Source organism: Bos indicus x Bos taurus, chromosome X (genome assembly GCF_003369695.1).
Source record: "Bos indicus x Bos taurus breed Angus x Brahman F1 hybrid chromosome X, Bos_hybrid_MaternalHap_v2.0, whole genome shotgun sequence".
Taxonomy (NCBI): domain Eukaryota; kingdom Metazoa; phylum Chordata; class Mammalia; order Artiodactyla; family Bovidae; genus Bos; species Bos indicus x Bos taurus.
The window spans coordinates 136,166,236-136,238,324 of NC_040105.1; positions in this window are offsets into that span (position 1 = coordinate 136,166,236).

Genomic DNA, 72,089 nt, shown 5'->3' on the forward strand with positions numbered 1-72,089 from the left:
GAATATGGCTGTAAAGATCTAGGAAAGAGAATTAAGTCTATTTGGAAGCACTGTTAATAAAGTATACAACATTATTAAGATGTTAAAATGACTGCAGGAAAAATGTGTAGGTACCAACGACCATAGCTACCATTAAAGCTAGAAAGAAATAAAATCAGAAACCCAGGTGCCTTTCTTAGTGACTATCAGGAATAATCAAGAGGAATAAGTGACCAATTTGGTGGCTTTAAGAAATGTACAAAAATCCTATTGTACTCCTTACTTCAAGAGGCAGAGCCTAATTTGCCTCCCCTTGAACGTGAAATGCTTCTAACAAATAGAATAAAACATTGCTTGACTTCAGAGATTACTTCATAAAAAGCACTTCATCTCTCTGTGTCTCTGTCTGTCTCTCTTTCTCTCATCACTCATTCTGGAGAGCACCAGATGCTAAGACATGAAGATATTCACTTACCCAAGACCCATGTGGTAGGGAACTGAGACCTTTGGCCAGTGAGGAACTCGAGGACTCTGACCAACAGCCATATAAGTGACCTTGGAATTGAATTCTCTAGCCTCTCAATCAATCATTTGGAAGACTACAGTCCTGGCTGACATCTGGGCTGTAACCTCATGGAAGTTACACTCAGCTAAGCTTCTCCCAAATTCTTGACTCAATGAAACTGTGAGATAATAAATGTTGTTTTAAGCCACCAAGTTTGGGGTTAATTTGTTATGCAACACTGTGCAACTTGTGCAAATAAGGATCTCAATCTGAGATATTAATATATCGGGTATATGAATTTATAGAAAAGAGGGAGAAAGAAATTAGTTAGTGAATACTGGAGAACATCAGACAATGTGTTATCCTTTCATGTTTCAGTGCATGTGGGGTCATCTAGGTTGTTGTTGTTTAGTCATTCAGTCGTGTCTGACTCTCTTGTGACTCAGCCATGGCCCATAACCTGCCAGGCTCCTCTGTCCATGGAATTTTCCAGGCAAGAATACTGGAGTGGATTGTCATCTCCTTGTCCAGCAGATCTTCCAAATCTAGGTATCAAACCCACATCTCCTACATTGGAAGATGGATTCTTTACCACTGAGCCACCAGGGAAGCCCTAAGGTCATCTGTGTAATAACTTATTCAAGTGTGAGTATTTTTTAAAAACATATTTTGAAATCAGTTTTCAAAATTTAATATTTTAATGTCTTTACTAGTAACTCTACAGAAACTCTTATGAAAGAAGCATCGTTCATATAACACAGGGTGCTTTCTAATATTTTTTCTTTCTTTTTTAGACACTGTGATTATTACTAATTGCCCCCAGACTAGTAATCAATTTGAAAGCATTTGGCATTTTAATATTTCTAGAATCATAACCTTTCATACTGTTTATGGAGCTCTCAAGACAAGAATACTGAAGTGGTTTGCCATTCCCTTCTCCAGTGGGCCACATTTTGTCTGTCTTTGGTGGCCCTGCATGGCATGGCTCACAGTTTCATTGAGTTAGACAAGGCTATGGTCCATGTGATCAGTTTGGTTAGTTTACTGTGATTGTGGTTTTCATTCTGTCTGCCCTCTGATGGATAAGGATAAGAGGCTTATAGAAGCTTCCTGATGGGAGAGACTGACTGTGGGGGAAACTGGATCTTGTTCTGATGGGCGGGGCCATTCTTAGTAAATCTTTAATTGAATTTTCTGTTGATGTGGGAGGCTGTGTTCCCTCCCTGTTGTTTGACCTGAGGCCAAACTCTGGTAGGGGGTAATGAAGATAATGGTGACCACTATGCTCCTGGAGAAGAGTGGAGAAATAACTACAGAAACGAGGACAAGATGGAGGCAAAGAGAAAACAATGCCCAGTTGTGGATGTGACTGGTGACAGAAGTAAGTCCCATGCTGTAAAGAACAATATTGCATAGGAACCTGGAATGTTAGGTTTGTGAATCAAGGTAGATTAGAAGTGGTCAAACAGGAGATGGCAAGAGTGATCACCAATATTTTAGGAATCAGTGAACTGAAATGGACTGGAGTGGGAAAATTTAATTCAGATGACCATTACATCTACTACTTGGGCAAGAATCCCTTAGAAGAAGTGAAGTAGCTTTCATAGTCAACAAAAGAGTCCAAAATGCAGTACTTGGGTGCAATTTCAAAAATGACAGAATGATCTGTGTTTGCTTCCAAGGCAAACCATTCAATATCACAGTAATTCAAATTTATGCCTCAACACTACTGGAGAATAAAGAAGTTGAATGGCTCTATGAAGACCTAGGAAACTTTCTAGAACTAACAGCAAAAAAAAAAAAAAAAAAGTCCTTTTCATTATATGGGACTGGAATGCAAAAGTAGGAAGTCAAGAGATAGCTGGAGTAACAGGCAAGTTTGGCCTTGAAGTACAAAATGAATCAGAACAAAGGCTAACAGAGTTTTGCCAAGAGAACACATTAGTCATAGCAAACACCCTCTTCCAACAATACAAGAGAAAACTCTACACCTGGGCATCACTAGATGGTCAATACCAAGATCAGATTGATTATATTCTTTGCAGCTGAAGATGGATAAGCTCTATACAGTCAGCAAAAACAAGACCAGGAGTTGACTGTGGCTCAGATCATGAACTCCTTATTGCCAAATTCAGACTTAAATTGAAGAAAGTAGGGAAAACCACTAGAAAAATTCAGGCATGACCTAAATCAAATCCCTTACAATGATAGAATGGAAGTGACAAATAGATTCAAGGGATTAGATTTGATAGACAGAGGGCCTTAAGACCTAGGGACAGAGGTTCATGACATTGTACAGGAGGCAGTGATAAAGACCATCCTCAAGAAAAAAAGGTGTAAAAAGGCAAAATGGTTGTCTGAGGAGGCCTTACAAATAGCTGAGAAAAGAAGAGCAGCTAAAGGCAAAGGAAAAAAGCAAATATATATCCATTTGAATGCAGAATTCCAAAGAATAACAAGGAGAGATAATAAAGCCTTCCTAAGTGACCAATGCAAAGAAATAGAGAAAAACAATAGGATGGGAAAGACTTGAGATCTCTTCAAGAAAATTAGAGCTACCAAGGGAATATTTCATGCAATGATGGGTACAATAAAGGACAGAAATGATATGGACCTAACAGAAGCAGAAGATATTAAGAAGAGATAGCAAGAATACACAGAAGAACTATGCAAGAAAAGATATTAATGACCCAGATAACCACGAGGGTGTGATCACTCACCTAGAGCCAGACATCAGGAGTGCGAAGTCAAGTGGGCATTAAAAAGCATCACTACAAACAAATATAGTGGAGGTGATGGAATTCCAGCTGAGCTATTTCAAATCCTAAAAGATGATGCTGTGAAAGTGCTGCACTCAAATTGCCAGCAAATTTGGAAAACTCAGCAGTAGCCACAGGTTTGGAAAAGGTCAGTTTTCATTCCAGTCCCAAAGAAAAGAATGTTCAAACTACCACACAGTTGCACTCATCTCACACGCTAGCAAAGTAATGCTCAAAATTCTCCAATGAGGCTTCAATAGTATGCGAAGGGAGAATGTCCAGATGTTCAAGCTGGATTTAGAACAGGCAGAGGAACTAGAGATCCAATTACCAACATTCGTTGGGTCATAGTAAAAGCAAAAGAATTCCAGAAAAATATCAACTTCTCCTTCACTGACTACGCCAAAGCCTTTGACTGTGTGGATCACAACAAACTGTGGAAATTTCTTAAACAGATGGGAATACCAGACCACCTTACCTGCCTGAGAAATCTGTTTGCAGGTCAAGAAGCAACAATTAGAACTGGACATGGAACAACAGACTGTTTCCAAATGGGGATAGGACTACGTCAAGGGTGCATATTGTCACCCTGCCTATTTAACTTACATGCAGAGTACATCATGTGGAATGCCAGGCTGGATGAAGCAGAAGCTGGAATCAAGATTGCCAGGGAAAATATCAATAACCTCAGATATGCAGAAGACATCACCCTTATGGCAGAATGTGAAGAGGAACTAAAGAGCCTCTTGATGAAAGTGAAAGAGGAGAATGAAAAAGCTGACTTAAAACCCAATATTCAAAAAGCAAAGATCATGGCATCCAGTCCCATCACTTCCTGGAAAATAGATGGGGCAACAATGGAAAGAGTCACAGACTTTATTTTATTGGGCTCCAAAATCACTACAGATGGTAACTGCAGCCATCAGATTAAAAGATGCTCGCTCCTTGGAAGAAAAGCTATGACCAACCTAGACAGCATATTAAAAAGCAGAAACATTACTTTGTTGACAGATATCCATCTAGTCAAATCTCTGGTTTTTCCAGTAGTCATGTATGGACGTGAGATTTGGACCATAAAGAAGGCTAAACACTGAAGAATTGATGCTGTTGAACTGTGGTGTTGGAGAAGACTCTTGAGAGTCCCTTGGACTGCAAGGAGATCCAACCAGTCAATTGTAAAAGAAATCAGTCCTGAATATTCACTGGAAGGACTGATGCTGAAGCTGAAACTCCAACACTTTGGCAACCTGTTGGAAAGAACTGACTCATGGAAAAGACTCCGATACTGAGAAAGACTACAGGCAGGAGGAGAAGGGGATGACACAGAATGAGATGGTTGGATGGCATCACCAACTCAATCAACATGAGTTTGAACAAGGTACAGGTGTTGGTGATGGACAGGGAAGCCTGGCTTGCTGCAGTCCATGGGGTGGCAGTAGTCAGACACAACTGAGCAACTGAACTGAACTGAACTGAGAATCACAATCATTGCTAGGAGTTTAGAACCAAACCAAATCACAGAGGCCTAACATTACCTATCCATAAACAAACCTAAAAAAAAATGTAGATAATCACTCTCCTGAACATACACTACTTAAAATGCACTCCCCGATCAATTTTGATTGCCCTCATCATTTTTTAAGCTGACAAATCAGAAAACTGGACCTTTTTCTTTCCCTTCAGTTATTGTATTTTTTCAAAAGTGAACCATGAACAGGCTTGGAAAAAAGTAAATTTAACTGACAAGGTGACAGTTGGGCAATGATATAAAATACTACTTTAGCCTTCACCCACCTCACTTTTAAACATCTCCAGTGTTGTTGTCTTATACATTTTTACTCTTTGATTCTTATACGTGCAAAATAGAATAACCATTCTATCTTATTTTTATTACATGAAAATAACATTGAAAATTTACATTGTCCTCCTCATTGATTAATACACTAAATCATCACCATAACAAGATCTGCTACATAGAAACTATTTTTGTGTGTGTGCATGTTAAGTCACTTCAGTCGTGTCCAACTGTTTGCAACCTCATGGACTGTAGCCAATCAGGCTCCCCTGTCCATAGGATTCTCTAGGCAAGAATACTGGAGTGGGTTACCATGCCCTCCTCCAGGGGATCTCCCAGACCCAGGGATCAAACCTGCATCTCTTAACATCTCCTGCATTGGCAGGCAGGTTCTTTGCCACTAGTGCCACGTGAAAAGCACAGAAACTACTACCTCCATCCAAATGCAGACTAAAGGACCAAAGATCTTGTTATGAGGCAGTTTGGTCTCCGATAGCCTCAAGAAAGACAGTAAGACTACAGTAAAGTGCCTGGTGTACTTATTTTACCTCACCAAAATATGCTGTGATGTATACTAAGAATGTTAGTTGAAAATAATAGGATATGAGTTCTAAAGTTTGATTTTTTTAACTAAAAGTACATTTACTTTGAATAAAATTGCAGATCATTTAAATTAATATGAATTTTAAGGCTTTTAAAAATTAAAGAAAGTATGTGAAGTTGCTAAACAGGCCACAGGTTGCAGCATGGATTTAATAGATACTACTTAATTACTTGCTTAATAGATTCTTACTACTATCACTAGTATTATTGCTGCTTTCATTTTTAGAATGGTGGCACTAGTGGTAAAGAAATCATCTGCCAATTCAGGAGATTTAAAAGATGTGGGCTTGATCCCTGGGTCTGGAAGATCCCCTGGAGGAGGGCATGGCAACCCACTCCAGTATTCTTGCCTAGAGAATCCCACAGACAGAAGAACTTGGTGGGCTATGGTCCATAGGGTCACAAAGAATTGGACACGACTGAAGTGACTTAGCATGCACGTAATAACACAATAGCTTCAGAGTAGTTCTCTGCTCCCCTCTCCCTTTTCACATGTGCATTTTTTCCAGAAGGGAACATCATATCAATTATAGAAGGGCCAGTCAATGAAGCATTGTCAAAATGGTCACTGGATTCCCTTATTATTTATAAACAAGAGAAAAAGACCAAACTTTATGAAAGACAATGAAAGACCCAAGTCACAGAAAAAAGGAGGGAAATCTGGAGAATTCTCCTCAACTTTTGCAAAGGAAGAAATGCCCGTACTTCAGCTACTTTAGAAACATATAATAATAGCAATCCACTATGGGATTCACAGGTATGTGATGCAACAGATATTACCACTATAAAATCCATAGAAAGAAGAGGAGAAAAAGGCAGAAAATGAAAATCATCATCACCATCAACCAATACGGAGAATACAGAAAGGACAGCAGTGACCCATACACAAAAATAAACTCAAAACAGAATAAAGACCTAAATGTAAGGCTGGATAAATAAAATTCTTAGATGAAAACATAGGCAGAACACCCTTTGACATAAATCGCAGCAAGATCTTTTTCAATCCACCTCCAAGAGTAACAAAAATAAAAACAAAAATAAACAAATGGGACCTAATTAAACTTAAAAACTTTTGCACAGCAAAGGAAATCATAAACAAAATGAAAAAACAATCCTCAGGATGGGAGAAAATATTTGCAAATGAAGCGACAGACAAGGGATTAGTCTCCAAAATTTACAAATAGCTCATGCAACTCAATACCAATTAAAAAAAAAAAAGAATCAAAAAATGGGTGGAAGATCTAAATAAACATTTCTCCAAAGAAGACATGGGTAAAAAAGCACATGAAAAGATGTTTAACTTCACTAATTATTGTTTTTGTTCAGTTGCTAAGTCATGTCCAACTCTTTGTGACCCAGTGCCAGACTCCTCTGTCCTCCACTGTCCCCTGGAGTTTGCTCAGCTCAGGTTCATGTCCAGTGAGTCGGTGATGCTATCCAACCATCTCATCCTCTGCCACCCTTTTCTGCTTTTGCCTCACTCTTTCCCAGCATCAGGGTCTTTTCCATTTAGTCGGCTCTTCGCATCAGGTAGCCAAAGTATTGGAGCTTCAGCATCAGTCCTTCCAATGAATATTCAGGGTTGATTTCCTTTTGGATTGACTGATCTCCGTGCTGTCCACGGGAATCTCAAGAGTCTTCTCCAGTACCAGAATCTGAAAGCCCCTCTACTGTATAGTCATAAGGGATTTGATTTGATGAATTCACTAATTATTAGAGAAATGCAAATCAAAACTACAATAAGGTATCATCACACACCAGTCAGAATGGCGGTCATTTAAAAATCTACAAACAATAAATGCTGGAAAGAGTATCGAGAAAAGGAAACCCTCCTACACTGTTGGTAGGAATCTAAATCAGTATGGAGATTTCTTTAAAAACTAAAAATAGAGCTTTCATATCACCAACCTGCTTTTATGTGAGGTATGTATCAGAGGCCACATCACTTTGGTTTGTATTTGCAGTGTCCTTCCTCTATCATCTCTGTTAAAACAGAATTTGTTCTTTTCTTTTCACTTCTGGACATACGTCCAGAGAAAACCATAATTCAAAAAGATACATGAACATGCTGTGTTCACTGCAGCACTATTTACAATAGCCAAGACATGGAAGCAACCTAAATGTCCATCAACAAAGTAATGGATATGGTACATATATACAAAAGAATATTACTCAACCATAAAAAAGAATGGAAATAATATCATTTGCAACAACATGGAGTTTGTCATACTGAGTGAAGTAAGTTACACAGAGAAAGACAAACATCATATGATATCACTTATATGTGCAATCTAAAAAAAGGCTAAAAATGAATTTATTTACAAAACAGAAATATGATTACAGATGTATTAATAGAAGACAAACTTATGGTTACCAAGGGGTACGGGTGAGGGAGTGATAAATTGGAGATAGGGATAACTGATAAGGATGTACTGCATAGCACAGGGAACTCTACTCAATACTGTAATGACTTATATGGGAAAATATTTTTTAAAAGTGCATATATGTATATGTAAAACTGATTCACTTTGTTGTACACCTGAAACTAACACAGCATTGTAAATCAACTATGCACCAATAAAAAAATTTACTGGAAAAAAAGAAACAGTGACAACAACTGAAGACAAATTTTCTAACTGTAAAATCATATTGACAAGAAGAGCAGAGACAAAATGTGGACCTCTCTTTCAAAGCTTAGTATTTTACATTCCTAGGCATTCCCCATCTATTTTTTTGTAAGAGGGTGACTCTGGTCCTAACTTCTCCACAGAAGTTGAATTTATAGAGGCATACAAATTTCCAAGAAAGGCAACATAAGAGAAGCGTGTAGGTAGATATTTGGGTTAAGGAACTATAAATCCTAGGGGATCTCTGGTTTAGACACTGAATTACTCTTAATCCTCTCCTAAATCACTCAGCCTCTCTGACCTACTATTCTACCTAGTTAATAGGTTTCTTTTGTAAAGTCTAAACAATGTATGCTAATATATCAGTCATGAAAAAGACTCTTTAGAAATGCAAAATAAATTTCAGGTGTTACAATTTCTTTTAAAATTAAAAGCTCTGGTTTTATCTAAGATCAGAGTGAAAGTGAGACTGAGGTGGAAGTGCAAGAGGAATTTAGAATCTAAGAGATTTATTTTTCTCTATCTTCAGCCCTTCTGAAGAATTCACAGAAATACTAATATCTGTTTAATTGAAAGTAAGAGAGAGGCAAAAGATTCACAGACTTAGAGAAAAAAATACATGATTGCCAGGGTAGGGAGTAATACCCCAGGGTAATTTCCATAGCTAGGGAGTTTGGGATGTACATGTACATGTGCATGCATGCCTGCTACATTGCTTCAGTCATGTCCGACTCTTTGAGATCCCGTGGACTGCAACCTACCAGGCTCCTCTGTCCATGGGATTCTCCAGACAAGAGTACTGGGGTGGGTTGCCATGCCCTCCTCCAGGGGATCTTCGTAACCCAGGAATCGACCCTGTGTCTCATGTCTCTTGCATTGGCAGGAGGATTCTTTATCACTAGCACCACCTGGGAAGCCAGGAAATGTTCACATTGCTATATTTAAAATGGATCACCAACAAGAACCTACAGTCTAGCACATGGAACTATGCTCAATGTTATGTGGCAGCCTGGATGGTAGGGGAGTTTGGGGGAGAATTGAAACATGTTTATGTATGGCTGAGTCCCCTCACTGTTCACCTGAAACTATATCAAAACAGTGTTAATTGGCTATATCCCAGTACAAAATAAAAAGTTAAAAAAAAAAAAAACAGTAAGAGAGAGGGAGTAGTGGTACATTATTTAAAAAAAAAAAAAAAGAACTGAATTTGATCATTAGTTCCTTTCATTATCAAAGTTCTTTCAAAACACTTTTCATGTTGAGTTAAATGTTAGCAGCAGAGAAAGTAGGTAAATTCAGATACTTTTTGCACTTACTTCATTTAAAACAGGGGCATTTGATAGGATAAAAAGTGCTGTCATTGTTGTTCTTCCTGTTGAACTAACATTTGTACAGACTTAGTATTTTATAAGGGCAAAGTGCCGAGAATAATATTTATTAGTTATTGTTCACAGGTACCTAAATGAGCCAATGAGTCAGCTCTTCACATCAGGTGGCCAAAGTATTAGAACTTCTCATTGGAAAAGATCCCGATGCTGGGAAAGATTGAAGGCAGGAGGAGAAGGCAATGACAGAGGACAAGATGGTTGGATGGCATTACCGACTCAATGGACATGAGTTTGAGCAAGCTCAGGGACATAGTGAAGGACAGGGAAGACCGGCATGCTGCAGACCATGGGGTCGCAAAGAGTCGGACATGACTGAGCAATTGAACAACAACAAATGAGCCAATATTTATCACCTCATTATTCAAATGAGAACACTGTAGTACTGACATTTTCAGGTAGCTCTTATCTAAATCATTCATTGACAGAGTTTTTTAAAAGTGTTTCATCCAAATAGGAACCAGCTTTAATTAGAAGTTATTCTTATAATTGATAGGATTTTAACTAAAATGGTATTTGAATCCATCCAAACCAAATGTCTTGTTAAAATATAAATTGATACTTTAAATTCAAAATTTCAAAAATATCACAAAAATGTAAGGAGAACAAAGTCAATGCAGAGTAAGAGATATATACAGTTTGCTGCAGGCTTGCAGCTGCAGGTGGTGCTAGTGGTAAATAACCCGCTTGCAAATGCAGGAGACAAAGGAGACCTGGGTTCCATCCCTGGGTCAGGAAGATCCCCTGGAGGAAGGCATGGCAACCCACTCCAGCATTCTTGCCTGGAGAATCTCATGGATAGAGGAGCTTGGTAATCTACAGTCCATGGGGTCACAAAGAGTTGGACACGGCTGAAGCAATTTAGCATATACCCATGCACAGTTTGCTGAGTGTCAGTTTTAGCATGCCACTGTTGTGTTGTTCAGTCACTAAACCCTGTTCAACTCTGTGACCCCATGGCCTGCAGCATGCCCGGCTTGCCTGTCCTTCAGTATCTCCCGGAGTTTGCTCAAATTCATATCCATTGAGTCCGTGATGCCATCCAACCATCTCATCCTCTGTTGCCCTCTTCTTTTGCCTTCAGTCTTTTCCAGCATCAGGGTCTTTTACGACGAGCTGGCTCTTTACTTTAGGTGTCCAAAGTATTGGAGCTTCACCTTTGGCATCAGTCCATCCAATGAATATTCAGGGTTGATTTCCTTTAGGATTTACTGCTTTGATCTCCCTGCAGTCCAAGGGACTCTCAAGAGTCTTCTCCAGCACCATGATTCAAAAGCATGAAATCTTCAGTGCTCAGCCTTCTTTATGGTCCAACTCTCATATCCGTACATGACTACTGGAAAAACCACAGCTTCAACAATACAGACCTTTGTCAGCAAAGTGATGTCTTTGCTTTTTAATATGCTGTCTAGGTTTGTCATAGCTTTCCTTCCAAGGAGCAAGTGTCTTTTAATTTCATGGCTGCCATCACCATCTGCAGTGATTTCAGAGCCCAAGAAAATAAACTCTGTCACTGCTTCTACTTTTCCCCCTTCTATTTGCCATGAAGTGATGGGACCAGATGCCATGCTTAGTTTTTTGAATGTTGAGTTTTAAGCCAGCTTTTTCACTCTCCTCTTTCATCCCAATCAAGAGGCTCTTCTCCTCTTCACTTTCTGTCATTAGAGTGGCATTATCTGCATATCTGAGGTTGTTGATATTTCTCCTGGAAATCTTGATTCCAGCTTGTGATTCATCCAGCCTGGCATTTTGCATGATGTACTCTACATAGAAGTTCAATAAGCAGAGTAACAATATATAACCTTTTCATACTCCTTTCCTAATTTTGAACCAGTCAGTTGTTCCATGTAAGGTTCTAACTGTTGCTTCTTGATCCACACACAGATTTTTCAGGAGACAGGTAAGGAGGTCTGATATTCCCATCTCTTTAAGAATCTTCCAAAGTTTGTTGTGATCCACACAGTCAAAGACTTTGGCATAGTCAATGAAACAGAAGTAGATGTTTTTCTGGAATTCCCTTGTTTCCTCTATGATATAAAGAACATTGGCAATTTGATCTTTGGTTCCTCTGCCTTTTGTAAATCCAACTTGTACATCTAGAAGTTCTCAGTTCACATACTGCTGAAGCCTAGCTTGAAGGATTTTGAGCATTACTTTACTAGCATGGGAGATGAGAGCAATCGTATGGTAGGTTTGAACATTCTTTGCCATTGCTCTTCTTTGGGATTGGAATGATAACTGACCTTTTCCAGTCCTGTGGTCACTGCTGAGTTTTCCAAATTTGCTGACATATTGAGTGGAGCACTTTAACAGCATCATCTTTTAGGATTTTAAATAGCTCAGCTGCAATTCGATCACTTCCAGTAGCTTTGTTTGTAGTAATGCTTTCTAAGGCCCACTTGACTCACACTCCTGGATGTCTGGCTTTATGTGAGTGATCACACCATCATGGTTTTCTGTGTCATTAAGACCTTTTTTGCATAGTTCTTTTGTGTATTCTTGCCACTCTTTTTAAATCTCTTCTGCCTATGTTAGGTCCTTACTGTTTCTGTCTTTTATTGTGTCCATCCTTGCATGAAATGTTCCCTTGATATCTCCAATTTTATTGAGAGATCTCTAGTCTTTCCCATTCTACTGTTTTCCTTTAATTCTTTTCATGAAAACTATACATTAAAAAACAAATATCAGGGAATCCTTTTTCACTGGTCTCTGGTATTTCCACATCTGTCACTATTTTATGCCTCTGCTGGACTACAAGACTTAACTAATTTCTACAATAATTGTAGACTTGTCATTCTCTCTCAGAACTTATTCAGAGTTCAGACTTTATATTTCTCAAAGGTATTTTCCTCTTAGCCAATTTCTTTAAAACTGCACATGGTAGGAGCCAGAATTAAAAGTTTATTCCTTGCAACAACAATTAAAAAAATCTATTTTGCTGAGTTTTTCCCATTCAATTACTTCATGCCTTTGGCCTGTGGGTTACAAATATAATTCTCTGTTCCTGTCTTTCTATCCAGTTGCTTAACTACCTGTAAAAATCCTTTACTACCTTCAACACCTGAATAATCATTACTACTTGACCAAGAAATGACTACTGGGGGAAAACGAAGCTGTATGGGAAAGAAAATAGATAACTGATCTAATTCTAATACTGCAATATACCAGTACTATCCTTGTGAATATTTTTAACAGTATTCCTTTTAATATTTTCCTGAAAAATAGATTATGTATTTCTGTTCACAACAACACAATTTTTCCTCTGGCTTATATATATTTTTTAATTAGAGGTATATTCCAGAGACTGAACAACAACTATTCCAGAGGGTTTATTTGTCAGAAAAAAGGAGAAAAAGATCATTTTAAAATTGTGTAAGCAATTTAAAAGCACACTTCTAAGGAATTATTAAACTATTTCATTAATGAAAATACTCAAAAACATGAATAATTATTACCAGAGACTTGTACACTGTTGGTGATCAAAATGCATTTGTTGAATAATAAAATATCACCATGTAATCTGGCATAATCTCAATGGAAAATACATCCCTTAAGGCACTCAATTAACATGAAATTATATATACACTCTGAAACATCAAAGGTCTGTAGAAAGCAGATAGAGAAAAACAGGCCTGTCTCATTTTTAATAGTTCAATAGATTCATTGTGTGCCAACTAAATATTCCTTTTTTTCTATATTTACTATTGAGTTGGTAAGCTACAACCAAGAGTTTCTTATAATCTCTTAATAGCTCCATTTATTAATGTTTCTAACTGGGGTTGTTAACTTCTTAAAGAATATGGGAATAAAGAGGAAATTACTTCTATTTCATTTGAAATAAACTTCTCAACTAGACGGCACTGCCCTCCTTAGCAGATATGTCTCCATGTATTAGAAGAACTAATTCTCCATTAGTTTCATAAAAATGATTATTTCATCTCCTTTGGAATCACTTTAAGTAAAGTGTATAATGTCTTATATATGATGCCCCTCCCCCCTAAAAAAAAGGGCCTGCACTTTTGTTTTGTTGATTAATACCTCCATTACACATAGCAATTTCTGTCAATGCTCTTTATAGTTTCACCTTGTAATAAACAATTGTAGACTTCATTTATTTTATACTATTGTATCATTCAGTAAAGGACTAATTCTTCTATACAAAAGTCACAACATGTAAGTGGAGCTAATGCCCTATTTACTTAATGTTGCTTTAAAGTTTTTTAACAGTGCCAAATTAGAAAAGCAACATAAACGCAGAAGACAATCAAAATCATCAACAGTGGATCAAAAAATAATGTGAATAACCCCACCCTAAATCACTGTCATACAGAACCACTGGTCTGAAAAGGAAACAAACACTAAGGGGAATTCAGTGGAAGGAAAATTCCAAGATTTAACCAAAGAGTGCAGAGGATTTAACTACAGATATTTTTTTCCTTACAAGAGTGGCAAAGAAGAAAAAGATTTTGAGCTTACTTACCTCACCCTGTCCACTCAGCAGTAGAAGTGATGAGATTAAATAGCTATAGTCCTAAAGAGTAAGAGAAACAAACCAGCACTTGGATCACCAATTGGGAACATCTGATAGTGAATGGTGCTAGAAAAAGATTTCTTCGTTTGTCTTGTGTTAGTAATCATGCTTCACTTTGTACTTATGCTTTTTTCCCAGTTGCCTTTTAGAAATATAAAGTATTTTGAAATATCGATTGCTAGATTCCTGATACTAGAATTGGGCCATGAAATAAGTGTGAATTATCCTACACTACCTGCCAAGATAAATCAATCTTCACTTGAAACTTTGACTTGGTTAAAGTTCATGGACAGTTTTTCATCAGGGGATTTTTCACATAATTGCAAAGCCAGTGTAAAAGCATTTGGCAGATTATCACATAATTCATTACTAGCTAATGTTCTGGTCAAATAAGAGAGTCAATTGTTTGTTCCTAGGATATGTACCTGTAATCAAAGTTTTGCAGCCACTAATACAGCTGTTCTTTCACATGTACATAGAACATCTGCACAATTCAGTTACATGATCAGTTTTAGTAAAAGAAAAAGATGAGAGAGAAGACTGAGGTAAGAAGGAGAGAGGAGGAAAGGGAGGGTGAAAAGAGAGAGAGGAAAAAGAAGAAATTATAATGTGCTACCAAATCAAACTTGGGTCCACTCACCCATCATGAAACAAAGCCAATCTACTGACACAGAATGTAGTGAAAGTATAGCACTTATCACAAGCTGGAATAAAGATTGCCAGGAGAAATATCAACAACCTCAGATATGCAGATGATACCACCCTCATGGTAGAAAGTGAAGAACTAAAGAGCCTCTCGATGAGGGCGACAAAGGAGAGTGAAAAAGCTGGCTTAAAACTCAACATTCAAAAAACTAAGATCCTGGCATCTGGTTCCATCACTTCATGGCAAACAGATGGGGGAGAAGTGGAAACAGTGACAGAATTTATTTTCTTGGGCTCCAAAATCACTGCAGATAGTGACTGCAGCCACAAAATTAAAAGATGCTTGTTCCTTGGAAGAAAAGCTATGACAAACATAGAGAGCATATTAAAAAGCAGAGGCATCACTTTGCCAACAATGGTCCATTATAGTCAAAGCTATGGTTTTTCCAGAGGTCATGTCAGAATTGGACCAAAAGAAGGCTGAGGGCCAAAGAATCGAGGCTTTTGAATCATGGTCCTGGAGAAGACTCTTGAGAGTCCCTTGAACAGCAAAGAGATAAAAGCAGTCAATCTTAAAAGAAAACAACCCTGAACACTCATTGGAAGGACTGATGTCCAAGCTAAAGCTCCAATACTTTGGCCACCTGATGCAAAAAGCTGACTCATGGAAAAGACCCTGATGTTGGGAAAGATTGAGAGCAGGAGGAGAAGGGGGTGACAGAGGATAAGATGGTCGGATGGCATCACTGAATCAATGGACATGAGTTTGACCAAACTCTGAGAGACAGTGAAGGATAAGGAAACCTGGCATGTGCAGTCCATGGGGGTTACAAATAGTCAGACATGACTTACTGACTGAACAACAACAAACAAGGAGAACAGTCAGCTCTTGTTTAAAAGACCCCCAAAATTCCTCAGTGGCTTTCAGGGAAGGGTTTTTAAAGGCAACATTTCGGGTTGGGATTATGTACTTTCTTCTTATGGATTGTAGATGAGGTAACAGGGTGGTGTTGGGGGAATCTTAATCATAAACCTCGTGGTTCCAACCAGTCTGGGATCCATGGGCTTGTGGTCAGTGTGTAGTCACCATCTGTCTAGGCAGAGGAGTCATAGTTTCTACAGATCTCAAAGATATGGATCAAATTGTTACATATATTTCCCTCCCTTCAAGTGTAGGTGAGACTGATGACTTTCTTTTAACAAACAAAATATGTCAAAAGTAATAGGATGTCAATTCCATCACTGTGTTATGTTATACAAAACTCTCCCTTACTAGCAGACTTACTCTAGGGTCTTGTTCTCCTTGCAGGCTTTGAAGAAACAAGCTGCCATGAGTCCTACAGACGTAAAGAAATGAATCATGTCAACAACCTGAGAAAGCTTGGAAGCAGACACTTAGTCAAACTTCCATATGAAAATTCAGCTTTTGATGACACCTTGATTAGAGCTTTCCTGAGGACTCAGATAAGCTGTGTGCAGATTCTTAACCAACAGAAATTGTGAGATAGTAAATGTATGTCTTTAAGCCATTAATTTTTTAGTAATTTGTTTTGTAGCATAGAATATACAACTCCTTTTGATAACATAAATACGTATCCAAAATTAACCTATCCTACTTACTGTTTTTTCCCCTGAATAAATTTAAAAGTCTTGTGTAATATTTTGAAATTTTCATATTCTATCTATAATTGAGATGTGAATGCCAACTACTGATAACTTAAGTGTTTATTTTCCTCAGAACAATACTATAAAATAGTGGAAAAAGAGAAAAGTCAGTTTTCTACTCCTTTTCACATGTTATCATCTCATAGTAATTAGACACTGTTTATGAAAAGTATTAAATGCTAAATTTTTAGATTGTTATTATAAATATTAAGATTATTTAAATTAAATCATAGATTAATAAGAAATGAAAGTGACCCTTGAGATGTTTAAATCCTTATTATTCTTTTCAGAGATAAAGAAGTTGAAACCCAGAGATGTGAAGTGACTAAGGTAACTTAGCTAATTAGTGGCAGAACAGGAAATAAGAAACTTGGATACTACTACTTTGTACCATTTTATCCTTACATCCAATAATTGTGCTGTTATTTTTTGTTTATTTTTTTTTTTGTTTTTTGCAACTGTGCTGTTATTTTAAAAGAAATGCATAACTCATTCAAATGAATATTACATATTCAGAATGTAACTAAATGTTTAATTATAAAGATAAGAATTATAGGGGCCACTATATTTCTGGGTTTTCTTTTTTTATTACAAGAAATGTTGTGCTATTACATTCATGAAGTTATGACATCACTTTTTCTATTATATTGTCTCTCCACATTAGTGCAAAAGTAATGGAGGTCAATCCATCTTTGCTTTTACTGATTTAAGACAGAGTTACATGTGATTCTTGTTGAAAGACATACTATTTGAATTGTATAGTAGAATAATTCACCATATTGATTAAACATTGCAGTTTCTGCAAGTGGCTCCTGAGTTGTTGCATCAATACTGAAACAAGTTTCTATATCAATCTGCCATATATTAAAGACCATCTGGTACTACATTCTATATTATAACATTTTATTTGGGTTTTGTTAAGACAATTTTTTTTCCAAATAAAAGAGTTCTTTGCCCCCTAAATGAGCTAGTTATTTTATTTTCATTCTAGAGGATCATGAGGTAACTGAGTCAGCAAATACTCCTTAGTCACAGTTACCACTAATGAAGCAATCCAATTAGGTAAACTTTCAAACTATAATATTTGTGTCACAAATAATCCCTTTAAAGTTGTTCTGGTGAAAAAAAAACTGAAAGGAAAATATACTATCTATATTCAAAATTCAAGTTGTAGCCTTAAATTTATCTTATAAGGTCGTATTGCCCAATAGATGTTTCTGTACTCTATAGCCTTCAATACCTCCCAGGGAAGAAAATAAAAGGAAAATGAAAGGAAGAAAGGAAAAAAGGAGGGAAAGATTAACAATGCACTAATAAAAGAGTAGTAGAATATCACTAAAGATTGCTTTAGCTAATCCAAAATTTCACACCTATCTCTAGGTTATTCAAACTATGTTTTGAAGCTCTCAACACACATACATGCATGCACACTTTAATCTGACCTTTTGAATAACAAACAGAAGTAGACTAAGGGAATTTACCTGGAGAATAGCACATTTTGACATTCACGCTTTGGTAAATACATTCCCACCCTAATAGGCCAAATTGTCCATTATTCTTTTTGTGTACTTTATGAGACAGCAAGCCACTACAGTATATAGATATGCCAGGCAGTAAGTGGCCTACAGCTTGGGAGCCAAATCAAAAGGACCAGATGACCCTGATGTTATAGGATTGCTCATGTGAATGTATGGCAAAAACCACCACAATATTGTAAAGTAATTAGCCTCCAGTTAAAATAAATTTAAAAAAGAAATTAATGGAGACCCTTTATTAATTTCTTGTCATTACTTGGGAACTATATGACTGAGTTTAATCATGTCTTTTTGTTTTCATTTTAGTTTCTCCAAATATACTGCAGATAATAAATACATTGTGGTGGTCCAGTGTTGTAAAAGTTGTTAAACTAGTGTTCTTAAATAATGTTTAAAATGACATTTTTCTTAAGTTGGCATGAACCATGTTGCTAAATTGCTTTTAATATGATAATGTTTACAGTTTACTATGCCATAAGTGCAGTTTGGCAGTAGAGTGTACATGAATATTTCATCCAGCAAAGGCCATGATGCTGTAATTATAAATAGACCTGTTCCAGCAGAAGCAGACAGATGCTTGTGTTTCAAAGCAAATGTTCTAAAGTATGAGTTTTTGGTTAAAGGCTTGGGGCAAGACAGAAATACGTGGTGTGTGTGTGTGTATGTGTGAATGTGTGTGCACACATACATGTGCATGTGTATCCAAGTGCACACACCCAAATATGTTGTAATCTCCAGGAAGTTATTATTTTAGGCAACATGAAAGCTGAGAAGGCAGCACTAAAGCTGCCTTCAGCCATAGCTGTCACTTAAGACTACACTAGCGCTGTAGTATTCCACTCTACTTTTGCTTTACTTAGGTTACTTCCATTTCAGAAAAGAGCTTCTGTCATTTGCTCTAATAACAAGTATCAAATAGTAGAAAGATTACCAAAGGGGTTAAACAAGCTGTGTGTTTTATACTGTGGCATGAGTAAATTAATTGGCTAATGCAATGTTTTTCTCTTTTCTTTTTTCAAAATAATCATGATGTATATTGGGTATGATGCTACCCAGATGAGATGACATGTATCAAAATGAAGAAAGAGTTAAAGAAAAAAAATTAATGAAGAGTAAATGTTGTCCATCTACTCATGTATACTTCTAGTAAACTCTTAACAGTCTGAAACTTTCAATGATCTACTAATTTGATCAGCTCAGTTCAGTTCAGTGGCTCAGTCATGTTCAACTCTTTGTGACCTCATGAATCACAGCACGCCAGGCCTCCCTGTCCATAATCAACTCCCGGAGTTTACTCAAACTCATGTTCATTGAGTCAGTGATGCCATCCAGCCATCTCATCCTCTGTCGTCCCCTTCTCCTCCTGCCCCCAATCCCTCCCAGCATCAGGGCCTTTTCCAATGAGCCAACCCTTCACATGAGGTGGCCAAAGTATTGGAGTTTCAGCTTTAGCATCAATCCTTCCAATGATCTCCTTTAGGATGGATTGGTAGGATCTCCTTGCAGTCCAAGGGACTCTCAAGAGTCTTCTCCAACACCACAGTTCAAAAGCATCAGTTCTTCGGCACTCAGCTTTCTACACAGTCCAACTTTCACATCCATTCATGACCACTGGAAAAACCATAGCCTTGACTAGATGGACCTTTGTTGGCAAAGTAATGTCGTTGCTTTTTAATATGCTACCTAGGTTAGTCATAACTTTCCTTCCAAGGAGTAAGCGTCTTTAATTTCATGGCTGCAATTACCATCTGCAGTGATTTTGGAGCCCAGAAAATAAAGTCTGACACTGTTTCCCCATCTATTTTTCATGAAGTGATGGGACCAGATGCCATGATCTTAATTTTCTGAATGTTGAGCTTTAAACCAACTTTTTCACTCTCCTCTTTCACTTTCATCAAGAGGCTTTTTAGTTCCTCTTCACTTTCTGCCATAAGGGAGGTGTAATCTGCATATCTGAGGTTATTGATAATTGGCAATCTTGATTCCAGCTTGTACTTCTTCCAGCCCAGCGTTTTTCATGATGTACTCTGCATATAAGTTAAATAAACAGGGTGACAATATACAGCCTTGATGTACTCCTTTTCCAATTTGAACCAGTCTGTTGTTCCATGTCCAGTTCTAACTGTTGCATCCTAACCTGCATATAGGTTTCTCAAGAGGCAGGTCAGGTGGTCTGGTACTCCCATCTCTTTCAGAATTTTCCACAGTTTATTGTGATCCACACAGTCAAAGGCTTTGGCATAGTCAATAAAGCAGAAATAGATGCTTTTCTGGAACTCTCTTGCTTTTTCTATGATCCAGTGGATGTTGGCAAATCGATCTCTGGTTCCTCTGCCTTTCCTAAAACCAGCTTGAATATCTGGAAGTTCACAGTTCACGTATTGCTGAAGACTGGCTTGGAAAATTTTGAGCATAACTTTACTAGCATGTGAGATGAGTGCGATTGTGCTGTAGTTTGAGCATTCTTTGGCATTTCCCCTCTTTGGGATTGGAATAAAAATGGGCCTTTTTCAGTCCTGTGGCCACTGATGAGTTTTCCAAATTTGCTGGCATATTGAGTGCAGCACTTTCACAGCATCATCTTTCAGGATTTGGACTAGCTCAACTGGAATTCCATCACCTCCACTAGCTTTGTTCATAGTGATGCTTTCTAAGGCCCACTTGACTTCACATTCCCAGATGTCTGGCTCTAGGTCAGTGATCACACCATCGTGATTATCTGGGTCGTGAAGATCTTTTGGGTACAGTTCTTCTGTGTATTCTTGCCACCTCTTCTTTATATCTTCTGCTTCTGTTAGCTCCATACCATTTCTGTCCTTTATCAAGCCCATCTTTGCATGAAATGTTCCTTTGGTATCTCTGATTTTCTTGAAGAGATCCCAAGTCTTTCCCATTCTGTTGTTTTCCTCTATTTCTTTGCATTGATCACTGAAGAAGGCTTTCTTATCTCTCCTTGCTATTCTTTGGAACTCTGCATTCAGATGTTTATATCTTTCCTTTTCTCCTTTGCTTTTCACTTCTCTTCTTTTCACAGCTATTTGTAAGGCCTTCCCGGACAGCCATTTTGCTTTTTTGCATTTCTTTTCCATGGGCATGGTCTTGATCCCTGTCTCCTGTACAATGTCACAAACCTCTGTCCATAGTTCAATTGCGGCAGCTGGGACGGACAGTGCAGAAGCGCAGTGGCTGCAACAGACACTGCAGAAGCGTGGCCGAGAGGAGCTACTCCTTGCCCAAGGTCAGGGACAGTGACCGAGCTCCGACGGCACAGGAGCAGCTGAGAGGAGCTACCCCACGCCCCAGGTGGTGGCTGAGAGGAGCAACCCCACGTCCAAGGAGCAGCAGCTGCACATGCACAGGAGGCCAGAGAGGAGCTACTCCAGTCATTTGATAGTGCCTGTTAATTGACCTGCGGGCTTCCCTGATAGCTCAGTTGGTAAAGAATCCACCTGTGATGCAGGAGACCCCGGTTTGATTCCTGGGTTGGGAAGATCCCCTTGAGAAGGGATAGGTTACCCACTCCAGTATTCTTGGGCTTTCCTTGTGTCTCAGCTTGTAAAGAATCTGCCTACAATGTGGGAGACCTGGGTTCAATCCCTGGGTTGAGAAGACCCCTGGAGAAGGGAAAGGCTACCCACTCCAGTATTCTGGCCTGGAGAATTCCATGGATTGTATAGTCCATGGGGTCACAAAGAGTCAGGCACGACTGACCAACTTTCACTCACAAAAGACTTACACACTACTAAAGAGATGGATGAAGATGGTGGAGTAGAAAAATACTAAGCTCACCTCATCTCATGAACATACCAAAATTACAACTATAGGGCTCCAAAATCACTGTAGATGGTGATTGCAGCCATGAAATCAAAAGACACTTACTCCTTGGAAGGAAAGTTATGACCAACCTAGACAACATGTTAAAAAGCAGAGACATTACTTTGCCAACAAAGGTCCGTCTCCTCAAGGCTATGGTTTTTCCAGTAGTCATGTATGGATGTAAGAGTTGGACTATAAAGAAAGCTGAGCGCTTTAGAATTGATGCTTTTGAACTGTGATGTTGGAGAAGACTCTTGAGAGTCCCTTGGACTGCAAGGAGATCCAACCAGTCCATCCTAAAGGAGATCAGTCCTGAGTGTTCATTGGAACGATGGATGTTGAAGCTGAAACTCCAATATTTTGGCCACCTTATATGAAGAGCTGATTCATTTGAAAAGACCCTGATGCTGGGAAAGATTGAGGGCAGGAGGAGAAGGGGACAACAGAGGATGAGATGGTTGGATGGCATCACCGACTCAATGGAAATGAGTTTGAGTAAACTCCAGGAGTTGGTGATGGACAGGAAGGGCCAGCATGCTGTGGTCCACGGGGTTGTGAAGAGTTGAACATGACTGAGCGACTGAACTGAACTGAAATGAAATAACACCTATGAGCAAAAGAGACCTGGACCTATCAGAAAAGATCTACTACTAAAGATATAAAGAAGGAACAAAAATGAAATGGATAGGAGGAGCAGAGTTATGGTATACTCAAGACCTATATGTTTGGGTGGGCAACCCAAAAATGGAAGAATAATTACAAGTGCAGAAATTCTCCCCAAGAACTAAGAGGCCCAAGCCACACATCAGACTCCCCAGCATAAGAGTCCTGTGCTGGGAAGACAACTCCCTAAAACTATTTGGATTAAAAGACCATCAAGGTTTTCATCTGGGAGACCCACAGTCCTGTGGGAAATAGATACTATTCTCAAAGTGTGCACAGAAAGATCTCACATGTGCCAAAGAAGAAGCAGTACTTTGATTGGAGCCTGGGTCAGACCTACCTGCTAATCTTGATAAGCCTCTTAGAGAGGCAGGAAGCATCCAGAGCCCACCCTGAGGACATAGAAACTGGCAGCAGCCACTTTGGCGAGCTTGTTCTACCATGACGACACTGGTGCTGGGAAGCATAATTTTAGAATTCCATCCTCTAGCTTATTAGCACTGGCGCCCAGCATCACCCAACACCCTGTCAGCATCAGTACTGAGACAAATAACTGGGTGCAGGCACAGCCCCATCCACAAACCAGCAAATAATTTGCCTTAAGAAATCTTGAGCCCAAAGAAACCCCTGAACATGGCCCTGGCCACCAAAGGGGCCAGCATCAAACTCCACACATCAGTGCACAGGCACTAGATCTAAACCAGAGACTCTAAAACCCATCTCCACTCAACAGTAGGCAGGCACCAGCCCCAGAATCACTAACTCTGCCCACCAATGAGCCTGCTCACGCCCTGTGACTAACCTCATCCACCAGAAGGCAGACAGCAGCCCCAGGAACATCTCAGTCCTGCAACCAGTGGACAAAGCCCATCCACCAGCAGAATAGCTCCAGACCTGGAACAGCAGGGCCCAAACACTGGCCACCAGTAGGCCAACACAAGCTTTGGGACACCCCAGACACTACAGCCAGCTGTGTCAAGAATCAGCATCACCCACCACCAACTCTGGGACTCCTTGATTCTGCAGGTAGACCCCAGGACCTGGGTCTGCCTGCCAATGGACCAACACTAGATCTAGGACCAAGCTCCATCCACCAGTGTGCAAGTACCAGGTGCAGGATCTCCTGGAATCCAACTTTGGCTACCAAGGAGACAGCACTAGCTCCAGGACACCCAGAATTCTATAGCCAGCCACCTTGTGACCCAGCCTCACCAAGCAGCAGCCAGAAGTCTCTGCACCAGGTGGGACCTGGTAACCAATTAGACCAGGGGCCAGTCAAGCCTGCTAGACCACCCAGAGTACTCATCCCACCACAACAGAAGGACCCAAGAAGCCCACATAGAAAGCACAACTAGAGCATATACCTCCAGTGACCAGAGAGGAGTACATGATTCTAGAACTAATAGGATAGCTCCTAAAAAAAGGCCACTTCTCCAAGGTCAGGAAATGTAGCCAACATACCAGATACATAGAAATAAAAACAGCAAGGTAGGTGAAATGAGATGACAGATGAACATTTTCCAAACAGAAAAACAGGATAAAATCCCAAAAGAAGAACTAAGTGAAGTGCATTTAGCCCATCTAGCTAAGAAAGAGTTCAAGATAAAGATCATAAAAGAAACTGAAATAACTCAGGAAAAGAAGAGATGCACAGAGTGAGAAGACAGAAGTTTACAGAGTTAGAAAACATAAAGAAAACCAAACAAAGATGAAATGAAATGAAAAACACACTAGGAAGAATTAAAAGTAGGCTAAATGATACAGAGGAAAAGATCAGCAAGATGGAAGAGAGTAGTGGAAATCACAGAAGATGAGCAGAAAAGGTAATAAAAAGAAATGGGGGCATTTATGAGACCTCTGAGACTACTCTAAACATACTAACATTCAGATTATAGGGTTCACAGAAAGAAAGGGAGAGAGGAAGGGGCAGAGAGTATATATGAAGGTATAATTGACAAAAAAAAAAAAAAAATCCCTAATCTGAGAAAGGAAACAGACATCCAAGTCTACACAAAGAAAGTTCCAAGAAAGATCAACCAGAAAACAAACACACGAAGACACACTGTAATTAAAATGGCAAAAGTATAGATAAAGAGAGAACATTAAAAGTCACAAGAGAAAAGTAACTAGTTACATACAAGGGAATTCTCATAAGGCGATCATCCTTAGAATTATACAAGCTTACCTCAGGAAACAAGAAAGATTTCAAATAAAGAACCTAACTGTACACCTGAAAGAACTTGAAAAAGAACAATCAAAACACAATGGTAGTAGAAGGAAAGAAATAATAAAGATTAAAGCAGAAATAAATAGAGACAAAAAAAATAGAACAGATTGATGAAACTAAGAGTTGGTTCTTTGAAAAGATTTTTTTTTTTTTTAATGATAAACCTTAAGCTAAACACATCAAGAAAAAAGAGAGGGTCCAAATCAAGAAAGTCAGAATGAAGAAGTTACAACTGACACCATAGAAATAAAAAGGGTCAAAAGACATTACTACAAATAGCTATATGCCAACAAAATGGACAGCTTAGAAGAAATGCACAAAAATTCCTAGAAATGTGCAATGAATAGAACGAATAATGAAATTGAACCCATGATTTAAAAACAACCTCCCAACAAACAAAATTCCAGGGCCAGATGGCTTCACAGGGGAATTCTACCTAACATTTAGAGAAGAACTAATATCTACCCTTCTCAAACAACTCCAAAAAATTGCAAAGAAAGGAATACTGAATTCATTCTAGGAGGCTAGCATCACACTGATACCAAAACCAGACAAACATATCACAAAAAAATTACAGGCAATATAATTGATGAATATAGATGCAAAAGTACTGAACAAAATATTAGCAAACGAAATCACACAATACATTAAAAGGACCATATACCATGATCAAGTGGGATTTATCCTAAGTGGATAAATGGATAAATTTATCCATTTATCATGCAAGGATGATTCAATATTCACAAATGAAACAATGTGATAAATCACATTAGCAATTTGAAGAATAAAAGTCTTTTTACAAAAGTCATTTTAATAGATACAGAAAAATCTTTTAACAAAGTTCAACATTCATTTATGATACAAATTCTACAGAATGGGGATATAGAGGGAATGTATCTGCACATAATAGATATCATATATAAAAAGCCCACAGCTAATATCATACTCAATGGTGAAAACCTGAAAGCATTTCCTCTAGGATCAGAAACAAGATAAAGATGACCATACTCTCCACTTCTATTCAGGACAGTATTAGAAGTCCTAGGCACAGCAATCAGGTGTGTGCATGCACGCACACACACACACACACACACACACAAAAGAAATAAAAGAAACCCAAATTGAAAAGGAAGAAGTAAAACTGTTACTGTTTGCTGATGACATGATACTATACATAGAATATCCCAGAGACACCACTAGAAAATGACTAGAGCTCATCAATTAATTAGGAAAGTTGTAGGATACAAAATTAACATACAGAAACCTGCATTTCTATGCACTAACAACAAACAAGAAATTAAGAAAGCAATCCCATTTACAATTGCATTAAAGAAAATAAAATACCTAGGAATAAACCTACCTAAGGAGGTAAAAGATATATACTTGGAAAATTATAAAACACTGAGGAGAAAAATTCAAGATGACAGAAAAATATGAAAAGATACATCCTGTTTGTGAACTGGAAAAATTAACATTGCTAAAATGATCTTACTAACCAAGGCAACCTACAGACTCAGCACAATTCCTATCAAAATGCCAATGGCATTTTTCACAGAACTGAAATAATTTTAAAATTTCTATGGAAACACAAAAGACCCTGAAGAGCCAAAACAATAAAAGAACAGAGCTGGAGGTATCACATTCCTTGACTTTAGACTACACTACAACACTACAGTAGTCAAACAGTATGGCAGATATATAGATCAATGAATCAATATACAAAGCCCAGAAGAAAATGTACACATTCCTGAACAATTAATCTATGACAAAGGAAACAAGAATATACAACAGAGAAAAGACAATGTTTTCAGTAAGTGCTGCTGGGAATACTGAACAGCTACATGTAAAACAATGAAGTTAGAACATTATCTACCACCACCACCACCACCACACAAAAATAAACTACAAGTGGATTACAGACCTAAATATAAGACCAGAAACCATAGAACTCCTAGAGGAAAACACAAGCAGAACATTTTAATATAAATCACGGCAATTTTTTTTTAATCTCTCACCTAAGGCAAAGGAAATAAGAGCAAAAATAAATAAATTGGACCTAACTAAACTTAAAAGCTTTTGCACAGCAAAATGAAAAGAAATCCTACTGAATGGGAGAAAATATTTGCAAAGTACATGATGGATAAGGGGTTAATATTTCAAACATATAATACAACTCAACATCCAAAAAATCTGGTTAAAAAATGGACAATGAACAGAAGAACTGAATGGACATTTTTCCAAAGAGAACATGCAGACGTCCAACAGGCACATGGAAAGATACTCAAAATTGCTAATTCTTAGATAAATGAAAATCAAAACCAAAATGAGCCATCACCTCACACCTGTCAGAATGGCTATCATCAAAAAGAACATGAATAATTAATGCTGGTGAAGATGTGAAGAAAGGGGAACCCCCCCTACACTGTTGGTGGGAATGGAACTTGGTGTAGCCACTGTGGAAAATGATATAGAAGTTCCTCAAAAAACTAAAAATAGAACTACCACATGACCCAACAATTTCATGCTGGGACTTATCTGAAAAACAAAAACACTAATTCAAAAAGATACATGTTCCCCAATGTTCACAGAACCATTATCTACAACAATCAAGTTATGGGAGCAACCTAAGGGTCCAGCAACAGATGAAAGGATAAAGAAGATGTGATATACATATACAATAGAATACTACTCAGCTGTATAATCAAAGGAAATAATGACATTTAGAGCAACATGGATGAATCTGGAGGGTATTATGCTTAGTGAAATAAGTCAAGCAGAGAAAGACAAACACTGTATGTTTTCACTTATATGTAGAATCTAAAAAATAAACTATTGAATGTAGCAAAATAGAAATAGACTCACAGATATAGAGAACAAATTAGCTGTCACCAATGAGGAGAGGGAAGGGAAAATAGGAATAGGGAATTAAGAGGTACACAGTATACTACATCTAAAATATACAAGCTACAAGGATATATTTTATAGCAGAAGGAATATAGCCAATGTTTTATAATGCTATAAGTGGAGCATAATCTATAAAAATTTCTAATCACTATTTTGCACACCTGAAATTAATTTAATATTGTAAATCAATCATACTTCAATTTTTTTAAAAAAAGACATACTCTGGTTGTCACATTTTTATGTTTATTTTGTGTTCCTTTTTCTCCTAATGTTTGATCTGATGAAAGTAATAACATACATATTGGCAGAACACAATACACAGATAATACTAAAAATGCACAGAACTAACAATTATGGTAATTTTCCATAAGACTAAATCTTCACCATACATCTAAAACGGATTCTCTTAGTGTATCTCAAGATTGAAGCCTTGAATAAAAATGCAAATGGTCTATAAACCTGGAAAAAGAAGAAAAGCTCTTTGAACCTGTTAAATAGCCAAAAACAAATCCAGTCTGAATGAGTTTCTATTTGAATAAAAATTGCTATGGAGTTCCGAAGTACTCAACATTTCCTTGCTTTACCAATAATGGAATCTTTAGCAGTGAGATAAGTTAACACCATTTCATTATAGATTTTCTAAGATTATTATTTCAAACACTATTGGATTAATAATAAATGTAAACTATAAACTTTTATGTAATAACTCATGCAATTAAAATGTGAGTTACTTGAATATTTTATGTTCATTTATCAGTGACCTTTATAGTTAGTATTGTTTCCTTTGTTGTTTAGTCACCAAGGCATGTCCAACTCTTTTGCCACCTCATGGACTGTAGCCCACCAGGCCCCTCTGTCCATGGAATCTTCCAGGCAAGAATACTTGAGAGGGTTGCATTTTCTTCTTCAGAGGATCTTCCCAACTCAGAGATCAAACCAGAATCTACTGCAATGCAGCAAATTCTTTACCACTGAGCTACCTTCCTTGTTGTTCAGTTGTTCAGCCATGTCCAACTCTGCAAACCCTTGGATTGCAGCACACCAGGCTTTCCCGTACTTCACCATCTCCCAGTTTCCTCAAACTAATGTTCATTGAGTCAGTGATGCCATACAACCATCTCATCCCCTGTCGTTCCCTTCTCCTCCTGCCTTCAATCTTTCCCAGCATCAGGGTCTTTTCCAACAAGTCAGCTCTTAGCATCAGATGACCAAAGTATTGGAGCTTCAGCTTCAGCTTCAGTCCTTCCAATGAATATTTAGGATTGATTTCCTTTAGGATTGACTGGTTTGATCTTGCTGTCCAAGGGACTCTCAAGAGTCTTTCTCCAACACCACAGTTCAAAAGCATCAATTCTTTGAAAGTTCTCAGCCTTCTTTATGGTACAATTCTCACATCCATACATGACTACAGTAAAACCCATAGTCTTGACTAAACAGACCTTTGTCAGCAAAGTAATGTCTCTGCTTTTTAATATGCTGTCTACATTGGTCATAGCTTTTCTTCCAAGGAGCAAGTGCCTTTTAATCTCAGGGCTGCAGTCACCATCTGCAGTGATTTTGGAGCCCAAGAAAATAAAGTTTTTTACGTTTCCATTGCTTACCCATCTATTTGTCATGAAGCAATAGGACTAGATGCCATGATCTTCATTTTTTGGATGTTGAGTTTTAAGCCAGCTTTTTCACTCTCTTTTTTCACCTTCATCAAGAGGCTCTTTAGTTTTTCACTTTCTGCCATAAATGTGGTGTCATCTGCATAAATGAGGTTATTGATATTTCTCCCGGCAATCTTGATTCCAGCTTGTGCTTGTGCCTGGCATTTCACATGATGTACTCTGAATATAAGTTAAATAAGCAGGGTGACAATATACAGCTTTGATGTATTCCTTTCCCAATTTGGAACCAGTCCATTGTTCCATGTCCAGTTATAACTGTTGCTTCTTGACCTGATACAGGTTTTGTAGGAGGCAGGTAAGTTGGTCTGGTATTCCCATCTCTTGACAAACTTTCCACAGTTTGTTGTGATCCACCCAGTCAAAGGCTTTAGTGTAGTCAATGAAGCAAAAGTAAATGTTTTTCTGGAATTATCTTGCTTTTACTATAATCCAACAGATGCTGGCAATTTGATCTCTGGTTCCTCTGCCTTTTCTAAATCCAGCTTGTACATCTGGAAGTTCTTGGTTCACATACTGTTGAAGCCTAGCCATCTTCCTTAGCCAGTGGAAAATTAGTTGAATACAGCTTATATGTAAGACAAACAAAATTTTCAAAATTGTGAAGTACATTCTTGGAAGATGTTTTTCCTTTCATGCCAGTTTTGTTTTAAAGTTATTTTCCATCTGGTTTTTACTTCTAAAAAACATACTGCCACCCATGTGTTTTGTACCATTGTTCATTCTGCTCTGGTCACAGGGTTTCTTTGCTCAATTAAAATTTTGTTTTCTACAGAACCAAAAACAATCCAGCATAGGATTTATCATATTTTCTAATTTGTCTAATCTCTCCCTTTATAAATATTCCTGCATATGTAGTTTTCCTTGAAAGTCCAATTCAATTTGAAGTGGACTAGAGAAGGCGATGGCACCCCAATCCAGTACTCTTGCCTGGAGAATCCCATGGACGGAGGAGCCTGGTAGGCTGCAGTCCATGGGGTCGTGAGGAGTCGGACACGACTGAGTGACTTCACTTTCACTTTTCACTTTCATGCACTGGAGAAGGAAATGGCAACCCACTCCAGTGTTCTTGCCTGAGAATCCCAGGGATGGGGGAGCCTGGTGGGCTGCCATCTATGGGGTCGCACAGAGTCGGACACAACTGAAGCGACTTAGCAGCAGCAGCAGCAGCAGGAAAGTTTCTTAGCAAAACTAGACTGAATTTTTCTCTCTAGGTTGAACAGATAAGGAAAAACATTTTTTTTTTTAACTAGTTTGGGTAACCTGGGTCACTACTTAGGTTAAATTGCATGTTTTATCTTTCAAAGAATATACCTAAATATGAATATTTCCCATTATAAATTATCTCAAAATCAATTCCTAACTGAATAAAACTAATGTATCATTAATCACTTCAGTCGTGTCTGACTCTTTGTGATTCCCATGGACTGTAGCCCACCAGGTTACTCTGTCCCTGGGGATTCTCCAGGCAAGAATATGGAGTGGGTTGACATGCCCTCCTCCAGGGGATCTTCTCAGTCCAGGAATCGAATCCAGCTCTCCTGCATTGCAGGCAGATTCTTAACCACCTGAGCCACCAGGGAAGCCCAATGTATCATTAATACTGTTAGTAAAGATTTATAGTTACATCCTAATATATATCCATTTCTTTTACAATGCAGCTCAAGCCTGTCCTTCCTATTTCCTTTCTTTATTCTGTCTCCTCTTTCTCTTCTACACTTATTATTTAACTAAAGTTTTATTTCCCATCTTTGTAAAATGTTCCATGTTGCAATTTGTTTGAAGGATACCATAATAAAAAAATGTAGAATATTATATTTATATACCACTTTTCATCTCAAAGGATCCCAAATCACTTCAAAAACTATACAATGAGCCAAAATCTACAGTCTGTGAGCACATCTCCTGTTAGCTTTATTGGAAATTCTGTGTTAAAAACTATTACAAGATCACATTTCTGAGTATATACTTTAATCATATCACCCTCCACTGAAATATAGTCACCTCTGGGATTGGAAGTTGTTTGAAAGCACAGTACAACATTCCACAAGTTTAGAATAGGAAATGAGATTGTGGCTATTCAAATTAGCAGTTAGTTATTATCTGATTCATAAATGTACCCAATGCTATAAATAGCTTCTGGGCACATATACAACATTCATAGAAAATTTAAACACTATTCCAAAAACAGAGGAAAGCAGTTGGGTGAAAATAGGTGTATTTATAGTTGTGTTCATGTATTAAATAAATAAATTCTCTTATGGGGTTATTTCATCCTAACGTTCTTTGTTAAGCCAGGTCAAAGTGAACAATACTGAGAAAAGTTAATAAAACAGCAAATGAAATGATACAGGAAAAAATAGTATTCTAACATTTGATTCTCAAAAGAATTTGAGAGAATGAAGTTTCAGAAAAAGTAATCTCTGAGGGAGTCCTCGACAAGGACTCAGAATATTTTCTTAGGTTACCTGAATAGTTAGAGTATTTCTTTGCATCAACCCTCCACCATCCTTCTCCAAACTTCAGGCTCCTCCCAGCCTCGACACTCTCTAATCCTATTTCGGCTAAAAACAATCGCATTAAGCACTCATACAAAGAAACACAGATTCATTTGTGATCTTTTGCCTCTTTTCCTTCACTATACTTCAAATGGCTGCTTTCTATATCTTCTACATTGTGGATTGATTTTCTGGAGTATCTTCTGAAGCTCTTCACATTTCTCATCCTTTCAAGTAGAAACCACAATAGCTCCTTTCCTATATACATAAAATCACTCATATAAGGGAAGAGGGTGTGTTCCTTACAGTTCTTTCAGGCTAACAGGTACAACTATAAAGGCAGAAAAAAGATAAATCACTTTTCTTAGATCACACAGCTTAACAGTGACAGGTCAAGGACTCAAGTTTTCTAAACTTACTTAGTTTAATCAAGCAACTCTATTGCAATAACATTCTTTCACTTGTATCTGATCAGTGAGGGTTACTGAATTTTATCTATAATATAAACCAAAGTATCAATATGTTTCTACCTAATTCATGACCTTCCTATAAACTTGTATTTTTCATTGTTTTTATTGAGGTAAAATTCACATAACATAAAATTGACCATTTAAAAGTGTACAATTCAGTGGTATTTAGTACATTCTCAACATTATGCAACTGCCATCTCTTTTTACAAAATGTTTTCATCATTCCCAAAAGAAACTCCGTACCCACTGAGCAGTCATTTCTCCATTCCTCCCTATTCTAAGCAACCACTAAAACTAATCTGATTTTTGTATCTACCTGTTTTGGATGTTTCAAACAAATGGAATCAAACAATATGCCACTAGTTGTATTTGGCTTCCTTAACTTGCTTCCCTGGTGCCTCAGATGGTAAAGCATCTGTCTGCAATGCTGGAGATCCACATTCAATCCCTGGGTGGTGAAGATACCTTGGTGAAGGAAATGGCAACCCACTCCAGTACTCTTGCCTGGAAAATCCCATGGATGGAGGAAACTGGTAGGCTACAGTCCATAGGGTTGCAAAAAGTCAGACAAGACTGAGCAATCTCACTTTCCTTCACTTAGCATAATGTTTTCAAAGTTGATCCATGTTATAGCACATACTGTATTTCATCCCTTTTATGATGAAATAATATTCCACTGTATGGATGTACCACATTTGCTTTATCCGTTTATTAATTGATAGACATTTGAATTGCTTTATTTATTTTGGCTATTATGGGTCATACTGGTAGGAACACTCCTGTACATCTTATGTATAGGAGTATGAACTTGTGCTTTCAATTCTCTTAAATACATACCCAAGAGTGAGACTGTTGACTTGTAAAGTTACTCTATACTTAACTTACTGAGGAACTGACAAACTGTATTTCAATCATATTGCCTTCCCAACAATATTGCCTAAGGGTTCTACATTCTCTACATCCTCACCAACACATGTTATTTCCTTTATTTATTTTTTTAATCATAGCCCTCCTATTGGGTACAATGTGGTATTTAGTGGTTTAACCTGCATTTCCCTAATGGATAATAATGATTTACTTCTTTATATGTGCTTCTTGGCCATTTGCATATCTTCTTTGGATGAATGTCTAAATAAATCCCTTGTCCATTTTTTAATTGGGTTGTCTTTTTGTTGTTGAGTAGTTTTTTTAATATATTGTGCATATTAGACCCATATATATATATATAATTTGTAAATATTTTATGTCATTCTGTAGATTTTTTTCAATTTCTTGATAATGTTCTTTGATGAGCAAAAGTGGTTTTTTTTTCACATATAAGCTTTTATTTATCATAGTATTTTGGGTGTTCCAAGTGCTGGTATAAATTTTACTTTGGTAGCAACTTTTATTGGTTTCTTTTATAAGTATGCCTGTAATTGTATACCAATGGTGTCTACATTCATCTGACAGATGGTTTTTATTCTGTTATGCTTTATCTAAAGCTATGTCACAATAAAAATGAACAAAAATGAATTACTTGAGTTCCTTTATCATTCTGTTTCAATTAAATTGCTGACAGTTTCTTCCCATAAAGTTGCTGTAAAATTAGACAAAATCAGAATATTATGCACTTCTTTAAAAAATGTGTTCTCTTTCAACTCATGGTGCCTTTCCTCCCAGCTTTATGTGCTAAGGATCTATTTTTTTAAGTCTGTTTAGAAAATAAATTATTATAATATTTATTTCACTTTTGCAGAATTCCCCTGTCCTCCTGTATTACATTTAATATTTTCTTCTTAAAAAAGATATTCCTTAATTAATATGTGCATAAACTTTCATGAGATCATAATTTTTTTTCATTTTTTTAACATTCTCAAAATGTTTATTTGATACAATTCCCTAAAATGTTAACATTAACACAGAAGCTAGTAGAAAGCTTCCTGCAAAAGACAATGATGAATGCTATTCTGAAACAGCTATAAAACCATCAATAAATACAATAATATTTTCATCATTACATAGTTTTTTCTGACCAGCAAGTAAAACGGATCTTTCTTTACTTGAATCCAAAGAATATGGCCAGTATGAACCAGAAAGCTTAGGCATATGCAGTAAAAGACTCTGGAATTTACATTTTGAAATATCTAACATTTGTACATAATTAAAGAAAGAATGTCCATCACTTTAAAGGTAAAAATTTGAGGGAAAATACAGTTTCCCTGAGGTAGGTGCTAATAAATAATAGCTAATGGCTGTTAGCTAATAAAATTACAGCTAACAGAGTCATTTTAGTGACTTTTATAACTAATGGCAAGAATTCTAGAAAAAAATAAGGAGAAGGAGTAAGAGGATTCAATATACAAGTTATAGCATAACTCCTCTGAGTCTAGGGCCAAGTATTTATATTCTAGGCAAATATATAAAGGCCTCAGTAAGTCCAAATGTAGAACAGCATCTGGTAATGCAACACTTTCAGTAATTGAGGCATCCTTTAGAGGAGACAAGACAAGTAATGCCAGTAATGTGGTAGGTAGTACAGTAGAGGGCCAAAAGCCAATTTTGATTTACCAAAAAAAATGTTCATGATGGAGAATTTTGCCATTAATTATTAGTGATGCTATACGTCTGTGCATATACATCTCTAGCACCAAAATAAAGATAGAATTACTCTTATCAAGAAAGCATTATATAAACATCTTAAAAGGGAAAAATTATTTACCTGCAAATATTCCAGATCTAAAACAAAAAGGATAAAACTGTTATAATAATAGTTTCTTTTAAAATATTTTATTATTACGGTAGTTGTACATTCACAGAAAAATCGAGTGGAAGGTAAGAGATTTCCCATATATCCCCTAATCCTACACATGGATAGCCTCTTCCATTATCTACATTTCACACCAGAGTGTTACATTTGTTATAAGCATTGAACTGACACTGACACAGCATTATCATCCAGAGCCCATAGTTTATATTAGGGTCTACACTTGTTGTACATTTCACAGGATTTGACAAATATATGATGGAATGTATACATCATCATAATTTCACACAGAGTAGTTGCACCACCCTAATAATCTTTTATGTTTCAATTACTTACCTCCCTTTCTTCCCAAGACACCTGGAAACCACTGATCCTTTTATTGTCTCCACAATTTTGTTTTTCTAGAGTATCATATAGTGTATAATATTTTCAGAGTCACTTCTTTCATTTAGTAATATGTATTTAAGGTTACTTCATGTTTTTCATACCTCAAAGATCACTGACAGTGAGAAAGCACGAACCTGTACTCTAGGTGATCACTGCCAAAACTGCAAAAGAATAGGTATAGTTTGAAAATGGAGAATTGGTTCTGTTTTGCAATTGCATGGATTTACTTCCTTCTAAAACAAGTTCAGAGGGGCAGTGCCAAGATGGAGGAGGAATAGGATGGGGAGACCACTTTCTTCCCCACAAATTCATCAAAAGAACATTTGAGCACTGAGCAAATTCCACAAAACAACTTCTGAATGCTGGCAGAGGACATCAGGCACCCAGAAAGGCAGCCCATTGTCTTCGAAAGGAGGTAAGCCAAAATATAAAAGATAAAAAGAGACACAAAAGAAGTAGGGATGGAGATCTGTTCCGGGAAGGGAGTCTTAAAAAAGAGATAAGTTTCCAAACACCAGGCAACACTCTCACCAGCAGGTCTGTGGCAAGTCTTGGAATCTCAAAGGGCAACAAAACCAGGAGGAAAAACAAATAAATAAAACCCACAGATTATATGCCCAACGGTAACTCCCCCAGTGGGGAAGCAGCCCTGACACTCGCATCCACCACTAGCAAGTGGGGGCTGGACAGGGAGGCACGGGCTACACTGCTTAGGGTAAGGACCAGGCCTGAATGCCCCAAGGGCAATCTGAAGGAACTAACTTGAGACAGCAACCCAGACTGTGGGATAGCTATCCTGCGAAAAACCCTAACATAAGACACTGCCAGGCCTGCTCACAGAAAGGACTGAGCAGAGCTAGCCAGCGGCAGACCAGCCCATCCCCCACCGGAGACAGGCAGGCGAGGGCAGCCAGAGCCGGAAGGGGGCAATTGAGTCCCCAGAGAGGCATCCTATACTAAACTGCAGCAGACTAACCAAGTCTTCGTTGCTAACCAAGACTTCTTGGGATTCTGGATGGTCGACATCTGCCGGGAGGGTCACAGACAGAGATCAACTCCCCAGAAGAGACACACGGCACACCTGAGAAGGCATGCCCATTGTACACCCAGAAAACCAAGCAGCTGGAGAGGGGGAGGTGATAAGACACAGCCTTCAACTGGAGGTGACTGCACTCGCCAAGCCCCTGGTCACCTGAGTTGCTAGGACATGGGACAGGCACAAAACGCAGCCCCAACCAAGTCTGCACCTTAGTGGAGTACCCGAGAACCTGAACGTGAGTGGCTTAGACCTGGGGAATGCATGCAACCCAGGGCCCACATCAGATAGTTCCCTGCAGAGCAACCTAGAGCCTCAGCAGTGTAGACTGGGAAAGCACACACACTGTGAGCAGGGGCAAGCCCAGTGCGGCTGAAACACTGCAAGCACTCCCCACACATGCCAGTGATATTTGTTTGCAGTGTTCCTCCCTCCCCACAGCACTACTGAACAAGTGAGCCTTAAAAAGTGACCACCACCGCCCCCTTGTGTCAGGGCAGAAATTAGACACTAAAGAGACCAGCAAACAGAAGAAGCTAAAATAAACAGAGGGAACCACTTTGGAAGTGACAGGTGCAATAGATTAAAACCCTGTAGTTAGCACCGACTACATAGGAAGGGACCTATAGATCTTGAGAAGTACAAGCCAAATCAAGGAACTATCTGAAAATGAACTGACCCCACACTGTCCACAACAGCTCCAGAGAAAGTCCTAGATATATTTTTACTATTATCATTTTTTAAATTTTTAAATTTTTTAAGTCTCCTATTACTCCTTTAATTTTCATTTTTATAACCTATTATTACCTTGCAAAAAAATAAGACCCTATTTTTAAAGCAAACTTCATATATACATATATATATATTATAATTTTGTGAATTTGTTCTGTTTTGTTTAATATTGTATTTTTGATAATCTAACCTCTACTCTAGATTTTTAATCTTTGTTTTTTGGTATTTGTTATCAATTTTGTACCTTTAAGACCCAATCTTAAGTATCCATTTTTACTTGGGAGTGAGATTACTAGCTTGATTGCTCTCTCCACCTTTTGACTCTCCTTTTTCTCTACCAGATCAGCTCTATCTCCTCCATTCCCCTTCTCTTCTCTACCCAACTCCATGAATCTATTTGTGTGTTCCAGGCTGTGGAGAACACTTAGGGAACAGATTACTGGCTGGATCTGTCTCTCTCCTTTTGATTCCACCTTTTTATCCTCCTGGCCACCTCTGTCTCCTTCCTCCCTCTTCTCTCCTCTGTGTAACTCCATGAACATCTCTGAGGGGTCCAGACTGTGGAGAGCACATAGGGAAGTGATTATTGCCTAGCTTCCTCTCTCCCCTTTTGATTCACCCTCTTCTCCTCCTGGTCACTTCTATCTCCTTCCTCCTTTTTCTCTTCCCATGTAACTCTATGTACCTCTATGGGTGTCCCTCACTGTGGAGAAACTTTTAATCATTAACCTAGATGTTTTATCATTGGTGCTGTATAGATGGAGAAGTCTTGAGGCTACTGTAAGAATAAGACTGAAATCCAGAGGCAGGAGGCTTAAGTCCAAAACCTGCGAACACTAGAGAACTCCTGACTCCAGGGAACATTAATAGATAAGAGCTCATTCAAAGATTCCTAACCTACACTGAAACCAAGCACCACCCAAGGGCCAACAAATTCCAGAGCAAGACATATCATGCAAATTCTCCAGCAACACAGGAACATAGCTCTGAGCTTCAATATACAGGCTGCCCAAATTCACACCAAACCCACTGACATCTCAAAACTCACTACTGGACACTTCATTGCACTCCAGAAAGAAGAAACCCAGCTCCATCCATCAGAACATTGACACAAGCTGCCCTAACCAGGAAATGTTGACAAGCCACCTGTACAACCCCACCAACAGGGAGGAACCTCCACAATAAAGAATCACAAACTGCCAGAATACAGGAAGGCCACCCCAAACACAGCAATATAAACAAGATGAAAAGGCAGAGAAACACCCTGAAGGTAAAAGAACAGGATAAATCCCTGCCAAACCAAACAAAAGAGGAAGAGACAGGGAATCTACTTGAAAAAGAATTCCAAATAATAATAGTGAAAATGATCCAAAATCTTGAAAACAAAATGGAGTTACAGATAAATAGCCTGGGGGCAAGGATTGAGAAGATGAGAGAAATGTTTAACTAGGACCTAGAAAAAATAAAAAAGCATCAATATATAATGAATAATGCAAAAATGAGATTAAAAGCACTCTGGAGGGAACCAAGAGAGGAATAATGGAGGCAAAAGATAGGATAAGTGAGGTAGAAGATAGAATGGTAGAAATAAATGAAGCAGAGAGGAAAAAATAAAACGAATTAAAAGAAATGAGGACAACCTCAAAGACCCCTGGGACAATATGAAATGCCCCAACATTTGAATCGTAGGAGTCTCATAAGAAGAAGACAAAAAGAAAGACCATGAGAAAATACTTGAGGGGATAATAGTTGAAAATTTCCCTAAAATGGGGAAAGAAATAGTCACCCAAGTCCACGAAACCCAGAGAGTCCCAAAAGGATAAACCCAAGCCAAAACACCCCAAGACACATATTAATCAAATTAAAAAAGATCAAACACAAAGAACAAATATTAAAAGCAGCAAGGGAAAAATAACAAAAAACACACAAGGGGATTCACATAAGGATAACAGCTGATCTTTCAATAGAAAGTCTTCAGGCCAGAAGGGAATGGCAGGACATACTTAAAGTGATGAATGAGAAAAACCTATAGCCCAGATTACAGTACCCAGCAAGGATCTCATTCAAATATGAATGAGAAATCAAAAGCTTTACAGACAAGCAAAAGCTGAGAGAATTCGGTACCACCAAACCAGCTCTCAAACAAATGCTAAAGGATCTTTGCTAGACAGGAAATACAAAAAGGGTGTATAAACTCGAACCCCAAACAATAAAGTAAATGGCAATGGGATCATACTTATCAATAATTACCTTAAATGTAAATGGGTTGGATGCCCCAACCAAAAGACAAAGACTGGCTGAATGAATACAAAAACATGACCCTATATATGTTGTCTACAAGAGACCCACCTCAAAACAAGGGACACATACAAACTGAAAGTGAAGGGCTGGAAAAAGATATTCCACGCAAATAGAGACCAGAAGAAAGCAGGAGTACCAATACTCATATCAGATAAAATAGACTTTGAAATAAAGGCTGTGAAAAGAGACAAAGGATGACAGTACATAATGATCAATGGATCAATCCAAGAATATAACAATTATAAACATATATGCACCCAACATAGAAACACCACATTATGTAAGGCAAATGCTAATAAGTATGAAAGGGGAAATTAAAGTAACACAATAATAGTGGGAGAGTTTAATACCCCACTCACACCTATGGATAGATCAATTAAACAGAAAATTAACAAGGAAACACAAACTTTAAATGATACAATGGACCAGTTAGACCTAATTAGTATCTATAGGATATTTCACCCCAAAACAATGAATTTCACCTTTTTCTCAAGTGCACAGGGAACCTTCTCCAGGATAGATCACATCCTGGGCCATAAATCAGGCCTTGGTAAATTCAAAAAAAATGAAATCATTCCAAGCATCTTTTCTGACCACAATGCAGTAAGATTAGATGCCAATTACAGGCGGAAAACTGTTAAAAAATCCAACATATGGAGGCTGAACAACAAGCTGCTGAATAACCAATAAATCACAGAAGAAATCAAAAAAGAAATCAAAATATGCATAGAAACGAATTAAAATGAAAACAAAATAACCCAAAACCTATGGGACACTGTAAAAGCAGTGCTATGGGGAAGGTTCATTGAAATATAGGCTTTACACAACCTAACTCTACACCTAAAACAACCAGAAAAGGAAGAAATGAAGATCCCGAGGGTTAGTAGAAGGAAAGAAATCTTAAAAATTAGGGTAGAACTCAATGCAAAAGAAACAAAAGAGACCATAGCAAAATTCAACAAAGCTAAAAGTTGGTTCTTGGAGAAGATAAATAAAATTGACAAACCATTAGCCAGACTCATCAAAAAAAAAAAAAAAAAAAAAAAACAGGGAGAAGAATCAAATCAACAAAATTAGAAATGAAAATGGAGAGATCACAACAGACAACATAGAAATACAAAAGATCATAAGAGACTACTATCAGCAACCATATGCCAATAAAATGGACAACTTGGAAGAAACGGACAAATTCTTAGAAAAGTACAACTTTCCAAAACTGAACCAGGAAGAAATAGAAAATCTTAACAGACCCATCACAACCCCGGAAATTGAAACTGTAATCAGAAATCTTCCAGCGAACAAAAGCCCAGGTCCAGATGGCTTCACAGCTTAATTCTACCAAAAATTTAGAGAAGAGCTAACACCTATCCTACTCAAACTCTTCCAGAAAATTGCAGCGGAAGGTAAACTTCCAAATTCATTCTATGAGGCCACCATCACCCTAATACCAAAACCTGACAAAGATGCCACAATAAAAAGAAAACTACAGGCCAATATCACTGATGAACATAGATGCAAAAGTCCTTAACAAAATTTTAGCAAACAGAATCCAACAACACATTAAAAAGATCATATATCATAACCAAGTGGGCTTTATCCCAGGGATCCAAGGATTCTTCAACATCCACAAATCAATCAATGTAATACACCACATCAATAAATTGAAAGATAAAAACCATATGATTATCTCAATACATGTAGAGAAAGCCTTTGACAAAATTCAATATCCATTTATGATAAAAAAAAAAAACTCTCCAGAAAGCAGGAATAGAAGGAACATACCTCCACATAATAAAAGCTATATACGGCAAACCCACAGCAAACATTATCCTCAGTGGTGAAACATTGAAAGCATTTCCCCTAAAGTCAGGAACAAGACAAGGGTGCCCACTCTCACCACTACTATTCAACATAGTTTTGGAAGTTTTGGCCACAGCAATCAAAGCAGAAAAAGAAATAAAAGGAATCCAGATTGTAAAGAAGAAGGAAAACTCTCACTGTTTGCAGATGACATGATCCTCTACATAGAAAACCCTAAAGACTCCACCAGAAAATTGCTAGAGCTAATCAATGAATATAGTAAAGTTGTAGGGTATAAAATCAACACACAGAAATCCCTTGTATTCCTATACACTAACAATGAGGAAACAGAAAGAGAAATTAAGGAAACAAGCCCATTCACCATTGCAATGAAAAGAATAAAATACTTAGAAATATATCTACCTAAAGAAACACCCCACTCCGGTACTCTTGCCGGGAAAATCCCATGGACGGAGGAGCCTGATGGGCTGCAGTCCATGGGGTCGCTGAGAGTCGGACACGACTGAGCGACTTCACTTTCACTTTTCACTTTCATGCATTGGAGAAGGAAATGGCAACCCACTCCAGTGTTCTTGCCTGGAGAATCCCAGGGACGGGGGAGCCTGGTGGGCTGCCGTCTATGGGGTTGCACAGAGTCAGACACGACTGAAGCGACTTAGCAGCAGTAGCAGCAGCAAAGAAACAAAAGACCTATATATAGAAAACTATAAAATACTGATGAAAGAAATCAAAGAGGACACAAATTGATGGAGAATATACCATGTTTGTGGATTGAAAGACTCAATATAGTGAAAAGAGTATACTACTCAAAGCAATGTATAGATTCAATGCAATCCCTATCAAGCTACCAATGGTATTTTTCACGGAGCTAGAACAAATAATTTCACAATTTCTATAGAAATACAAAACATCTCGAAAAGCCAAAGCAAGCTTGAGAAAGAAGAATGGAACTGGAGGAATCAACCTGCCTGACTTCAGGCTATACTACAAGCTATATTCATCAATACACTATGGTACTGGCACAAAGACAGAAATATAGATCAACGGAATAAAATAGAAAGCTCAGAGATAAATCCATGCACCTATGGACACCTTATCTTCGACAAAGGAGGCAAGAATATACAATGCAGAAAAGACAATCCCCTTAACAAGTGGTGCTGGGAAAACTGGTCAGCCACTTGCAAAAGAATGAATCTAGAACACTTTCTAACACCATACACAAAAATAAACTCAAAATGGATCAAAGATCTAAACCTAAGACCAGAAACTATAAAATTTCTAGGGGAAAACATAAGCAAAACACTCTCTGACATAAATCAAAGAAGGATTCTCTATGACCCATCTCCAAGAGTATTGGAAATAAAAGCAAAAATAAACAAATGGGACCTAATTATACTTAAAAGCTTCTGCACAACAAAGGAAACTATAAGCAAGGTGAAAAGACAGCCTTCAGAATGGGAGAAAATAATAGCAAATGAAGCAAAGGACAAAGAATTAATCTCAAAAATATACAAGCAACACCTGCAGCTCAATTCCAGAAAACTATATGACCTAAGCAAAAAATGGGCCAAAGAACTAAACAGACATTTCTCCAAAGACATACAGATGGCCTACAAACACATGAAAAGATGCTCAACATCACTCATTATCAGAGAAATGCAAATCAAAACCACAATGAGGTACCATTTCACGCCAGTCAGAATGGCTGCTATCCAAAAATCTATAAGCAATAAATGCTGGAGAGGGTGTGGACCAAAGGGAACCCTCTTACACTGTTGGTGGGAATGCAAACTAGTACAGCCACTATGGAGAACAGTGTGGAGATTCCTTAAAAAACTGGAAATAGAACTGCCATATGACCCAGCAATCCCACTGCTGGGCATACACACTGAGGAAAACAGAATTGAAAGAGATACATGTACCCCAATGTTCATCGCAGCACTGTTTATAATAGCCAGGACATGGAAGCAACCTAGATGTCCATCAGCAGATGAATGGATAAGAAAGCTGTGGTACATATACACAATGGAGTATTACTCAGCCATTAAAAAAAATACATTTGAATCAGTTCTAATGAGGTGGATGAAACTGGAGCCTATTATACAGAATGAAGTAAGCCAGAAAGAAAAACACCAATACAGTATACTAAGGCATATATATGGAATTTAGAAAGATGGTAACAATAACCCGGTGTACAAGACAGCAAAAGAGACACAGATGTATAGAACAGTATTTTGGACTCTGTGGGAGAGAGCGAGGGTGGGATGATTTGGGAGAATGGCATTTAAACATGTATATTATTATATGTGAAACGAATTGCCAGTCCAGTTTCAATGCATGAGACAGTGTGCTCAGGGCTTGTGCACTGAGATGACCCAGAGGGATGGGATGGGGAGGGAGGTGGGAGGCGGCTTCAGGATGGTGAATACATGTACACCCGTGGTGGATTCATGTCAGTGTATTTCAAAACCACTACAATATTGTAAAGTAATTAGCCTCCAATTAAAATAAATATTTATATTAAAAGTAAAAATTAAAAAAAATAAAACAAGTTCATTTTAACATAGCTTATGAAAAATTAAAAGCGGTCAATTTAACTGTGACATTTAAAGACTTTTGACAAATGTATATATACCCCCTTAACTATCACTTTTACAATAAGAACATTTATATCACTATCCCCTCTCCAATACCTCCTCCAAACCTCTAACCCCCTGCAAACCTCTTCTTCCCCTTTTGCAGTCAACCATACCTCCTCCACATAAAGCCATCCATATCATTAACCCTAAGCAACTACTGATCAGATTTCCCTCATTAAAGATTAGCTTGGCTGTTCGACAACTTCATGTAAATGAAATCATTAGAGTATTATTTTCTGTCAGTTCTTTTATTCAACATGTTTTTGAGATTTATCCATTTTTTTCTGTGTACCAGGTTTTTCTTCCTTTTTATTATAAGTAATATTTCATTGTACATATATACTACAATCTATCCATTTACCTGTGATAGAACTTTAGTCATTTCATGTTGTGGGCTATTAAGAATAAAACAGCTGTTAACATTTGAGCATAAGTCATTTTGTAGATATAATGTTTTTACTTCTGTTAGATAAATACCTGTGAGTAGAATGGCTGGGTCATGTGGTAGGCGTAAGTTTAACTTTATGAGAAAGAAGAAGACTGATTTCCAAAGTGGTTATACCTTTATTATATACTCCCATCAATGACATATGAAATTCCTGAATGCTCCAAATCCTTGTTAACAACTGTCACTCTTAATTTTAGCCTAGATCAGTGTGAAGTGGTAACACATGTGATTATCATTTGTAGTTCCATAATGGCATCCAGTACTCGTGCCTGGAAAATTCCATGGATGGAGGAGCCTGGGAGGCTACAGTCCATGGGGTTGCAAGGAGTCGGATATGACTGAGAAACTTCAATAATCAATTCAATGTTAATGAAGCTGAGAATATTTTCATGTGCTTAGTTGCCATTAATTTCTCTCCTTTGGTGAACTGTGTTCAAATATTTCTCTCAAATTACATTAAGTTGTTTTTCTTCTTAGTATTTAGTTGTAAAAGTGCTATTTATAAAACATACTATAGATAATTATATACATAAAGAATATTCTCTCCGAGTCTGGAATTTGACTTGTCATTTCCTTCATGTTACATTTCAAAGAGCAGGAGCTTTCATTTTGATGAAATCCAATTTATCTTTTTATAAATTTTATGATTAATGCTTTTGTATCATCTCTAAGCTTTTTTTTTTTTTTTTTGCCTATCCCAAAGTCACAAAGGTTTTCTCCTATAGTTTCATTTAAATGATTTATACTCTTACTTCTTTCAGTTAGACCTATGATCCATTTCAAATTTAGAATTGTGTATGTTATGAAGTAAAGGTTAAGGCTCACTTTTTTTCATATGAATATTCAGTTAATTTAGCACTATTAAGTTATTGGAAAGACAATCCTTTCCCCCACTGAATTTCTTGATAATTTTGTTGAAAATCAATTTACCATATGTGTGTGGGATTTTTTTTGGACATTTGTGCTTCATAGATTGAATATATATATATATTTACACATACATATAGGAGATGGAAATGGCAACCCACTCCAGTATTTTTGCCTAGAAAATCCCATGGACAGAGGAGCCTGATGGGCTACAGTCCGTGGGGTCACAAGAGTCGAACACAACTGAGCAACTAAACCACCACCACCACCATAATGGAATATTATTCAGCCATGAAAAAGAAGGAAGTCTTTTCACTTGCAAAAACATGGATGGACTTTGAGGGCATTATGCTAATCAAAATAAGTCAGACAGAGAAAGACAAATACTGCATAGTCTCATTTACATGTGGAAAAAACAAATAAATTAATAAACCCAAGCTCATAATTACAGAGAACAGACTAGCGGGTGCCAGAAGCTAGGGAGTAGGGAGGCATGAAATGGGTGAAGAGGGTCAAAACATACAAACTCCCATTATAAAATAAATAAGTCATAGGGATGTAATGTACAGAATGGCAACTATCATAAACAATAGTGTTCTCATATTTGAAAGAAGATGACATGACTCTATACATAGAAGATCTAAAGACATCATCAGAAAACTAGAGATTATCATGAATTTAGTAAAGTTACAGGATACAAAATTAATATACAGAAATCTGTCTCATTTCTATGCACTAACAACAAACCAGAAAGAAATTAAGGAAAGAATCCCATTTACCATCACATCAAAAAGAATAAAATACCTAGGAATAACCCTACCTAAATAAGCATAAGACCTAAACTTCAAAAACTGTAAGATATTGATAAAAGAAACTGAAATGACACAAACAGATGGAAAGATATACTGTGTTCTTGGACTGGAAGACCCAATATTGTTAAAATGACCATACTACCCAAGGCAATGTACAGATTCAATGTAATCCTTATCAAATTACCAATGACATTTTCCACAGAACTGGGACAAAAATTTTTTAATATGTATGGAAACACAAAAGAACCCAAATAGCCAAAATAATCTTAAGAAAGAAGAATGCAGTTGGAGAAATCATGAGCCTTGACTTCAGACTATACTACAAAGCTACAGTAATCAAAACAGTAAGGTTTGAATTATACAAAATAGACTTATACAAAAATAGACATATATATCAATGGAACAGAATAGAAAGCCCAGAAATATAGCACAGCATTATAATTATATAAGTGTAGCTTTACACTACACCCCCAGAACTTATTTATCTTAATAATTGGAAGTCTCTACCTTCTGACTCCCTTCACACATTTCACCAATTCACACCCACTCCTGCTTCTTGCAACCACCAATCTGTTCTTTGTTTCTATGAGGCTCTCTTTTTCAATAGATTCCACATATGTGAGACCATATAGCATTTGTCTTTCTCTGTCTGACATTTCACTTAGTGTAATGCCCTTAACTTCCATCCAGGTTGCTGCAAATGCGAAGATTGCCCTATTTTTTTGAGGTTGAATATACTATATATATACCATTTTATTTTATTTATTCATTCATCCACTGATGGACACTTAGGTTGTTTCCGTGTCTTGGCTATTGAAAAATAATGCTTCGATAAACATGGGGTAGAGATATTACTTTAAGATAGTGATTTATAGTTTAGTTAGAGGTATTAAAAATAAAGTTTACATAAAATTCATGTAAAAATCTTTATGTGGACTTTTTACAATTTATCTTATGTAAATATATAGCAGTGAAATTGCTGGATTATATGTTTGGCTTTTTAAGAAACTGCCAGACCCTTTTCCAAAGTTTTCTGCCATTTTTAGACTCTGACCAACAATGAATGAGAATTATGATTGCCCTACATCCTTGCCAATGCTTGGTTTGTAAATATTTTTAATTTTAGTTACATGGCTACATGTGTATAGGACCTATATCCTTTTGAATGGTGCCAAGCACTGGCTAATCTTTCTGATTACAGAACTATGTGAACATGATATCCTTAGGAAACACTTTATGATGAATCCAAAGGTACTTTAAATGTCAACTATTACGTCACAGCATCTTAGTGAACTAGATAAATAGATGTAATAGTTAACCTCTCTATATATTACAATTATATAGTAATAACAGTAATATTGCCACTTAAACAAGTAAGATCATTTCATACGGTGAATGATATATGTAGGCAATTTGCAAAAGAAAAGTATATATTGCAAAACCTTTTAAGATGCTGATATATACATAATTCAATGTAAAATAACATTATTTTATACATAAATATATGTTTAACATATATAGCAAGTTAGTGATATACAGATTGATGGTGACAGTGCAGAGAAGACAGTGCTTCCACACATTATTGATGAAAATGCATATTAGAAAGACATTAGTGAAATTCAGCTGGGCAAAATATGTATCAAAATTATAAATGTAAAGTATACATAAACTTAACCCCAGATATTCCATTTCTGGAAATGTATTCTAAGAAAATAAGCAGATAGGTATACAAATATATGTACAAGGATAATAGTTGCAGCACTGTTTATAAAAATAAAATATCTGAAAAAACCGAAATGCCCACAATATTGGTTATACTATAACATATTATAATATTATTAATCAATTTTAGAAGATGAGACTACAACTGACATGTGAAGTTTTACATACACATCATTAAGTGAAAAGAACTAGTTACAGAAGAATATGTTTAGTGTAACCTTATTTTTGTGGAAAACAAAAATGTGGATAAATATGTAAGCTTTATATATGCAGAGAGAAAAGCTCAGAAGGAAAAACACTATACATTCAACAAGGGGTTGGAAAACTTTTTCTGAGAAGAGTCAGATTAAAAAGTGCTTTAGAATTTGCAAGCTACATGGCATCTGGCCCAAGTAAATGGCTCTATCATTGTGGCATGAAAGCAACACAGACAATATGTAAATAAATGGTCATGGTTGTGTTCAAACAATATTTATGGACCCAAAAAATTGAGTTTCCTGTAATTTTCATGTTGCATAAAATATTCTTTTCTTGATTGTTTAAAATAATTTAAAAATGTGAAAACATTTCAGTTTGTAAGCCATAAAAAATAGAAGGCAGGTTAGATCTGTCCCACAGGCTTTATTTAGCCTGCCAACTCCTATTCAGTGAGGTACAATTTTTTTGGAGTGTGAGGTTGGGAAAAGCATTTTTATTTTATACTTAATAAACTTTAAAATTATTAAAAGATTTTAGAGCTAATTTGTGCTACTTTTAATAGAAAACATTTTATATTGAACAACAAAATGTTGGTTTTCCAATTGGAGCTAGTAGAATTCAGAATGGCTATTTCCTACTTCTTTGGTAGATAGCTTGCTTATCATTGTTAATTTTCTTCACTATAACCTACACTAAAATAGAATTTTCCTGGGAGAAATATATAGGTATAGATACAGATTTAGATTAGATAAAGATATTGTTTAGAGTTGAAATCATCCGTGGTGGGAAAAGACTGAATGTTTTCCCTCTAAGTTTGGGAACAAGGCAAGGATGTATTCTCTTCACTTTTATTTAACAATGAACTACAGGCTCTAGTGAATGCAACAAGCAAGAAAAAATAGCTGAAAAATTATACAGACTGGAAAAAAGAATAAGATTCTCTTTATTTGTGGACAGACTCCCTTTATTTCTTTATTTAAGGTTATACAGATTAAAAAATGTCCCAAATAATCTACATAATAGCAACTAAAATTAATGAGATTAATAAGGCCACAAGATATGTGAATGTTTGCATCCCCCTCAAATGCATATTCTGAAACCTAATGCTCTCTATGATAGTATTAGGAGGTGGGGCCAATAGAAGGTGTGTATTAAGTCATAAGTGTGGAGCCCTCATGAAGTGAAACTACTGCTTTTATAAATGAGATTCTTCAGAGCATACTAGCCCCTTCCACTCTGTATGAACACAGCGAGAAGTCCACAGTGTATAACAACAAAGAGTGCTTTCATCAGAACCCCAACCATGCTGGCACCCTCATCTTGGACTTTCACGCCCCAGAAGTGTGAGAAATAAATTCTTGTTGTTTATAAACCACCCAGTTTATAGTATTTTTGTTATAGAAGTCCAAATGGACTGGGTCAACACAGGGTCAATATTCAAAAACTTATTGCAGCCCAACTACAAATAATGAAATAAAGATAATATAAGTTTATTAAATAAAAGTATAAATTACAATACATAAAAACATAAAATATTTAGAGATATATCTAACAAAATATTTATGTTGAAAACTATGAAACATAGGTAAAAGAATTAAAGACATAAATGAAGAAATCTATCATGTTAATAATTCTTAAAATTCAATGTTTGGGATATCAATTCTTTCCCAAATTATCTATATATCCAGAGTAATCCCAAACAAAATTCCATTAGGCATTTTTTTTAGTAGAAATGGAAAAGCTAATTCTAAATTTTATTTGGAAAAACAAAGATTAGACTCCCCTCCCCTAAAAAAATGATAACAAAGTTGAAGGACTTACAGTACCAGATTGTAAAACTTATTAAAATGGTAGACTAATCAAAATAACATAGTGTTGGCATAAGGATAGACATAAACCAATGGAACACAATAGAGAATCCAAAAATAAACTCATATATATATGAAACTGCTTTTCAACAAAGTTGACAAATACTCAATGAAGAATGGAAAAGCTTATCAATAAAGTTTACTAGAAGAACTGAATGTCCATATAGAGGGAAGAAACACTCAACCCTTACCTTGCACCATCTACTAAATTTAACACAAAATGTGTCATACATTTATATATGAGACTTAAAACTACAAAAGTTCTAGAGAAAACATACGAGTGAACCTTTGTGACCTTGGGCTAGGCAAGGTCTTTTTGTAAAATCACAAAAAGCAAAAATATAAAAGAAATATTTGTTGAATTTTAAGCTTCTCAAAAGATGATGTTTAAAAATAAAAGGACAAGCCACATATTAGGAGAAAACATTTAGACATATATTTCTGATAAAGCTCTTATATTTGAAATATACAAAGAATTCAAACCACTTAATAATAAAAAAACAGAAAACTCAGCAATAAAATGGACAAAAGATTTCAACAGACACTTCACCCAAGAAAATATATAGATGATCAAAATGCACATGAAAGCATGGTCAACATCATTGGTCACTGGAAAAATGCAAATTGAAACCACAACAAAATATTACTGCACAACTCTTAGAATAGTTAAATCATTTTTTAAATAAAACTAATAATACACCAAGTGTTGGAGAGAGTGTGGAACAACTGAAATTCTCAAATAATGTTAGCAGAAATGCATAATGGTAAAGTCATTTGGGAAAACAGTTTGGCAGATACTTGTAAAACACACACATACTTACCATACTACTCACCAATCTCCTTCCCTAAGTATTTGTCCACATGTACACACAAAGACCTATGCTTGAATGTTTATGTAGCTCCTTAAAAAACAGAAATAATCCAATGTTGGTCAGTTGCTAAATGGATGCACAACTTGTGGTACATCTCATGAATCAGTAGTTTGATTTTAAACTCCTTAATAAAATCAAACTACTGATTCATGCAACAGCAATGATGAATCTCAAAAGCATTATATTAAGTGAATGAAGCCACATTTCATTTACATGATATTCCAGAAAAAGTTAAACTGTAGGGACAAAAATCAGTTCAGGGAATAGGGTAGATGAGGTGATTGATTACAAAGGGGAAAAGGGGAACCTTTTAGAAAAATGAAAATATTCTAAAACTTAATTTCAACAGTGGTTATATGACCATCATGGTTACATAAACAACATACATGGTTACATGTTACTGAAACCCATTACACTGTACATCTAAATAGGAAGAATGTTTCTGTAAATAAATAATACCTTAGTAAATCTGTCTTTAATGAGACATCAAAGTATCAAATTTTATAAATTTAGAGACTTTTGTTTAGATCTTTAATAGAACTTTGAAAATCTGCTTTTTGTGAAATATTCAAGTATATAGACCATAGATTAGAAAATAAATTTCTATGTAGAAGGTTATATTAATGCTCAAACAGGAATAGCAGCCACAACTTTATTATTTTTGTTTTGTGTTCATCATGTTTATCATGAAAAAATTTAAAAATTATCTTTTTTTCCCTTTTCCTAAAAGTGAAAAGTACAAAATATTTAACACTAGTACTGAACGCAAGGGGTTATTTTTAATATTATTCTTTCACTTTACAGTTTTGGGAAATTATAAGTGTCACAAGTAGTCATTTGTTTTTGAAATTTACCCTCAAAATTTTTAGGCAAAAATATCTCAGCTCATTCTGCTAAAATAAATATTCAGTTATACAATAAGTAAATAAGTAAGTGAAGTCGCTCAGTCGTGTCTGACTCTTTGCAACCCCGTGGACTGTAGCCTACCAGGCTTCGTCCCTGGGATTCGCCAGCCAAGAATACTGGAGTGGGTTACCATTTCCTTTTTCAGGGGATTTTCCCGACCCAGGGATCAAACCCCGGTCTCCCGCATTGGAGGCAGACGCTTTAACCTCAGACTTGTTTAGTCCAGTTGAAAATGCATACTGTGATTTCTTTGGGCCCATATGCATTTATCTTTGATGAAAATAAACATTTCCTTTGGAATCTGTAGATTCTTATGAATTAGGGTAGTAGATGCTAAACTATACACTGAAATTCAAAGAGGTCTTGAAAGGAACTACCTGACAGAATCTATTTTCTCTGCTTGTTGGCTATTGATTATCAGAAACCCCATTTGCTTAACATGCAAGTCCATCTGCTTAACATGCAAATGCCCTTGGAAGAGAAAACCAATAATTTCTTCACACCTTAGTGTTAACAATATTAATTTATTTTTCTCTATCAAGAAGAATAAAGAATCAATTTGAATACCCTGGAGGAGTGGTCAAGTGTCAGTCATACAGTAGGGAGGGTGCTAAAAGTGAGAAGAAAGGATCAAGGAGAAAACTGGCCCACAGAAGAAAATCTATGACTTCACAATATTGCCTGGTACTAACTGTTGAAAGTTAAATGTGACTGTATCTCTACAAAGTTCATGAATGATGACAATTTTTTCCCTTTATACTGTCAATAAAATCCTTATTTTAAGGTACAAATAATGTTAACAGCTATCATACATCTGCCCTTTTTATGTACCAAGTTTTACTTTCATAGCTCACACACTCACTTAATTTGATTCCAGGAGCACAATGGAAAGAATGGGAAACTGTATATCATTCACTGAACATCCGTCTTACAAAATTTTTTAAAAAAGCAATCAATACAGGACACATTACTCCTATTTGTAACACTGCAATGTGTGGTGTTACAACAGGAAAAAAATATTGATGGTAAGCTTTCTCTTTCTTTAAGTCTTCAGCAAGGTAAGAAATATGGCCACTTTTCTATTAAGGTTGTATTCATTTTTAATGATATTACTTTTGGTAAACAGTAATGATCTAGCCTTATGTATAGCTTAAATACCAGTTTTATTGAAGATGCATGTTTTTGCTTTACTGTGCTCATCAAGTAAGACGAAGTGTAATCTGATTTTCTAAATAAATTTTAGATTTCTGACTTTAATTTTTTTACTGTGAATGGGAGAGAATCATTAGCTTCATGACTAATTAAGTTATTAGTGTAAAGAGTATTTCTATTACATTCAACTTCAGTTACAACAATAAGATCAGATCAGATCAGATCAGTTGCTCAGTCGTGTCCGACACTTTGTGACCCCATGAATCGCAGCATGCCAGGCCTCCCTGTCCATGACCAACTCCCGGAGTTCACTGAGACCCACGTCCATCGAGTCAGTGATGCCATCCTGCCATCTCATCCTCTGCCGTCCCTTCTCCTCTTGCCCCCAATCCCTCCCAGCATCAGAGTCTTTTCCAATGAGTCAACTCTTCACATGAGGTGGCCAAAGTACTGGAGTTTCAGCTTTAGCATCATTCCTTCCAAAGAAATCCCAGGGCTGATCTCCTTCAGAATGGACTGGTTGGATCTCCTTGCAGTCCAAGGGACTCTCAAGAGTCTTCTCCAACACCACAGTTCAAAAGCATCAATTCTTCGACGCTCAGCCTTCTTCACAGTCCAACTCTCACATCCATACATGACCACAGGAAAAACCATAGCCTTGACTAGACGAACCTTTGTTGGCAAAGTAATGTCTCTGCTTTTGAATATGCTATCTAGGTTGGGCATAACTTTTCTTCCAAGGAGTAAAGGTCTTTTAATTTCATGGCTGCAGTAACCATCTGTAGTGATTTTGGAGCCCAGAAAAATAAAGTCTGACACTGTTTCCACTGTTTCCCCATCTATTTCCCATGAAGTGATGGGACCAGATGCCATGATCTTCGTTTTCTGAATGTTGAGCTTTAAGCCAACTTTTTCACTCTCCACTTTCACTTTCATCAGGAGGCTTTTGAGTTCCTCTTCACTTTCTGCCATAAGGGTGGTGTCATCTGCATATCTGAGGTTATTGATATTTCTCCCGGCAATCTTGATTCCAGCTTGTGCTTCTTCCAGTCCAGCATTTCTCATGATGTACTCTGCATATAAGTTAAATAAACAGGGTGACAATATACAGCCTTGACGAACTCCTTTTCCTACTTGGAACCAGTCTGTTGTTCCATGTCCAGTTCTAACTGTTGCTTCCTGACCTGCATACAAATTTCTCAAGAGGCAGATCAGGTGGTCTGGCATTCCCATCTCTGTCAGAATTTTCCACAGTTTATTGTGATCCACACAGTCAAAGGCTTTGGCATAGTCAATAAAGCAGAAATAGATGCTTTTCTGGAACTCTCTTGCTTTTTCCATGATCCAGAGGATGTTGCCAATTTGATCTCTGGTTCCTCTACCTTTTCTAAAACCAGCTTGAACATCAGGAAGTTCACGGTTCACATATTGCTGAAGCCTGGCTTGGAGAATTTTGAGCATTACTTTACTAGCGTGTGAAATGAGTGCAATTGCGCAGTGGTTTGAGCATTCTTTGCCATTGCCTTTCTTTTGGGATTGGAATGAAAACTGACCTTTTCCAGTCCTATGGCCACTGCTGTGTTTTCCAAATTTGCTGGCATATTGAGTGCAGCACTTTCACAGCATCATCTTTCAGGATTTGACATAGCTAAACTGGAATTCCATCACCTCCACTAGCTTTGTTCATAGTGATGCTTTCTAAGGCCCACTTGACTTCACATTCCCAGATGTCTGGCTCTAGGTCAGTGATCACACCATCGTGATTATCTGGGTCGTGAAGATCTTTTTTGTACAGTTCTTCTGTGTATTCTTGCCACCTCTTCTTTATATCTTCTGCTTCTGTTAGCTCCATACCATTTCTGTCCTTTATCAAGCCCATCTTTGCATAAAATGTTCCTTTGGTATCTCTGATTTTCTTGAAGAGATCCCGAGTCTTTCCCATTCTGTTGTTTTCCTCTATTTCTTTGCATTGATCACTGAAGAAGGCTTTCTTATCTCTCCTTGCTATTCTTTGGAACTCTGCATTCAGATGTTTATATCTTTCCTTTTCTCCTTTGCTTTTCACTTCTCTTCTTTTCACAGCTATTTGTAAGGCCTTCCCGGACAGCCATTTTGCTTTTTTGCATTTCTTTTCCACGGGGATGGTCTTGATCCCTGTCTCCTGTACAATGTCACAAACCTCATTCCATAGTTCATTAGGCACTCTCTCTATCAGATCTATGCCCTTAAATCTATTTCTCACTTCCACTATATAATCATAAGGAATTTGATTTAGGTCATACCTGAATGGTCTAGTGGTTTTCCCTACTTTCTTCCAACAATACCACCCCAATATAAAATTTTATTTAACTTTCTTCTCATGGTTTGCAAAATTGTTGAAGGTATAAAGGAAAATTACAGGTCTGGAAGAGATGGCAAGGACAACTTATATTGTAATGTCAAAGAAATTACTTCTCCCTCTTTTTTAGATTATATGTAGAACATATTTTATCAAGTCAGTTCTCATAGATACTATATGTGGATACTATATTAATAAATTAATAAGTACTATATAAAGATACTATATACGGTATCTAGATAATATATGTGGATATCATTTATATATACTATATATGGATACTACTAACTCTTAATAAATCATCTTGAGGTATGATGATGAGCAGAATGTCTGCCAATTAGTTCTTGGGACTTCATTATAAACCTTAAAAATGTAAATTCTGTACATATGGACATCTAGCTTTGGAAACCCAGTTAAGATGTTATGATAATGAAAATTGTGTTACTTTAATTTTAATTTATAAAAGATCCTCAGAGGTTGATTCTTACTTACAAAGCTCAAATAAATAGATTATTTATTCTACAGTGAAGAAACAGCCCAATTACAATTCTATATTTAATATCCATTTCATAAGAGTACTAGGCAAATTTAAAACATCATAAAACATTTTCACACAGTGTATTGCTGGTTAGCTCATTTGGATATATTAACAGCTGTAATAGGTCAAGATCATGTGGTAACGGGGCATTAGCAAAAATGACAGTAGGAACTTCTAAAAAACTGCTCCACCATAAAAGCAATGAGAACAGTGGCCAGAAGTTGTCAAATTAGTTTTTCCATAAACATGGAAATTAACCAAATTAAATTAAGTCTTGTAGAAATCTAGGAAGTATTTATTTTAAAAAAAGCTGAATCTCCTAATAACAGCAAGCTTTGTGTTTTAAAATTCCCCTATTCTCATCTGCCCCTCTACCAGATAAGCAATACACTTGAAAATCAACAGCACACAATCATGGTGAAAACCAAAAGTCTTGCAAGAACCAGAGGAGGCTATAAGGAGTCTGAGATCCTACTAAGCTTCATGCTCAGAGAATTATCATTATTAGAACTGTTGGCTATCCACGGAAAGATCTCACTTACAAAAATGTCATTATTTTAGGAGCTTATCAAGTGTGAAAGCCTTTTGCCCAGGAGCCTTGGTCAAAGACAGCTGCGGGGTGATTATGTCTGCTCCGTCAGTGTATACCAATTGAGGCAAACAACAGATTAACCAAAAAGTTTAAAAGTAAAAACTTTCAACTAAGGAGCGTTGAGAAGCTATGGCATATTTCTGGGAATTTAGAAATCCGTGTGTGGGGGGCTGTGTATATAATCAGGAAAGATCTGAGAAAGCGCTTATTTCTCAAAACTGGCTGACCTTGAAGCTCTCTGCAGAAGCAGGAAATAGAAACAAAGGAAGAGTTTGTTTGTTTTTTTTTTTTTTCCTTAAACATCTTTTTTTAAGTAATTTCTTTTTTTCATTGAAGGATAATTGCTTTACAGAATTTTGTTGTATTCTGTCAAACCTCAACATGAACCAGCCATAGGTATACACATATCCCCTCCCTTTTGAAGCTCACTCCCTTCTCCCTCCCAATCCCACCCCTAGGTTGATGCAGAGTCCCAGTTTGAGTTTCCTGAGCCATACAGCAAATTCCCATTGGCTATCAATTTTACATATGGTAATGTAAGTTTCCATGTTATTCTTTCCATGCATCTCACCCTTTCCTCCCCTCTCCACATGTCCATAAGTCTGTTTTCTATGTTTCTCCTTTGCTGCCTTGTAAATAAATTCTTCAGTACCACTTTTCTAGGTTCCATATATATGCATTCAGTTCAGTTAGGTCACTCAGTTGTGTCCGACTCTTTGCCACCCCATGAATTGCAGCACACCAGGCCTCCCTGTCCACCACTAACTCCCGGAGTTCACTCAGACTTACGTCCATCAAGTCAGTGATGCCATCCAGCCATCTCATCCTCTGTCGTCCCCTTCTCCTCCTGCCCCCAATCCCTCCCAGCATCAGAGTCTTTTCCAATGAGTCAACTCTTCGCATGAAGTGGCCAAAGTACTGGAGTTTCAGCTTTAGCATCATTCCTTCCAAAGAAATCCCAGGGTTGATCTCCTTTAGAATGGACTGGTTGGATCTCCTTGCAGTCCAAGGGACTCTCAAGAGTCTTCTCCAACACCACAGTTCAAAAGCATCAATTCTTCGGCGCTCAGCCTTCTTCACAGTCCAACTCTCACATCCATACATGACCACAGGAAAAACCATAGCCTTGACTAGACGAACCTTTGTTGCCAAAGTAATGTCTCTGCTTTTGAATATGCTATCTAGGTTGGGCATAACTTTCCTTCCAAGGAGTAAGCACCTTTTAATTTCATGGCTGCGGTCACCATCTGCAGTGATTTTGGAGCCCCCAAAAATAAAGTCTGACACTGTTTCCACTGTTTCCCCATCTATTTCCTATGAGGTGATGGGACCAGATGCCATGATCTTCGTTTTCTGAATGTTGAGCTTTAAGCCAATTGTTTCACTCTCCACTTTCACTTTCATCAAGAGGCTTTTTAGTTCCTCTTCACATTCTGCCATAAGGGTGGTGTCATCTGTGTATCTGAGGTTATTGATATTTCTCCCCGCAATCTTGATTCCAGCTTGTGCTTCTTCCAGTCCAGTGTTGCTCATGATGTACTCTGCATGTAAGTTAAATAAACAGGGTGACAATATACAGACTTTTTTTTTTTTTTTTTTAATATACAGACTTGATGTACTCCTTTCTGTATTTGGAACCAGTCTGTTGTTTCATGTCCATTTCTAACTGTTGCCTCCTGAAAGAGGCAGGTCAGGTGGTCTGGTATTCACATCTCTTTCAGAATTTTCCAGTTTATTGTGATCCACACAGTCAAAGGCTTTGGCATAGTCAATAAAGCAGCAATAGATATTTTTCTGGAACTCTCTTGCTTTTTCCACGATCCAGAGGATGTTGCCAATTTGATCTCTGGTTCCTCTACCTTTTCTAAAACCAGCTTGAACATCTGGAAGTTCATGGTTCACGTATTGCTGAAGCCTGGCTTGGAGAATTTTGAGCATTACTTTACTAGCGTGTGAGATGAGTGCAGTTGTGCAGTAGTTTGAGCATTCTTTGGCACTGCCTTTCTTTGGGATTGGAATGAAAACTGACCTTTTCCAGTCCTGTGGCCAATGCAGAATTTTCCAAATTTGCTGGCATATTGAGTGCAGCACTTTCACAGCATCATCTTTCAGGATTTGGACTAGCTCAACTGGAATTCCATCACCTCCACTAGCTTTGTTCGTAGTGATGCTTTCTAAGGCCCACTTGACTTCACATTCCCGGATGTCTGGCTCTAGGTCAGTGATCACACCATCGTGATTATCTGGGTCGTGAAGATCTTTTTTGTACAGTTCTTCTGTGTATTCTTGCCACCTCTTCTTAATATCTTCTGCTTCTGTTAGCTCCATACCATTTCTGTGCTTTATCGAGCCCATCTTTGCATGAAATGTTCCCTTTGTATCTCTAATTTTCTTGAAGAGATCTCTGGTCTTTCCTATTCTGTTGTTTTCCTTTATTTCTTTGCACTGATCACTGAGGAAGGCTTTCTTATCTCTCCTTGCTATTCTTTGGAACTCTGCATTCAGATGCTTATATCTTTCCTTTTCTCCTTTGCTTTTCACTTCTCTTCTTTTCACAGCTATTTGTAAGGCCTCCCCAGACAGCCATTTTGCTTTTTTGCATTTCTTTTCCATGGGCATGGTCTTGACCCCTGTCTCCTGTACAATGTCTCGAACCTCATTCCATAGTTCATCAGGCACTCTGTCTATCAGATCTAGGCCCTTAAATATATTTCTCACTTCCACTGTATAATCATAAGGGATTTGATTTAGGTCATACCTGAATGGTCTAGTGGTTTTCCCTACTTTCTTCAATTTAAGTCTGAATTTGGTAATAAGGATTTCATGATCTGAGCCACAGTCAGCTCCCGGTCTTGTTTTTGTTTACTGTATAGAGCTTCTCCATCTTTGGCTGCAAAGAACATAATCAATATGATTTTGGTGTTGACCATCTGGTGATATCCATGTGTAGAGTCTTCTCTTATGTTGTTGGAAGAGGGTGTTTGCTATGACCAGTGTGTTCTCTTGGCAAAACTCTATTAGTCTGCCCTGCTTCATTCCGTATTCCAAGGCCAAATTTGCCTGTTACTCCAGGTGTTTCTTGACTTCCTACTTTTGCATTCCAGTCCCCTATAATGAAAAGGACATCTTTTTGGGGTGTTAGTTCTAAAAGGTCTTATAGGTCTTCATAGAACCGTTCAACTTCAGCTTCTTCAGTGTTACTGATTGGGGCATAGACTTGGATTACCGTGATATTGAATGGTTTGCCTTGGAAACGAACAGAGATCATTCTGTCGTTTTTGAGAATGCATCCAAGTTTAGAATATGATATTTATCTTTCTCTTTCTGACTCACTTCTCTTTATAATAGGTTCTAGGTTCATCCACATCTTTAGGACTAACTCAAATGTGTTCCTTTTTATGACTGAGAAAGAGGAGAGTGAAAAAGTTGGATTAAAGCTCAACATTCAGAAAACGAAGATCATGGCATCTGGTCCCATCACTTTATGGGAAATAGATGGGGAAACAGTGGAAACAGTGTCAGACTTTATTTTTCTGAGCTCCAAAATCACTGCAGATGGTGATTGCAGCCATGAAATTAAAAAAAGGTTACTCCTTGGAAGGATTTATGACCAACCTAGATAGCATATTGAAAAGCAGCGACATTACTTTGCCAACCAAGATCCATCTAGTCAAGGCTATGGTTTTTCCTGTGATCATGTATGGATGTGAGAGTTAGACTGTGAAGAAGGCTGAGTGCTGAAGAATTGATGCTTTTGAACTGTGGTATTGGAGAAGACTCTTGAGAGTCCCTTGGATTGCAAGGAGATCCAACCAGTCCATTCTGAAGGAGATCAGCCCTGGGATTTCTTTGGAAGAAATGATGCTGAAGCTGAAACTCCAATACTTTGGCCACCTCATGCAAAGAGTTCACTCATTGGAAAAGAGTCAACATCCTGATGTTGGGAGGGATTGGGGGCAGGAGGAGAAGGGGATGACAGAGGATGAGATGCCTGGATGGCATCACCGACTCGATGGACATGAGTTTGAGTGAACTCCGGGAGTTAGTGATGGACAGGGAGGCCTGATGTGCTGTGACTCATGGGGTCGCAAAGAGTCGGACACAACTGAGCGACTGAACTGAACTGAATATTCCATTGTGCATATGTGCCACACTTCTTTATCCATTCATCTGTTGATGGACAGCTAGGTTGCTTCCATATTCTAGCTATTGTAAATAGTGCTGCAATGAAAAATAGGATATATGCATCTTTTTCAATTTTGGTTTCCTCAGGGTATATGCTTAGGAGTGGAATTTCTGGGTCCTATGGTCGTTTTATGCCTCATTTGTTAAGGAATCTCCATACCATCTTCCACAGTGGCTGTATCAATTTACACTCCCACCAACAGTGCAAGAGCCCTCCCTTTTCTCCACACCCTCTCCACCGTTTATTCTTTGTAGACATTTTGATGATGGCCATTTTGACTGCTTTGAGGTGATATCTCATTGTAGTTTTTATTAGAATTTCTCTAATAATGAGTGACGTTGAGCATCTTTTCATGTGTCTGTTAGCCATCTGTATGTATTCTTTGGAGAAATGTCTGTTTACGTCTTTTTCCCACTTTTTGATTAGGTTGTTTTTCTGTCATTGAGTTTTATGAGCTGCTTGTATATTTTGGAAATTAGTCCTTTGTCAGTTGTTTCATTTGCTATTATTTTCTCCCATTATGAGGGTTGTCTTCTCACCTTGCTTATAGATTCCTTTGCTGTGCAAAAGCTTTTAAGTTTAATCAGGTCCCTCTTGTTTACTATTATTTTTATTTCCTTTACTCTAGGAGGTGGGTCATAGAGGATCTTGCTTTGATTTACGTCATTGAGTGTTCTGCCTATGTTTTCCTCTAAGAGTTTAATAGTTTCTGTCTTGAATTTAGGTCTTTAACCCATTGTGAGTTTATCTTTGTGTATAGTGTTAGGAAGTATTCTAATTTGATTCTTTTATGCTTAGCTGTCCAGTTTTCCCAGTATCATTTATTGAAGAGGCTGTCTTTGCCCCATTGTATATTCTTTCCTCCTTTGTCAAAAATTAGTTACCCATAGGTGCATGGGTTTATTTCTGGGCTTTCTATCTTGTTTCATTGGTCTATGTTTCTGTTTTTGTGCCAATACCATACTGTCTTGATGACTGCAGCTTTGTAGTAAAATCTGAATTCAGGAAGGTTGATTCCTCCAGCTCCATTCTTCTTTCTCACTGTTTATAATAGCCAGGACATGGAAGCAACCTAGATGTCCATCAGCAGATGAATGGATAAGAAAGCTATGGTACATATACACAATGGAGTATTACTCAGCCATTAAAAAGAATACATTTGAATCAGTTCTAATGAGATGGATAAAACTGGAACCTATTATACAGAGTGAAGTAAGCCAGAAAGAAAAACACCAATACAGTATACTAACACATATATATGGAATTTAGAAAGATGGTAACAATAACCCTGTGTACGAGACAGCAAAAGAGACACCGATGTATAGATCAGTCTTATGGACTCTGTGGGAGAGGGAGAGGGTGGGGAGATTTGGAAGAATAGCATTGAAACATGTATGATATCATGTATGAAACGAGTCGCCAGTCCAGGTTCGATGCACGGTACTGGATGCTTGGGGCTGGTGCACTGGGACGACCCAGAGGGAGGGTAGGGGAGGGAGGAAGGAGGAGGGTTCAGGATGGGGAACGCAGGTATACCTGTGGCAGATTCATTTCGATATTTGGCAAAACTAATACAATATTGTAAAGTCTAAAAATAAAATGAAATTTAAAAAAAAAAGACTGATTTGGCTATTTTGGGTCTTTTGTGGTTCCATATGAATGGTGAAACTTTTTGTTCTAGTTTGGTGAAAAATCCCATTGGTATTTTGATAGGGATCACAATGAATCTGCAGATTGCATTTCGTAGTATAGTCATTTTCACAATATTGATTCTTCCTATTCAGGAACATGAAATATCTCTCCATCTGTTTATGTCACCTTTGATTTCTTTCAGTAGTGTCTTATAATTTTCTCTGTACAGTTCTTTTGTCTCATTAGGTAAGCTTATTCCTAAATATTTCTTTTTGTTGCAATGGTGAATGGGAGTGATTCCTTAATTTCTCTTTCTGATTTTTCATTGTTAGTACATAGAAATGCAAGTGATTTCTGTGTATTGATTTTGTATCCTGCAACTTTACTAAATTCACTGATTTGTTCTAGTAATTTTCTGATACTATCTTTAGGGTTTTCTATGTAGAGTATCATATCATCTGCAAATAGTGAGAGATTTACTTATTCTTTTCTGATCTGGATTCCTTTTATTTCTTTTTCTTCTCTGTCTGCTGTAGCTAGGACTTCCAGAACAATGTTGAATAATAGTGGTGTAAGTGAAAACCCTTGTCTTGTTCCTGATATTAGGGGGAATTCTTTCGGTTTTTCACCATTGACAAAAATGTTTACTGTAGGCTTATCATATATGGCCTTTACTATGTTGAGGTAGATTCCTTCTACATCCATTTTGTGGAAGAGTTATAATCATAAATGGGTGCTGAATTTTCTCAAAGGCTTTTTCTGCATCTATTGAGATTATCATATAGATTTTACCTTTCATTTTGTTAATATGATGTATCACATTGTTTCATTTGCATATATTGAAGAACCCTTGCATTCTTGAAATAAATCCAACTTGATCGTGGTGTACGAGCTTTTTGATGTGTTGCTGAATTCTGTTTGCTAACATTTTGTTGAGGACTTCTGCATCTATGTTCATCAGTGATATCTGCTTGTAGTCTTTTTTTGTGTTGTCTTTGTCTGATTTTGGTATCAAGGTGATGAAGGCATCGTAGAATGAGTTTGGAAGTCTTCCTTACTCTGCAATTTTTTGAAAGAGTTTTAGAAAGATAGGCATTAGCTCTTCTCTAAATGTTTGATAGAATTCTCCTGTGAAGCCATCTGGTCCTGGGATTTTGTTTTTTGAGAGATTTTTGATCACAGCTTCAACTTCAGTGCTCGTAATTATGTTGTTCATAATTTGTGTTTCTTCCTGGTTCAGTCTCAGAAGGTTGAAATTTTCAAAGAACCCATCCATCTTCCAGGTTATCCATTTTATGGCCATATACTTTTTTTATTATAGGCTCTTATAATCCTTTGTATTTTTGCATTGTCTGTTGTAACCTTTACTTTTTCATTACTAATTTTGTTGATTTGATTCTTTTCTCTTTTTTTCTTGATGAGTCTGGTTAAAGGTTTGACAATTTTGTTTATCTTCTGAAAGAACAATCTTTTAGTTTTATTAATCTTTGCTATTGTTTCTTTCATTTATTTGTCATTTATTTTTACTGGATATTTATGATTTATTTCCTTCTACTAACTTTGGGGATTTTTTATTCTTTTAGGTGTAAAGTTAGGTTGTCTACTGGATGTTTTTCTTGTTTCCTGAGGCAGGCTGATATTGCTATAAACTTCCCTCTTAGAACTGCTTTTGCTGCATAACATAGGTATTGAGTTGTCTTGTTTTCATTGTTGTTTCTAGAAATTTTTTTATTTCCCTTTTGATCTCTTCAGTAACCTATTGGTTATTTAGAAATGTGTTGCCTAATCTCCATGTGTTTGTGTCTCTTACATTTTTTTTCTTGTAACTGATATCTAGTCTCATAGCATTGTGGTCAGAGAAGATGCTTGATACGATTTCAATTTTCTTAAATTTACTGAGGTTTTATTTGTGACCCAAGATGTGGTCTATCCTGGAGAATGTTCCATGTGCACTTGAGAAGAAGGTGTGTTCTTCTGCATTTGAATGGAATGCCCTGAAGATATCAATGAGATCCATCTCATCTAATGTGTCATATAAGACTTGTGTGTCCTTATTAATTATCTGTTTTGATGATCTGTCCATTGGTGTGAGTGGGGTGTTAAAGTCTCCTACTATTATTGCATCACTGTCAATTTTGCCTTTTATGTTTGTTAGTGTTTGTCTTATGTATTGAGGTGCTCCTATGAGGTGCATAGATATTTACAGTTGTTGTGTCTTCCTCTTGGATTGATCCCCTGATCATTATGTAGTGTCTTTCCTTATCTCTTGTAATCCTCTTTATTTTCGGTCTATTTTGTCTGATATGAGGATTGCTACTCCAGCTTTCTTTTGCTTCCCATTTGCATGGAATATATTTTTCCATCTTTTCACTTTCAGTCTATATGTGTCTTGAGGTCTGAAGTGGGTTTCTTGTAGACAACATATATATGGGTCTTGTTTGTGTATCCATTCAGCCAGTTTGTGTCTTTTGGTTGGAGCATTTAGTCTATTTACATTTAAAGTACTTATTGATATATATGTTCCTATTGCCACTTTCTTAATTGTTTGGCTTTGCTTTTGTAGATCTTTTTTCTTCTATTTCTTGACTATATAATTCCCTTTAACACTTGTTATAAAGTTGGTTTGGTGGCACTGAATTCGCTTAACCTTTTCTTTTCTGAAAAGCTTTTTATTTCTCCATCAATTTTGAATGAGATCCTTGCCAGATACAGTAAGCTTGGTTGTAGATTTTTCCCTTTCAGTACTTTAAATATATCCTGCCATTCCCTTCAGCCCTGCAGAGTTTCTGCTGAAAGATCAGCTGTTATGCATATGGGGTTTCCCTTGTATCGTACTTGTTGCTTTTCTCTTGCTGTTTTAATATTCTTTCTTTGTATTTAGTCTTTGTTAGTTTGATTAGTATGTGTCTTGATGTGCTTCCCCTTGGGTTTATCCTGTATGGGACTTGTTGTGCCTCGTGGACTTGCTTGACTATTTTCTTTTCTATGCAGGGGAAATTTTCAACTATAATCTCTTCAAAAATTTTCTCAAACCCTTTCTTTTTCTCTTCTTCTTCTGGGACCACTATAATTGGAATGTTGGTGAGTTTGATATTGTCCCAGAGGTCTCTGAGACTATCCTCAGTTCTTTCCATTCTTTTTACTTTATTCTGCTCTTCAGAAATTATTTCCACCATTTTATCTTCCATTTTATCTTCTTTATCTTTATGATTCATTCTTCTGCTTTAGATATTCTGCTATTGATTCCTTCTAGAGTATTTTAACTTTCAGTAACTGTGTTGTTTGTCTTTGTATGTTTATTCTTTAATTCTTCTAGGTCTTTGTTAATTGATTATTGCATTTCTTCCATTTTGTTTTCAAGGTTTTTGATCATCTTTACTATCATTATTCTGAATCTTTTTCAGGTAGTTCGCCTAGTTTGCCTATTTTCTCTTCATTTAATTGGATTTCTGTGTTTCCAGTTTGTTCCTTCATTTGTGTAGTATTTTTCTGCCTTTTCATTTTTTTTTAACTTATTGTGTTTGAGGTATCCTTTTCCCAGGCTTCAAGGTTGAATTCTTTCTTCCTTTTAAGTTTCTGCCCTCCTAAGGTTGGTACAGTGGTTTTTGTAAGCTTCTTATAGGGTGAGATTTGTACTGTTTTGTTTGTTTTTCCTCTGATGGGCAAGGCTGAGTGAGGTGCTAATCCTGTCTGCTGGTGATTGGGTTTGTATTTTTGTTTTGTTTTTTGTTTAGATGAGGCATCTTGCACAGTGTGCTACTGGTGGTTGGGTGATGTCGGGTGATTCAAGTGGTTTCCTTTGTGTGAGTTCTCACTATTTGATACTCTCTAAGGTTAGTTCTCTGGTAGTCTAGGGTCTTGGAGTCAGTGCCCCTACTCCAAAGGCTCAGGGCTTGATCCCTCTTTAGATGTTGGGGCACTTCAGTGCTTAGTCCTAGGACTTCCCTTCTTCCCTGTATTTTCTCTCCTGTGATCTCCCCATGTCCTGTCTTCCGAGACCACAGTCATGTCAATGACTCACAAACTGACTTTTCTAGCTCGCTGTGTATAGATGCTGTTGTCTTCATCTTTTAAGGCTGGGAGTTAAGAGATACTATCTCTACAGTTATAGTTGTTGATGGTAGCCTGTTTCTAGGTTACTACCTTTTTCCACACACAGCCAGATCCTAGCCCTGCTGGCACCCACGCCTGCTGAGTACATGCTTGCAGCAAGGAGTAGGCACCAAGTTGGGGAAGGCCTGGTGCAGCAGTTCTGCCTTGCATCCCACCACCTGCAATCGTGGATCTAAGGCAGAATTTTTAACTGTTTGTTTGAGTGTTGAAAGCACACCTCAACAAACATACAGACAGCCCTTTGGTGAAGACTGAGAAACATACTGTTTCTATGCATTTAAGGAAAACTTAAATTTCTAATCATTCAGTTCAGTTCAGTTCAGTTGCTCAGTCATGTCTGATTCTTTGCAACCCCATGAATCACAGCACCCCAGGCCTCCCTGTCCATCACCAACACCCGGAGTTCACTCAGACTCATGTCCATTGAGTCAGTGATGCCATCCAGCCATCTCATCCTCTGTCGTCCCCTTCTCCTCCTGCCCCCAATCCCTCCCAGCATCAGAGTCTTTTCCAATGAGTCAACTCTTCACATGAGGTGGCCAAAGTAATGGAGTTTCAGCTTTAGCATCATTCCCTCCAAAGAAATCCCAGGGTTGATCTCCTTCAGAATGTACTGGTTGGATCTCCTTGCAGTCCAAGGGACTCTCAAGAGTCTTCTCCAACACCACAGTTCAGAAACATCAATTTTTCGGCGCTCAGCCTTCTTTGCAGTCCAACTCTCACATCCATACATGACCACAGGAAAAACCATAGCCTTGACTAGACGGACCTTTGTTGGCAAAGTAATGTCTCTGCTTTTGAATATGCTATCTAGGTTGGTCTAATCAGGCACAGAACAGGAAAAGGTAAGTTTTCATTCCAATCCCAAAGAAAGGCAATGCCAAAGATTTCAAACTACTGTACAATTGCACTCATTTCACATGCTAGAATTCTTCAATCTAGACTTCAGCAGTATATGAACCAAGAACTTACAGATGTACACGCTTGATTTAGAAAAAGCAGAGGAACCAGAGATTAAATTGCCAACGTTCATTACATCACAGAGAAAGCAAGAGGATTCCAGAAAAACATCTACTTCTGCTTTATTGACTACACTAAAACTTTTGACTGCGTGGATCACAACAAACTGCAAAATTCTTAAAGAGATTGGAATACTAGACCACCTTACCTGTCTCCTGAGAAACCTGTATGCAGTTCAAGAAGCAACAGTTAGAACCAGACATGAAACAACAGAATGGTTCCAAATTGGGAAAGGAGTACGTCAAGGCTGCATATTGTCACCTTGCTTACTTATCTTACATGCAGAGTACATCACACAAAATGCTGGGCTAGATGAATCAAAAGCTGGAATTAAGACTGTGAGGAGAAATACCAAAAACAGATATGCAGATGATACCACCCTTATGGCAGAAAGTGAAGAGGACAAGAAAAGCCATTTGATGTGGGTGAAAGAGGAGAGTGAAAAAACTGGCTTAAAATTCAACATTCAAAAAACTAGATCATGGCATACAGTTCCACAACTTCATGGCAGATAGATGGGGAAAAGTGGAAACAGTGACAGATTTTATTTTCTTGGGCTCTAAAATCACTGTGGATGGTGACTACAGCCATGAAACTAAAAGACACTTGCGCCTTGAAAGGAAAGCTATGACAAACATAGACAGTGTATTAAAAGGCACTTGGCCAACAAAGGTCTATGGTTTTTCCAGTAGTCATGTATGGATGTGAGAGATAGACCCAAAAGAAGGCTGAGTATCCAAAAATTCATGCTTTCCTGTGCTGGAGGAGATTCTGAAGAGTCCCTTGGACAAGAAGGAGATCAAATCATTCAATGCTAAAGGAAATCATCCCTGAATATTCATTGAAAGGGCTGATGGGCTGAAGCTGAAGCTCCAACACTTTGCCCACCACATGCAAAGAGCTGACTCAATGGAACATATCCTGATGTAGTGAAAGATTGAGGGAAGGAGGAGAAGGGGATGACAGAGGATGAGATGGTTGGATGGCATCACCAACTCAATGGACATAAGTGTGAGCAAACTCCAGGAGATTGTGAAGGACAGGGAAGCCAAATGTGCTGCAGTCCATGGGGGTCACAAAGAGTCAGACACAATTTAGTGACTGTAAAACAGTAACCCATCCACTAAGGCCTTCAAATTCAATACCCAATATTACCTAAATTACAAAGTCCATCCAATCAGCAATTGGTATACATTTTGCTATTATAGATTTGGCCAATATGTTATGCTGAGTGCCTATTTCAACATCCTTTCAGTCATATTTTGCTTTCACATCCATAGGGAAATGATACTTGGCGACCAAAAGAATACCTCAGCAGCTTTACAATCATACACAACCTTCAATAGGCTATATTTTAGCTGTATCAACTTTCCACCATGAATACAGTTATGACACTACATGGTTAACAGACATCCTCTGAGGCAAAATTTCATTTGCCATATTTATTCAGCACAGACACATTTATAAAAGGGCTCATAAAAGTGGCATGGGCCATTGTCCTATATATACATCATTTTGGTTAAATTTCTAAAAATTATTTCATAACCTAAGAGTTGCTTCAGATGTGACACTGTCAAAAGATAATTATTGATCCTCTTTATATCCTCAATGTTTAAAACAAGTTCAACTTCTTTTAGGCCTTTTTTGGCTCTGTTGATCTTCATTGAAAAATTTTATTTAACCTCACTTATACTGTTACTTGCAAATAAGCCTGCCATGAATGGCAGCCCCTCATAAAAGGCTCTAGAACCTGCCATGAAACACAGACTCCCATTAGTGGCCCTGAGACTTAATTTTAGAGGCTTTAAGCAACTTCCTCTCATGTCTCTTAGAGTCTCTGGACCACCCATGGTAAATAAAAGTTGCCCACAGAATTCTGATGCAAGAAAGTGCCCTCCTTGGCCACGTGCTTTCCAGCATTAGAGCAGCAATAGCTGGCCACCTATTTGGGTCTTTTGGAAGTTTAGGCCCTGGGACCACAAGCCTCTGTACTTAGCTGACCACTATGCCTTGAGATATAAAAGCAGCAGCATAAAAGCTTAGCATGGCTACTAAGGCCTCCAGGCTACAAGATGGAGCCAAACCTGGACCTTCTAGCATATCCCACCTACAGGAAAGGGTGGACACTTTTGCTCTCAGTCCCTTGCCAGATTCCATGGTACTAGAGGAGTCACGCCTCTTCCAGACCTGTTGGCCCTTTGGGATCAACTGAGTGAGTAGTAATAGAAATTTTACATTTTATGAATAGCATCACCACCACATAGGTGATGTAGCTCATTAGGTAGTTACTGCCTTTTCATACCTTAACTAGGGCAAATGATAAGGGACAAAACCTATATGTTAGCACAATTAGCCACACTTCATACAATCACCTAAACACAGGATGCTCGAGCCAGAAAATGGCCCTACCTAGACATTCTTTCAAACCCTTGGACCCTTGGACCACTGCCTAAGAGATGTCCCCTCTGGTAATCTCTTGCCTCAAAGAACTCAAATACAAAACAAGGTAACATGTCTTTTGGGCTTGCCAGGTAGCACTAGTGGTAAAGAACCTGCCTGCCAATGCAGAAGATGGAAGAGACAAGGGTTCAGTCCCTGGGTTGGAAAGATCCTCTGGAGGAGGGCATTGCAACCTACTCCAATATTCTTGCCTGGAGAATCCTATGGACTGAGGAGCCTGAGGGGTACAGTCCACAGGGTCACAGAGTCGGACATGACTGAAGTGACTTAGCATGCACCCAACAGAGTGTTTACGATATTAAGACCATAATACAAGGTCTTACCAGGACATCTTATCAACTTCAGAGCTCCAGACATCGCTAATAGTGACCAAGACACTCAATTCACATTTTGTTGTTGTTGCTATTGTTCAGTCAGTATGTCCAACTCTTTGCAACCCCATGGACTGCAGCAGGCCACGCCTCCCTGTCCTTTATCATCTACCGGAGCCTGTTCAAACTCATGTCCATTGAGTCAGTGATGCCATCCAACCATCTCATCCTTTGTGGACCCCTTCTCCTCCTGCCTTCCATCTGTCCCAGCATCAGGGTCTTTTCTAATGAATTGGCTCTCTGCATTCGGTGGCCAAAGTATTGGAGCTTCAGCTTCAGCAACAGTCCTTTCAATGAATATTCAGGACTGGTTTCCCTTAGGATTGACTAGTTTGATCCCCTTGCTGTCCAAGGGCCTCTCAAGAGTCTTCTCCAACACCACAGTTCAAAAGCATCAATTCTTTGGCACTCAACCTTCTTGATGGTCCAATTCTCACATTCATACACGACTATTGGAAAAACCATAGCTTTGACTAGACAGACCTTTGTCGGCAAAGTAATGTCTCTGCTTTTTAATATGCTGTCATAGCTTTTCTTCCAAGGAGCAAGTGTCTTATAATTTCATGGCTGCAGTCACCATCCACAGTGATTTTGGAGCCCAAGAAAATAAAGTCTGTCACTGTTTCCAATATTTCCATATCTATTTGCCATGACGTTGATGGGACCAGATGCCATAGTCTTAGTTTTCCAAATGTTGAGTTTTAAACCAGCTTTTTCACTCTCCTCTTTCACCTTCATCAAGAGGCTCTCTAGTTCCTCTTCACTTTCTCCCATAACGGTGGTGTCATCTGCATGCTGCTACTGCTAAGTCGCTTCAGTCATGTCCGACTCTGTGCGACCCCATAGATGGCAGCCCACCAGGCTCCCCCGTCCCTGGGATTCTCCAGGCAAGAACACTGGAGTGGGTTGCCATTTCCTTCTCCAATGCATGAAAGTGAAAAGCGAAAGTGAAGTCGCTCAGTCGTGTCCGACTCTTAGTGACCCCATGGACTGCAGCCCTCCAGGCTCCTCCGTCCATGGGATTTTCCAGCAAGAGTACTGGAGTGGGGTGCCATTGCCTTCGCATATCTGAGGCTATTGATATTTTTTCCAGCAATCTTGATTCCAGCTTGTGCCTCATCCAGCCTGGCATTTCGCATGATGTACTCTGCATATGAGTTAAATAATCAGGGTGACAATATACAGCCTTGATGTACTCCTTTCCCAATTCTGAACCAGTCTGTTGTTCCATGTCAGTTCTGTTGCTTCTTGACCTGCATACAGATTTCTCAGGAGGCAGGTAAGGCAGTATGGTATTTCCATCTCTTTAAGAATTTTCCACAGTTTGTTGTGATCCACAGAGTCAAAAGCTTTAGTTTAGTCAATAAAGCAGAAGTAGATGTTTTTCTTGAATTCTCTTGATTTTTGTATGACCCAGCAGATGTTGGGAAGTTGATCTTTAGTTCCTCTGCCTTTTCTAAATCCAGTTTGAACATCTGCAAGTTGTTCAATTCACTTTTTTTTTTTAATTTAATTTTAAACTTTACAATATTGTATTAGTTTTGCCAAATATCGAAATGAATCCACCACAGGTATACCTGTGTTCCCCATCCTGAACCCTCCTCCCTCCTCCCTCCCCATACCCTCCCTCTGGGTCATCCCAGTGCACCAGCCCCAAGCATCCAGTATCGTGCATCAAACCTGGACTGGCGACTCGTTTTAGAACAATGTTAGGCTCTTGAAGAAGACATTCAGTGAAACTTCCAACTCCCCCGTAAGCCCTAGGCAGCAGCAGTAATTGAGGAATAAAGGGCTCCTCAAAGAATTTCTACTAAAGTTTGAAAGAGTTAAATGGACACCTTTGTGGTCGTCACTATTGCCACAGGCATTGATTAGTCTAAATTCACGTCCCTAGGGAATGTGTACTCCCTACTCGAATGCCACACAGGTCTCTCAATTGAATTTATTGGCCATAAAGGGGAATACCTCTAAATTTCATGCTTTTTAGTACCACCTCACCATGTGGCCCTCTCCCTTTTGGTCAAGAGCTTACTTTATTTCCTAAGAAGGTACTTC